At 49.9% G+C, this 59,795-nt stretch overlaps 1 protein-coding gene across 1 annotated transcript; it reads right to left on the reverse strand.

Annotated features, from left to right (window-relative positions):
- Positions 1 to 5,723: 5,723 nt before the first annotated feature.
- On the reverse strand, positions 5,724 to 47,872 carry ZNF395 (zinc finger protein 395). The gene is given in 11 exon segments (XM_054717606.1): positions 5,724 to 6,041; positions 6,333 to 6,436; positions 7,249 to 7,341; positions 8,647 to 8,926; positions 9,744 to 9,844; positions 10,284 to 10,409; positions 10,411 to 10,520; positions 15,073 to 15,182; positions 17,146 to 17,378; positions 19,256 to 19,502; positions 47,820 to 47,872. Coding segments are annotated over 10 exon segments (1,503 nt in total). The 5' UTR covers positions 19,490 to 19,502; positions 47,820 to 47,872; the 3' UTR covers positions 5,724 to 5,929.
- Between the last annotated feature and the right edge of the window lie 11,923 nt (positions 47,873 to 59,795).

Below are 59,795 nucleotides of genomic sequence, written 5' to 3' on the forward strand. Positions count from 1 at the left end.
GCAGGTATAAAGGGAGTTAGGGACCCCCTCTTGCGGCTCCAGGGACTGTTTGTTTGGTTGGAAGCTTTTCTTTGCCTCCTTTCCATCGCTCAGTCACTAGGGCAAATAGGATTGAAGGGTCAGCAAAACTGTCTGGTTTGTCATTATATTCATTTCTGTCTCCCCAGGTGTCCGGGTGATCCCCAAAACAGCATGTCGCCAGGCCCAGACCTGCCGGCTGGGCATCCGGATTCCTCCCTTCCCAGGGCACTGAGCCAGGCTTCGCCTCCAAGTCTCCACCCCCAGGGCGCCCGCAGCGCCTCCCTGCCTGGTTGTCTTCCCTCCGCCCGCCCCCGCCCCCCCGCCACCATCTCCCACCCCCCACCCCCTCCCGGCATGTTTCATGGCAACCCAGTCGCTACATCAGAGTGTATTTTTGTAATTCCTCCAGCTGACGTGTAAATGGTCCCGTCTTTCCTTCTCACCCACCTCTTCCCTCTTCAGGGGTGGACTGAAGGAACGGGACATCAAGCCTGGGGTTTTGACTTGTCACTGCCATCACTTGTTTGTAAAAGAGCTGTTCTTTTTGACGGATTGTTTTAAACAGATATTTCTCCATTAAACTTCTACTGAGCAAATGGTTGATAGATGGGCCGGCTGTTTTTAGGTGACGTCGCCGAGAAGCGCACACTCCATGCACACCAGCAGAGCGGCCTCATGGGAGGGGAGGCAGGGGCCACAAGTCTGTGGCTGTGCCTCATGTAAAGCATGACAGGCAAGAGACGTGAGCATGGACACTAGACTGTGCTGTGTCCCACACGCAGCTGGGTGGATGGGCGGGCGGGACAGAGGGGCCGAGGGTCTCAGAAACTCCCTGCGCACGGCAACATCACCAACAGGCAAGTTGTTGGGTCCCACCCCGCCTCCCACCTCCACCCCACCCCACCCCACCCCACCCTCTGCCCCCACTCGACCCCCCACCCCAACCCCATTTCTGACTCAGTGTAAGCACTTGCAATGTAAGAGAACCATAAGTGAAGATGTAGTTTAGCCTCAATAGATAGATTACTACTACACATGGGCTCCACATACCAGGGATAAGTAGAAATTTGCATTAAAACTTTACTTTTAAATTTAGGGAGAGAAACATTAATTTGTTCTTCCACTTACTCGTGCTCATTGGTTGATTCTTGTGTGTGCCCTGACGGGGGAGTGAACCCGGCACCGTGAGTTCCGAAAGGTTGGCGACCGCTGCGCTAACCAACTGTTAGGGCAGAAATCTGCATTTTTAACAAGTTGCAAGAGATGCAGATCCTGCTGGTTTGGGACCACTAGATTGGGGTGTGAGGCGAGGGGCAGAGCCTGGACAAACCTGCTGTTTGTCCTTTTTTTCTCCAATTTAACCCGAAACATGTTAAGGTGCGTAACTATCAGAGCCCAGGCAGGAAACATCTGGTGCGCCCAGACAGCGTGACTGAGGAGGCCACCGTCCACAGCGTAAGGGAGGGAGGGGCGCTCTGTTGAGGAGGTGGAGAGCCCACTGAGCTCAGCTCTCAGCAGGGGAGCAGCCATCCGAGAGGCAACTCCCCTCTCCTTCAGCCCCTCCACCTCCAGCCTGGGGATCCTGTGGGTCAAACAGCCAGAAGCCCGACAGTTAGGGGTCCGCAGACGCAGCCATCAGGGAAGCCTGCGAGGGCCCAGGGCTGCAAACGAAGAATGTCCAACTCCACGGCAGTGAGCGGATGCGGGGGGCTTGGGCGAACAGCACTGAAGCAGCAGATTCCATCCGGGGCTTTCTTAGAGAGGTGGGTGGACAGGGACAAAGGGAAGGAGGAGGAAGAGGCCCTCCGTTCTACCTCCAGGCAAGAAAAAAGGCCAAAGGACCACCTCCCGCACCCGCTTCCGGGGCTCCTGGGCTTGACTAGCCGTGACCAAGCTCCCGGGCCCTCTCACAGCGCCTCACCCTCACCGTCAGGCCCTGCTCGGGGTCCTCGGAACCCACGCCTCACGGTCCCGTGTTGCTTTCTGCTCCCAGCACCCTCCCCACGCAGGCCAGCTCTCACTGGCCATTTGGGCCATCCCGGTACATGGAACCGATGAATTCAGGGAGTGGCCCAGGCTGCTCCCTAGGTCCGAACTCGTCCCGTAAGTAGAGTGTAACTTACGTTCTCCTAAGTCACTGCCAACTCCCCAACAGACTCGGGCACATGGCCCAAAACACGTTTCCCATTGTCAGTATAAGCAACACAGAAAACAGTTACACTGCCTGGATTGCAATCCCAGTGCCATGAGTTCCCAGGGTGTGACCTTGGGAGGGAGATTTAACCTCACTCTCTTCATCTGTAAAATGGGGATCATAATAGTAACTCCTTCATAGGGTTATTGAAGTCATCCATAACTCTTGGCCTGGTCCCCGATCGTGGTACCTACTGTTATTCTAAGCAAATGAACGTGCGTGCTCTGCCCGTCGGGTGACTGACATGCTAGCATTGGTTTGACACCAAGGACAATGACAAGCTTATCCTTTGCAGGGGGAGGGGCCAGAGGGACAGGCACACAGTAAATCAGACAATGTACCATTTTATTCCTTATAAAATATATTTCATATTGTTGCTGTAAAAACATTACATTTCACATTAAAAAAAAAAACAAAAAACTTTTTAACAGTAAAAATAATACTTGGAAGACAGCTGGGGGAAAAGGCGCCAATAAGACAAATTCACAAATGAGATTTATCTCCCTCCCTCTCTCTCTCTTTTTTTTTTTTTTCTTTTTTGCCCCTGGGAGGAGTCAGAACCTGGGAGGAGCAGAAAATAACAGGACAGATTTCTTCAAACAAATCAGAGTATCCTCCTCCAAATTAATAATGTCCTCCAAGGAGAGAAGCCATAGGTGTGCCATCGCAATGTGGACATTGCTCAACATGCCCCCTGAAATTGCAGAACTGCTTCCCCAGCCAGCTCAGACCTCACGGAACTGAGTCCGGTCACTGTGCTCACTCGTCAGTCCTTGTGCTTTGCACCTGTGACCTCACTCGGCCACAGACATTCGGGACTCTCTCTGCACTGAGCAAGCCCGAGGGCAGGTTTCGTATCATGACGGCTGGTCACAGCAGGCACCAGACTCCCCAGGTAACCCCAAGAAATATTTTGAATAAGGGTCACGTCAGTGGAACCAGGTTTCCCCAAAATAACTGCATTTGACGATCAGTCCTGTTAGTTTCGAACGTGCACCTGTGGCATCTTACCTTCTCTCAGATTCTGCTGCCCAGGTGGGCCGGGAAGTCGGGAGAGAGATACAGAGATGAAAAAAAAAACAGGCATGATCTCTGGATCGGTTCACAAACCACCCCACCCTCCGAGAAAAAACAAACGGGGTAACCCCAAGGACAGACCACATGTCAGGAACCAACACAACAGCCACGAGATTGAGGTGCGGGAAGAGGGAAGCCAGAGGGGGCCACCACCACCCGAAATAAGACAGGAGCAGACAGGGAAAGCTGCACCAAAATAAAACATCAAAAGATAAAATAAAATAAAAAATAAAACCACCTCCGTTTTTCAGTTGTTTCCGTCAATTTCTTCTTTCTCTCTTCCTTCTCTGCCCTGTGTACCAAAGACATGAAAAGCCTACCTCCCTTAGAGAAAATCTTTATATCCGGTTATATCTGCACAGTCCAAACTGAGGGGGGGGGGGGAGGAGAACAGCTTTTCTAAAGATGAGACTCAGCAAGAGCTCTGATGAAGGAAGGAAGGGAAGGGAAGATACCGCCGGGGCAGCGTCCCGCGTCTCAAACACGCCCTCCCCTCCCCGAGAAGCCCCGAACGTGGACAGCGTGGGAGGTGAGTAAATCCCCACAAACAACCACCTGCGATCAGCTTTTCATTCTCGGGGCGGCTGAAGGGACAGGAAGGAGAGCCCGGGGCCACCTCCTGCTGGCCTTGCTTTGAGCTTTCCCGAGGAAGAGATTCCACACACCTTTTCCCACAAAGTTATAAAAATATACCCCATCACCACCCAAGACACCTGTGCATAACTGTCTCTCCCTCTGTCACCAAACCCGGGTCCCCATCACCCTTCACAAAACCACGCCCCTGTTCTCAGGCGGGCAGGTGTTCTAACACTCCACCTGCCTCCCACCGCAAGGCATATGCACGCTTCCCACGGGAAGCGGCCAGAGGAGCTCCCGATAGCCAGGTATTTCCACCTGGGGGCAGGAGGTTTCCACCTTGGCTCAATGACGGCCAACGGGGGGGATGCTGCTGCTCTGTCCCCAGAGGAGTGGCTTGGTGGGGTCCCCTGAGCCCCTGACATCTAGGACACGGGTCCAAGGTCAAGCAGGCCCCAAGGAATCGCCACAGTTCCTAGGAAGAAAGGCGAGGCTCAGAAACCAACACGGGCCTTCCCTCAGGGCTCAGCTCACCCCATCTTAACCCCTGGCTGGCACGGCACTAAGCTCCCCACATCTCTCTCCTTCTCCGCAACACAAGCTTTGCTCATTAACCTCCTGAGCAATGCGGTACAGGCCCCCCTCAATGCCTGAGGCCTCCAGAAACACCCCAGACTAATGCACCAGGAGCTGTGAATGCAAGCCCAGGTCCTCCTCACTCCATTTCCTCAGCACTCTCTCTAACCTTCTCCATCCTGCCTTCAGGCGAGAAGGTGCTGGCAGGCACCTGGGAAGGTTACACCACCCTAAGAGAAGGTTACCTCCTCCTCGCTGGGCTGGGCCAACCCGGGTAAAAAAATCCAGAAGCCTCCTGCCTTGCGTCCTATCCTACGTGTCGCCTAAGGGAGGGATGGGATTGCTCCCAAAGGGGCAGGTAAGCCATTAGACAATGAGAGACCCGCCAACGGCTTCTCCATCGGAGGGCAAGCTGCCACTCACCTCCCCTGCCTATGCTCTTCTCTCTCCAGCCCTGCCTGTAGCCTCGGGAGGGAAATGGGGAAATCCCTGGGGAAACCAGAGACAGAGAGGAACCTCCCACCCAAGTAAAAGGGGAACTCTAATCCGATAAAGGCTTCTGAACACATCCTAAAGGAAAACCAAGTGTCTGAGAGGTGTCCTTCCCAGCAGGGAGCTCTCACGGAGACTGAAACCCTCTCGCTTTCCCTCAAGGAAAGAGGAAAGAGTATCAAGGTAGTGTTCGACCGCCACGTGTCAGGAAGGGAATTCTTCTCCGCCTGTTGGCTCAGCTACTGGGGACAGCCTTTCAAAAACGAGGCGTCTGGGCTTTAGAAGAGGCCACATGGTATGTGCTGGGATGCCACCCAACGCCTGAGGGGACCCAGATCCAGAGAGCTGTCACCAGGAGGTTGTCCTTTTACTTCCATGGAAGCTGATGGTGAGACAAGCTCTCCATTCTCCACGATTCGGGTGGAGAAGGACTTGCTGCAAAAAAAAAAAAAAAAAATCGCCCAGACACCCCCCCACTCTTCCCACCCCAAAGGCGGGTCCTGCTCTCTGAGTCATCAGCCAGAAACTTTTTTTGTGTGTGTCTTAAGAAAAGTAAATTCATCTTGCTCACAGTCCCTCCTGGGCGAGTTGAGGAAGCAAAGAATCCACCAACTCAGCAGGAAACAGAATGAGCTGTTCCTTCTTTTGATGCTCACACACTAATCCCCTGGCGAGAGGGGATGTGGGGAGGGGAGGCTCATTCATTCTTTGGTCTCTAGTTCGCTGCAGAATACCCTTGGTCAGTTTTGGCTCTCTCCTATATGGGGGGGGGGGGGGGGGGGGCGGGGAATAGGTTCGTTTCTCTTTTTAAAAAATAAAATGTTCCCGCAAGGGAGGGGAAAAAGGGCTTAAGTATTAAACCTCTGCCAAGAGAGCCCACACTCCCAGTGTCCACGCTGTATCTGTAGGTGTCTGCTGCGGGCTCGCGGGTCTGCCTTGCGTCATCTGGCTGCCGTGGGGCCAGGGGCAGCGAGGAGGAGCCGGCCGGGCGGTTCAGTCCAGGAAGCGCTGGCAGGCCTTCTTCCAGCGGCAGGCCGTGCACCACTGGTCCCGGTGCTCAATGCCGTACACTTTGCGGCACTTCTTAGCCTCCCCGCGGGCCTTCCTGCCAAGGGAGAGTAATGAGGGCACCGTCACAGGCTGGTGGTTAGCCCTGGAGAGGGGCCAGGGGTGAGGCTGAGCAAACAAGCGGAGGTAAGGGGGGGGGGTGGAGCGTAGGAGGCCAGAGGACCGCATCTCCTCAGCATCCAGTGTGTCCTCCAGCCGGGCTCACCCCGCCCCACCTGGTTCTGGTTCCCAGGGTCAGTGGCCTCAGAGTCCGCACTGGCAGTGGAGACAGTGGGGAGGTGGGGACGAAAGCCAGGAGGAGGCGACGGGTGGGCGCAGAGGGCCTTACCTGGTGCTGCTCTGGGCCCGGGGTGGAGACGTGACAATCAGGTGAGATTTCACGGCAGGTGGTGGCTGCTGGGGCTCGCTGAAGCTTAGCGACCTGCTCCGGACCTGGGCACGGAGAGAGGGGCCATAAGCACAGGGCAGGCAGCCACGCCTGCGGGGCCCCTCCTTGTGGCTGGAGGGCCAGCATGCCGTTTCCGGAAGGACAGTTCAGACGGAGGTGAACAGGGGCCAGGGGAGGGGAGAGTGAGAGTGAGGAGCAAGCCTTTTAGTGGCGCTCATGAGAGAGTCGGGGCCCCGGGCAGGGGAGGTGGCCACTTCAGGGGCTGCTCCCTGAAGACTGAGAGGCCGTCACCACGGTGACAGAAAAGAAAGGACTGCACTGTCTCGACGCCACGTTCAGGCACCCAGGCTTCCCAGCGTGATCCCTTCCTGCCGGAGACATGTAAGACTAGAGCCCACTGCGGGTGGTACAAGTGGCTTCCAATGCACTTCGGTTCAGAGGCAAGTCACCTGAGCAGTCGTCCGTGGTGGCCGCGAGATTTCTGATCCAGCCTAGACAGCCCCCACCTTCTTGTTGGCCCACCCTCTTCCCCTCCAGCTTTCCCACACTCTCTCCCTTCTTAACAAGCACCACAGACACTCGGGCCTGAAAGGGCACTGACCCTGGCCTCGCCTCGTGATTTTCTTGGCAATAAACTTGCATGAACTGGTTACTTCTCTGCAGGCACCCTCCTTCCACCTTCTAAGAGGGGCTGGGACCCGCTGGAGAGTGCCAGGCCAGGGGGCAATCTTCACAAAGTGTGGGTGCTGCTGACCAGTGTGAGGAGAGGGACCCCAGCACTGGGTATGTGTGGCAGGGCCCTGGGCTCGGTCCAGGGCCCCGAAGTGCTGCCGGGCTCGGAGACCGGCACACTCACCGGAGTGAAGGAGGAGGCCGTGGAGGGGGCGGCGGCCCAGCTAATACTGGTGTAGATGTGCGGTGAGACGGGGATCTGAAAGGACGGCAGGGCCTGCGGAGACAAGACAGCACAGCGTCAGCCCAGGTCCCGGCTCTCAGACTCCACCCACCCTCCTGTGACGTCACGATGCACAGCAGAAGGTCTCTGGCTGGAAACCCTGGGACCCACCAGAAGGCCCTTCCCAAGAGAAAGAGCGGAGTTCCCAACTCTCTGACATTGTCTCCTTAGTTCCAGACGCCAATCGTTTTTCAGAAACCCCTCTCAGAGCTGGTGCACACGGGTGGGGGTGCCAGCAGCCTCATGATGCCATCATCACCCACCAAGAACACGCTAAAGGCAGTTCCCCAAAGACGTCCCAAAGCCCCCTGAGCAGGGAGCGACTGCTGCACCTAGGGTAGGGCGTCCCCAGCAACCACGTGGAATTAGCAACACTCTCCTGGATGAACGGGTTTAGGTTTGTTCATCAGAACACCAGCCACAGTCTCCAGGGGCAGCCAGCTGCCTGAAGGGCCACCTGAAAGTTGGCCAAACATGAAAGAGCTAAGTGACCACTCATTCTAATGAGGAAACTTGGCCCATTTTGTCCAGGTTTTCTGATTGAAAGCACTGCTGTCTAATTACTAACCTGCAAATCTGCCTGGAGTCTGATAAAGTCAGGCTGTGGGCACGAAAGCGTTGTAAGAAAAACTGGCACATGGTAAGCTGTGCGTTGACTGAATACCTACTGTGTGCACAGGGAAGACCATCCTAAATGACACCCCCTCCGTGACAACTTTCCCAACCACATGGGCATCCTAGCCTGGCCCTCCCTCTACCCACAACAATGGCTTGTGCCTCCAGTAGGGTACATGGACGATTATAACTAATCAGAGTTACATATGCATTTCTCAAGGTCAGGGACAATTGTCTTATTCTGTCTGGAAGGCTTACCCCACTGCTTATCACACAGTAGGGTTTTTTAAAAATAGGTGCTGGATCGTTTGTTAACATAACACAATTCTAGGGACTAGAGATTTGCTCTGGGAAGCCCAACTACACGACGCTATCCGCCTTTATAGCCAGCGGCGTAACATCTCCCCAGTCCAAATCCATCAACCTGGGTGCTCGGGGATTCAACCAGATTTCTAAGAATCGCTCGTGACAGCCACCGAGGAAGAACTCGGGAATCCCCACATTTACCAAGTGTGACTTACTTTCCTTTCCCTCTTTGTAGAAGTTAGAGGCGACCCATTTAGCTACAGGGCTCAGCCGCCGACCGGGGTGGTCAGTGGCCTGTGATCAGGCTGGTGGGTGACAGGTCAGACACAGAACGTCCTCACGGTCACAAGGCTAAGCTCCCAGCGTGCCCAGCCGTACCTGGTATGCATGGTCGGCCTGAATGTGCCAGAAGGAGCCGGGAGCTGACTTGCTCAGAGCACCGGAGGGCAGGTAGGATTCCAGGCCGGGGTGCTCTGGGCCCGAGGGCTGGCCTTTGGGAGGAGGTGGTGGAAGAATGGCGAGGGGCGGGCTGGTCACGCCGGGGGTGGGGGCTGAGTCAGCGGTGGGGGCGCCAGCAGCAGCAGCTTCCTCCTTCATCTGCACTTCTGTGTAGTAGAAATCCTCCTCCCGCTTGAACTGGTCGGAGTCCACAGAGTCCCTGCGTGGGAGGGAGACACAGCGGGGGTCAGGGACAAGCTGCCTCAGCTCAAACACGGGGGAAACTGAGGCACAAGAGGGGGGGGGGTGTCTGCTCAGGGCCACCCAGCGAGTCAGGGAAGGAGCCCAAGAGGCCACGCAGGAGCCTGTTCCCAGCGCAACATCACGGGAGGACGTGCTTGCACATCCATGGGACTGTTTCTCCTGCACCTGAGGCTTCTCCTCCCTACAGGGTGTCCGAACCGCTCCTCCTGCAGGAGTCGTCTGACCCTGAGCCCGGCCACGGGTCCTGTCGGGCCCACCTCGTTGCTGTCACAGTCTCTCCTCCAGGGGAAGGGCTGTGAGCCAGTTCCTCAGCCAAGAGCAGCTCTGAGCAGGGAGCGATTGCTGCACTAAGGGTAGGGCGTCCCCAGCAACCACGTGGAATCCAATGGGGCCCCAGGTTCCCGAGGGAAAGCAGGGCCAGGCCTCGCCACGCGTCTCACCCCATCACCCTGTTTCTGCCCAGAACTGTAACAGCTGGCATCCTACAGTGAGGCTGGATGACACATCCACAGACAGACACAGGATGGTGCTCCCTCCCCGTGAACAGCTAGATGAACATTCACTGCGACAGGAGAGGAGGGGCCTTCCTTCCCAGCAGGGAACTCTCTCCCAACAGGCTACTCTGCTGGGCACGGGGACAGGCACCAGGTGGCGCTCTCGGCAAGTCATTTCCTTGGAAGCGTCCTGGGCTGTGGGTCCCCAGGAATCAGCAGGGTGGAGGAGGAGGCCTGAAGGCTACCCCGAGGCAAACAGGCCCTGGGCTCCACACCTACCCCAGATGCTGGGCTTTCACGTGTCGCTTGATGCCCACAATGGAGCGCAGGACTTTGCCGCAGTTTGGCCACAGGCACTTGTACATCACCTTCACCGAGTTCTAGGGGAAAGGAAGACGGGGTCACCGGGACACGTTCCTCTCCTTCATCCCCTTCCCATCCTCACCTCCGGGGGGCTTCAGCCTCCTGCACACACAACCCAACAAAAGGCTCTCTGGGGCCCAAGAGACGGACGGGCAGGGGCAGAGTGCCTCGGCCCAGGAGCCGGGCCTGGCGGCCGGCAGCAGCGCTCGGTGCCGTGGGTCGGACCCCACCAAAGCCTCACGCACACAAGCCTCAGGAGGGAAGCAGAAGAGGTGGGGACTGGAGCAGAGGTGAAAAGAAACCGGCATCGAAGAGAGCTCCTGGGAATGTCAAGAGGGAACAGCAGCAGCCGAGGAAAACTAAAACAGGATGGAGCCTGAGAACGCCTAGGACCGGCGGGGCCCCACGTGGACGCCAGCCTCGCCGGCCTGAGCTCACGCGCACATCACCACGTACCTTTCTTTTACGTGGAGCTGGTTCATCCAACAGGAAAGCGTCCGGATCCGTTTCAAATCCAGGATCAGTTTGGGGAGAACCAAAGGCGTCCCCCAGATACTTGGGGCTGGCCTGGGGGTGGGGGGGGCGAGGGGGTGGAAACGCCGCTGCTCGCACTCCAGTGCCCGCTGGTGGTGCTGCTGCCGCTGTCGGACACGTCGCCGCTCTCCTTCCACGGGTCACAGGCCGCACGGGAAGCTGGCGGAGAGAAGAGACGGGGACGCTCATGGGCCAGTCCCCAGACAGAGCTTCTGGCACGGCCCTGTATACACCGGATTCCACACGGACAGCCCAGGCCAGAGGCCACGACATTCTCGTTTGGAGCCCGGGTTCCTGAATCCAATTCCTGGCTCTGGCTCGGCCTGGCTGTGCCACGTCAGGGAGGAAAAACCCAAACCTCCCCTTTCTGAGCTCCAGTAAAAATGAGGAGACACTGCAACTCATCGCAGCCAAGTCCCTGGGTAGCCCTGCTCGGCTCCGGTGGACATCTCCTGCCACGGCCACGTTGGTAACCACTGACCAGCACGCACACACTGGAACTTCCTCTTGTATATTATTAACAGAAAGAGAACCTAATTAAAATGTGTTTCTCACTGCCCGCCTGGTGTGGCTCAGCGGTTAAGCATCGACCTATGAACCAGGAGGTCATGGTTCAATTCCTGGTCAGGGCACATGTCCGAGTTGTGGGCTCAGTCCCCAGTGGGGGGTATGTAGGAGGCAGCCGATCAATGATTCTCTCTCATCATTGATGTTTCTATCTCTCTCTCCCTTTCCCTTCCTCTCTGAAATAAAAAAAACATATATGTGTGTATGTGTGTTTTAAATGCATTTCTCGCTTTATATGTTTAAAAAAAAGGCAGGGGCCCAGGCCGGCATGACTCCCTGGTTGAGCATCAACCTATGAACCAGAAGGTCACGGTTCGATTCCCAGACAGGGCACATGCCCAGGTTGTGAGCTCAATACATAGTGTGGGACTTGCAGGAGGCAGCCTATCAATGATTCCCTCTCATCATTGATGTTTCTCTCTCTGTCTCTCTCCCTTCCTCTCTGAAATTCATAATCAATTATTATAAATAAATAAATGGCAGGGGGAAGAGGAGGGGGAAGATTCTACTGCCTCTAGGCCTAAAAGAGTGGGTGAGAAGGTGCACAGACATGTGCTGGGGACCACTGGGCGCCTTCCCCTCAGCGGAGTAGGATGGAAAGGCTAAGCTATGAGCTTGTTGACCAGGCTTTCTTGAAAAATGCCTATTGATCATTTAAACCCAGGCAAGTCCATCAAAAACTGCCTGTGGGAAGAAACCACTCAGCCAGCTCTACAGCCTCTGGGACGTGTACCGTTTACCAGAGGTGGGAGCAGCCCAGGTGGCTGCTGTTACCCACAAGTAACACGTTCAGAGAAGACAAGCTCTGAGAGCAATTCAGACCAATGACAGATGCCCGGGGGACGCCCAGCAGGGCCCCGAACCTGCCGCCTGCTCCCAGGAGTGCCTCTGAGCAAGAGGAAGATCACAGTGAGATGGGACACTTTCTGTCTTTAAGTTGCCTATCTTCAGGCTATTTTAGGCCCAGCCCAGACTCTTCCATTGCCTAGGCCCGTGGTTGGCAAACTGCGGCTCGAGAGCCACATGCGGCCCTTTGGTCCCTTGAGTGTGGCTCTTCCACAAAATACCACGGCCTGGGCGAGTCTATTTTGAAGAAGTGGCGTTAGAAGAAGTTTAAGTTTAAAAAATTTGGCTCTCAAAAGAAATTTCAATCATTGTACTGTTGATATTTGGCTCTGTTGACTAATGAGTTTGCCGACCACTGGCCTAGGCCATAAATCCCAATTCCTTGATAGGACAGAAGAATCTGACATTCTCATACACAGAAATAACAAGAGAAGAGGGGAAAGGTGTGGTACCCATGTCCCCAACTACCCCAACTCCACCACGGGCGGGCTTTCCACGGAGCCTCCTCCATAACCTGGGTCCTGAGATGGACAGACACGTCCTTTGTAGCCAGGATACAAATCCGACTGCTCTTCTCTCATCCTGCTCCATATTCCCAACTGCTTCTCGGCTGAGCTGGACCCCTGGGGTAGATACCCAGCATTCCTGTTGCATGTTACCCATGCAGGATCTCCTTCATCAAGTCACACCTGCCAGCAGGAGCCCACCCACACAGCATGGGATGCTGTGAGCTCTTCCCTCCCTAAATATCACTGTCAAGTCTCAAAGCTATGACCCCCTGGAAACCAAGAGTTTATGACATCTATACATGGGGCTTACAAAATAGGGGAGCCCTTCGGGGAAGAACTCAGCAGCCCCAACAGCCCAATAGGTCCAGGGCCCCCACACACCCACTCAGGGAGAGAAGGGCGGAGAAGCAGAATGCTACATCTAACACGATCAGGACTCTGGAGAAGAGCAGGTCAAACACAGGGAAACCCTACAACACAGCAACCTTCCACAGGGAGCCATGCAAATGGCTCAAACGCTGGAACTGGCAGACTGGCACACGAAGGAAGAAAAGCGTTTTAAAAAGCAAAAGATTAATTTCACAAATTAGTCTATACGTTGTAAGGTGAACATAAATTACTCTACCTTCGATCGTGCGATTTTCTAGGGAAGGTACTAGATATTCTATGCATGAAAATGAAGTGCTCCTCTGCAAGCACATAGCAATGAGAGCACACAGCGAACCTCTAAGAAATATCTATAATCCCCTCCGGTCTCCACACACACACATGCACAGAACCACCCTAACAACTCAGACACCCAAGGGAAGAGTGGTTTCTGTGCAAACAGTATCCATGATTGGAGCAAGGTCTGGGTGATTGTGTAGGCCTCGCCTTGCGGCAGAATACTTCAATACCATTCGCTGCCAAGGACGCCTTATATTCCCACTGATTTCAGTCATAAGACCAGACATATAATGGGAAAAAATCTTTAATAAATAATAGAGTAACATGTAAATTACCATCACTCCACTACGCCCATGATTGGGCGGCGGGAGGCTGGGGGGCGGGACTCGGGGTGGCCTATCCGGCCATTGAGAGGCACGGATCCGCTGCCACTGAGGGGGGCTACCCTGCTGTTGAGAGGCACAGGGGGCGGGACTCCCGCCCCTTGTGCCTCTCAACGGCCAGATCCGCGGCCGCTGAGGGGGCCTGCCACGGACACCCAGCTGCACCTCTCAACGGCAGGGTAGCCAGGTGTCCGCGGCAGCCCTCCTCAGTGGCCGTTGAGAGGCGCAGCTGGGTGTCCGTGGCAGGACTCCCACCCCCTGCGCCTCTCAACAGCAGGGTAGCCCCCCTCAGCGGCCGTGGACCATCAAAAGTGGGGGAACTGAGTGCCTGTCTGCTCCGGCACCAGGCCTTTCAGAAGCCTCCGCCGAGCTGGAGGCTTCTGAAAGGCCTGGTGCACCAGCGGACAGGCACCCAGCTCCCCTGTGATCGAAAGCGAAAGCGTGTAGGGGACCCTAAACGTGCATGATTCAATCATGCACTGGGCCTCTAGTCTTTAATAAACTACTAAATTTTGTGTCCAAAAGGGACTTCAGATATCAGGATCATGGCATATTATGTTAGATGTGTATGTGTTGGTGTTGGGGTGTGTGTGTGTGTGTGTGTGTGAATATTATATATGTGTTCTACACACAGATATATACACAAAACCCGATGGGAATTGAAGTCAATGATTTTCTTTCCCTTTCTGACACGTCTCTGGATCTTCCTCCTACTGACCAACCTCCTGGATCTCCTAAACTCGTAGAATTTCCTGAGAACTTAGAACTGACTCCTTACTTCCCCGTTGTTGTTTGTGTCGCCCTCGGTGCTCACAGAGCAGATGCACAACGCACGCCATGCTTCACCACAGGGGGGATAGCAGACACAACAACTAGCTAGCAAACTCGTCACCGATGGCGGGCTTTGGGTGAAGGAAGGAAGTTTGCTTCATCACGCCTTTAAACTGACTTTGTACCTAGAGAGATGACTTAGGAGGGATACTTGTAAAGGCCACTTTCCTTCTGACTCCATACTTTCAGTTAGATCTCACCAATGAAAAAGTTATTCCCTGGGAGTAAGTTAGGCCAGCCGCATAGCGAGTTTCCAAATGAAACACTTCAGGTTCGCCACCAGTCTTGCCAAACTACTAATATCCAGTGACCCTTCTCCTTCCTCCCATATTACTGATACTGTATTTTGGGGGTCGCACCGGAAGAATTCCCCTTTAATTTGTCAATTTGCTGTGAAGTCCTTCTGTCGCTTTGTAGGAAGCAATTAGATTTACTTTAGACTTCGGCTTGTTTATTCCAGGTCCTTGGCCTGTAGGCCCACGCTGATGTACGAGGCTGAATTAGGCACTTGGAACAGGGGCATGAATCTTCTGAGGCCACTAGGGGACCATTTAGTAAGTTTCCACCTTCGTGAACTAAATACTCCTCTATGGGCCTGGTTCAGGCCCCCACCAAAGTGCCTCACTCACTTACTCCCATAGAAGAACTTACTCAAGTGGCCAGTGTGGCTCAGCCCCGTGCTCAATCATCTTCACAATGCACCAGGAAACTTCTCCCCAGAGGAGGAAACTGAGGAAAAAGAACGGAAGCATCCAACTCAGTGTCACTCAGCCGGTCTGGGACACAAGAAAGAAGGGACTCCGGAATCCTGTTGCCGGGCCAGTACTTCGGCAATTAGCTGCTCAGAGCAGAGGACGTGAGTGATGAGACTCTGCCACACCCAGAACCCACGTGGACTCCCTTCCTCACCAGAGAAGTTGGCCTCGGCCCCAGGAGGACTCTGCACGACCGGGCTGCAGGACAGGGACGTCAGCACCATGGCCGCCATCATCTCGTCCATTTCCACTGCCTCGGACTTCCTGGATTCAAGCAGGCGAGGGCCAGAGGTTACATGCTGACACTGCTGGTCACGTGATTATATTACCTATCTGGGCTGTCCCCTCCACATCCCCACTCCAATCAGCCAGTGTGTACATTAAAAAAAGCATGACGGTCTCCCCTCATTCTTCGTGAAAGATACTCATTCTGGATTACGTTTATAGTATCAGTCAACCCCAGTATAAGGGGGTCGGTCCCCATCCCACTGCTGACACCCGGAGGCAACTCCATTCTCTCCCCTGAATTCACTTCCTACATAACTCTGCAGCTTAAAATAGAGAACTGTATTTGGGGGGAAGGAAGGAGAGTCAAAGCAATGAAAAGCAATGAAAAAGAGCATGGACAAAAAGGATGCCCCCTAGAATTCGAAAGCACTAAAATTATCTTTCTTTCCCCATCTTATACTTAAATTTAAGAGGAAACAATTACACTAACCAATTCCTTTCCCCTCCCCCAAGAAAAATGATGAGGAATTCTGTTAGCTTCTGAATGTCAACAGAACCTAGTACATAAGCAATGAGCAAAGTAAACCAGAAGCACTAAAGTAAACCTCAATGCTTTAAACAGCAGAGGTCTATAAAACGTTATATGCTATTTTTTTAAAAAATCCATATAAAGCTACATCATGTGGAAGTAAATTTAGAGCTGTCTATAAGTTAATGCTAAGGTATGGAAAGGTGGTCTGAAATAAATTTGTAGGCAGCTCATCTATTTCACAGGACTGTAATAATCCTCTCTTTACAATTCAGATCCACCAAAATGTGTGACTGGGTTTGAAGTCGTTAAACTAAGACCCGTAATATATTACCCATATTAGCATCCCTTTGTTTTACGTGATCTTTGTATTTTTATTTCCATCGAGTAGAAAAACACGTTCTTTGCCCACATTCCTCTGAATTCACAATCACAAATATTGTTGCTCTGGTCTGCTCTCAATATTCTGGGTGTGCTGTCAAAGGCAGTATTGCCCACAGACAAGCACAGAAAGCGGTGGAATGAGGCTTAACTGCTTGCCCATCCTGGATATAAGACAATCTCCACTGGCAGGTTTCCTCTTTTAATTTTAAAAGATCAGTGTACAAAGAGTATGTACCAGAAACTAGGAGATATATATATATATACAGGTATTCCCCCTCAGGGGAAAATTGTATCATAAAATTCTAAAGCAAGATATCCATTCAAACAGTCTGCATTCAACATTAATGGTTTTGAATTATGTTGAACACCTGAAACTAATACAAAATAATACTGAACATAAACTGTAATTGAAAAGTAAAAAAATTTTTTTAAATCAATGGTTTCGAACGTCTAAGCGAGGGGTCAGCAATCTATGGGCTGGGGACCAAACGTAGCCTGTCGCCTGCTTCTGTATGGCTCCCAAGCTAAGAATGGTTTTACAGTTTTTTAATGGTTTTAAAAAATCAAAAGGAGAGTATTATTTCTTGACATGTGACACATGAGAACTATACAAAATTGAAACCTGGGTGTCCATAAGTAAAGTTTTATTGGAGCACAGCCGTGCCTGTGTGTTTCCTCACTGTCCGTGGCCGCCCTCACACCGCCACCGCGGAGCGGGGTCTCTGGGACCGGGACCGCGTGGTCCACAAAGCCCGCCCTGCTTACTATCTGGCCCATTCAGAACAAGTTCACCGGTTCCTGATCGAAGCCATTTTTCCTGTCTCTCATCATGAAAAACTAAGACCTAATTTTAATCTAAGTGTGAAGAGAGGAAAAACAGCCCTTCGTCCAACCAAAAACAGAACGGACATCGTTCCGGGTTTTTCTAAAGGATGCCGTCTCTTCTCTCTGTGTCCCGTTTGTCCAATATCTTGACAGCTACACACCTAGGACTTCCACATTGCTCCCCCATCACAAAGCATGCCGCCACCCCACACCACCCCGTGCCCCCCGTGGTGTCCAGAGCAACGGTCCCCCCACACAAACCTTTTCGGGACGTCGATGTTCCTGGAGACAGGCCTGTAGGCTTGCGCCTGGGTTCCCGGCTCCGGAAGTGGCCCCTGGGGGAGGGGGCCCTGCAGCTCGGCCGGCCACACCTCCTCCGCTCTGCAGCAGATCTGTAACTTCTGGTCCAACAGCCAGACCGTCACCTTGTCCTCTGCCCAGCTATGCTGCTCCACCAGTCCTGTGCACTCCTGCCCCCCGTACCACACATACACCTGGTGGGAGAGAAAAGCGGCAACCGTGGTCAGCACTTAGTAGTTCTTAGTAGTTCCATAGGCCCCAAGTTCTGGGATCCACCTACACCAACTGAAGTCCCTGCCTCGGCTGTAATTCAAGCAAGAGGCTGCCAGGTATCTGCTTCCCACCTGAGCCCCCGGAGACTGGTTCTTCCCAAAGCAGATCCTTATAAACTCTCTACACCAGAGGTTCCCAACGTGGGGCACACGCCCCACAGGGGGGCAACTTGATCTTTAAGGGGGGTGCAATTCGAGAATGAGTTATTAACAGTGAATTTTTTGCATTTCTTATGGTTCTAGGGGCCACATGTACAGCATATAAATATATATTGTGACACATGTATGCATTTCAGTTCTCTATTGTATGTTTTGAAATTTTATTTGCTGTTTTTTCATATCATTTCATATTATTATTATTTTTTTAACAATGTCTTAGTGATTTCTTCCTCGGTACTTCAACTGTCCTTTCGTTCTTTTATTTTTCTCTTTCATGGATGTCATGTTCTTTGGAAGCTTGTTTAGACCAAGTGAATGGCCTTTTAGGCTTCCTCCGCGTGAATAGGAGTTCACTTTTTGAATAATAAGAATTCTATGTCACGGGGGCAGGGCATCAGGATTTTAGAGATGCTTAGGTGGGGCATGGCCAAAAAGAGGTTGGGAACCACTGCTCTATATGGAGAAAGTGAACATGTCAGTTTCTGAGATTTTTTTTCTTCTGAACTTAGAATCTATATTCCATTGAAGCTTAAGTTGTTATCATCTTAAAATAGACAGTTTTCTGTAAGCCTTGTAGTAACCAAAAAAGGAAGGAAGGAAGGAAGGAAGGAAGGAAGGAAGGAAGGAAGGAAGGAAACACCTCTAGTTAATACACAAAAGATAAAAAGAAAAGAATCAAAGCATGACTATGAAAAAAATCAACAAACCACAAAGGAAGACAGCAAGAGAGGAAGAACAAAGGAATTACAAAACAGTCAGAAAATAATTAACAAAATAACAACAGTAAGTCCTTACCTACCAATAAGTACTTTAAATGTAAATGAGTTAAATTCTCCAAACAAATGAATCTGGAATCCATGTCCATCCTCCTAAATTCTTGCCCTGCATTGCCTCCAAAGTCCTATATATCTGCTGGTTCACAGCTATTGCCTTGGATTACTCACCCTGCCTCTTGCCCTTCACCGACTTCTGAGTCTACCTAGGGACAAGGTGGTAGGGATAGAGAGGTCGGCTGTCCTCTCTCAAGGGCTGCCTAGCAGATGGGGAAGCGAGCTGTGGGAAACAGAAGCCTCGGCAGGGAGACAAAAGGTAGAGTCCACTTATGGACCGTGGAGAAGGCAATGAAAGAGAAGCCCACGCACCTGGATCTAGTGACAATAGCAGGTACCGGCCCTGACACAAGGGGAGAAAACACTGGAAAAGGAAGACCAAATAGTATTCTGACTAAACGAACACCTTCCTCTCTTATTCAAAGACACAACCTTATCAATCTCTCATAAGCCTGGGATTCTTCCCTTAGTTTTGTTAAGTTGCAAACTGCGGCAGGCTGAAAAAACTGGGCTCTGGCCATGCCTGAAACTGAGGTTCTGAGTAGGCCTAAGCCCAGAATGTCAGATGTCAGGTCTCGCCAGCCTTTTCTCCAGGCAGCCCTGTCCGTCAGGGAGGAGTCTTGGATCCGCTGCTGACGACTCATTCTCTCGAGAAGCCCGCTGCCCGCAGGCCCACAGGGCTGCAAGTTAAAGGTCTGTATGCACGCAAAACCATGCCCAGGGAGTTTCCGCCCGTCACTCGGGGCACCACGAGCCTGCTGGCCACAAGCCCGGGAAGATCGGGCACCTGTCCACTCGGGACCATCCTACCTTCTGCCCAGGCTGAAAGGCCACCTGCTGGAGGCCCGAGGTGCTGGGAGCCTTGAGGACGTCCTTGGGCTGCTCCTGACAGGAAGTGTCCTTAGAGGTGAAGAAGGGCTGGGGAGCCACCCCATCCAGCAGCTCCGCCTGCGGCTCCGAAGGTGGGGCAGCCCCGGGCGGCCCCAACACCCGGGCTCCCAGGAGGGACCGTTTTCCAAGGCGCCGGGACAGCACACTGGCCATGCTGCTCTCTTTCCTGGGGAGGCAAAGGGGACACAGAGTCCTTTAGCCATTGTCTGGAGGAATCAGGAAGCTTTGGTGCAGTGCCCTCCCCGCACACAGCAGACGCTGCCGGTGCCTATTAAAATGGATGGAACATTTGATAGTAACTTTTACAATATTTTTCTTTTTACAGAAGTAATACCTAGTTCTTGTAGGACATTTAGAAAGTACTCATATGCGCGTGTGTGCACGCGCGCACGCGCACAAACACACAAACACACACACACACACACACACACACACACGCGCGCGCTCTCAAGAAGCTGCCTCCCAGAGACACCTGCTTTCGCTATATAGCATTCCATGCCTTTACTTCTACAGACATGGGCCCATGGTTTGGTAAATGACATTTTCACAGAGTAGATTGTATACTAGTAGATTTAACTACATCAGTCAATGTTATTTGATAAAAACCCTTTTAGAAACCACAAAGGATCTTCCTAGGCCGATGCATCGTTGTTAATTTAACAAGTCCTTTATTATGATATCTGGGGGCTGTATCCGGTGTTGTGCTGTTTGAACTGCTCTGCCCACAGGTAGCATCCTCTGAGTTCAGCCTCAGCGCGCACACACACACACACACACACACACACACACACACACACCAGGTCAGGTTCTTTACGGCGTGCACCGCTTAACGGCGAGGATACGTTCTGCAAACATCAGCGTGCACTTACACAAACCTAGATGGGAGAGCCCACTACCCCGGGTCATATGGGAGATCCTGTTGCTCCCAGGCTACTAGCCTGTACAGCACGTTACTGTGCAAAATAGCACAAGGGAACATGACGCAACCAAGAAGCGTGGTACGCAGACGATGTATGAGGCTCTTGCCACTGGAATACGGAATACTGTTTTACAGCAAAATAATTTTATAAGCGGAGAGAGTATACTCTGAGATGATGGTAAAAAGCATACTACAGTAAGTACCTAAATCAGTAACACAGTCACTCATTATCATTAGCAAGTGTGGTGCACTGTACACAATTGTATTGCTACCCTTTCACGGGGCTGACACAGAGCAGTAGCTTTGTGTACACCAGCATCGCCAACATGTCGGTGACGCACGGTGCTGTGACGTGATGACGGCTGCAACATCTCTACGTGATAAGAACGTCTCAGCTCCATTAAAGTCTCATGGGGCCACCGTCACGCATGCGGCCCGTCACTGACCTAACCGTGGTTCACGGCACGTCGACTCCTGCTCAGTCAAAGCACGAGGACATCTGTCGGGTACCCGCAGACTCAAGTGTAGCTGGCTTCAAAGCTACCAAGAGCCACCGAAAGGAGCCACGCTGTCCTCTCCCTCGCCTTGCGCCTGAGAAAATGGACGTGTGGAGCGTGAGTGACGTGTTCACTGTGATAACGGTGGTGCCGGAGCCTGAATGCGATCTGGTCTCCTGGCTCCAGATCCGAGAACCCCCACCGCCTGGGAGGTGCCCGCACGCTGCCTCCAACAGCACGTGGCGTCGGCTACTCACGCGTTCAGGGTGACGGAAAGGAGGACCAGGGCCCTGGCATGACCAAGGAAGGCCATCCATCCGAGGCCTCGGCATGTGCATTCCCTGGGGAACAGAGGCTGCTCTGACAATGGCACGTGTCGTTTCTGCATGCTCTGAGGCGTCACTGTACCCCCACCGTGCATACGCCAGGAAGCAGGGAATGGGTACCACCACCCTCCACACGGAATAGGGGGGAATGCCTAGGGGGGAAGATCAAACTAGAAACCCTGGTTTGAAGCTTCATGAGTCAGTGCTCCTGCCTGAGAGCAGGGGTTCCAACTACAATGGCACTCGATGAGCACCAGGGCTGGGGGACACGGGGGGTGGGGTGGGGGGGGGGTCCTCTGGGCCACTCCTTAACCCTCAGGCTCCTACACCATCCCAGAAAATAAAACCTCGAACCTTCCAGGCCCTCGGGGATCCGCATCAGTCAACAAGCTTATTCTTGAGAAATCCCTCCCTTGACCACAGCCTCTGGACTCAGTGAGATTCAGGGGAAACACAGATCTGCCCTGAGGCTACCCGCTCAGTCCCCACTCAGAGCCTCTTTCCTCATCTATAAACCACAAAGCTAGGGACACTTCAGATGTTGCTCCCCAGCAAATGTTGTCGCTTTGCCTCAAATAAGTTCTTATAAAAAAAAAAAAAAAACTTTTTAAAATAAATAAATGACGCCCGGCCGGTGTGGCTCAGTGGTTGTGCGTCGGCCCAGAAACCGAGAGGTCACCAGTTGGCTGCCTCCTGAATGCCCTGTGCTGGATCTACGAAGTTTCTCTCTCATCGATGTGCCTCTCTCTCTACCCCTCTCCCTTCCTCTCTCTCTAAAAATCAATAAAACATATTACAAATAAGTCAATAAACCAACCACAACACGAATGCTCCCCCTCACCAATACCTTGGGAGAGCACAGGAGACTGTGCCTGTAGAACAGGGGTGGGGAACGTCGGGCCCTCGGGCTGTCATAAGGCCCATAGAATCGTTGGTCAGGCCCCGCCAAGGCATTAGGGATGAGTTCATTAAATGCTAGACCAAGCCGAAACCGGTTTGGCTCAGTGGATAGAGCGTCGGCCTGCGGACTCAAGGGTCCCGGGTTCGATTCTGGTCAAGGGCATGTACCTTGGTTGTGGGCACATCCCCAGTGGGGGGTGTGCAGGAGGCAGCTGATCGATGTTTCTCTCTCATCGATGTTTCTGACTCTCTATCCCTCTCTCTTCCTCTCTGTAAAAAATCAATAAAATATGTTTTAAAAAAAAATGCTAGACCAAATCCAGCAGGCTAATTTTTAAGTCGATCATTTTGCATGGCCCTAGCACAGTGTTCGGCAAACTCATTAGTCAACAGAGCCAAATATCAACAGTACAACGATTGAAATTTCTTTTGAGAGCCAAATTTTTAACTTAAACTTCTTCTAACGCCACTTCTTCAACATAGACTCGCCCAGGCCGTGGTATTTTGTGGAAGAGCCACACTCAAGGAGCCAAAGAGCCGCATGTGGCTCGCGAAGCCGCAGTTTGCCGACCACGGCCCTAGAATGATGTTATAAATATCCAAATGGCCCTTGGCAGAAAAAGGGTTCCCCAATCCCTGCTGTAGAAGCTCTTCGCAACCTGCCAAGTGTGATAGAAAGGGGGTTTTACAAGTCTTTTACTCAGAGCTTCAAGGGCTGGAAGCAGAGAGTGTGGTATCTCCACCATGAATTCCCCAAAAGCAGAGAAAAGGTAAGAAGAAGGTCGGAGTCACAGCACCCTAAGGAGCTTCTGTGCAGGTGTGTCTGGTGACTTCACATCCGGTAACAACACTATTGTGGGAAGCTTTATTATAATAAAAAGGAAGAAGAATGTGAGAAGTGAATTCTTGGCCAAAAAAACGTACATCCAACTAACTCGGTTTTTACGGCCCACTCTCCTCCCTTCATCCTTGAAGCCTCAAGCCAGAAACAAGAACCTCTGACTCTCCATTTAATTCCGTGGAGCCAGGAAGAGCTAGAGGCGAGGCCGCAGTACCACGGAGAGACATCAGAGGGCAGCATCCACCCAGAGAAAAGAAACCACCCTTTTCTAGACCAAAAAATCCAGTAGCCACCCCCACTTTCCACAACAGGAAGTTTGAGGTTTCTACCTCTGAAAATGAAGAAAAAGTCCTATTTCCAAAATTCCTTGGCTTCCAGTCTCCAGATGGAGCCTGAAATATTCGGCTAACAGACTCCGACGATGTTTTTATCAGCCTTCTTTTCTTTTTTGTTAACGTGAAAACTACTCTTTATTTGGTTTGTGAACGGGCACCTTCCAAAGCCTGCGGGACTTGCCGAGCTGGGGAACCGGCCCACCTCTGGTGTGTCCCCGCGTCTGTTTGCTCTCTTCTCTGGCCTTCCTCCAGATTCCACACTGAAATGTGCTTTATTTTACTCGTTTATAGTATGCCCACCTCTTAAATTTTTAAAAGCAGAAGAGAAAGAGGGAAGAGAAACTGCCTTTGTCCAGTGCCTCCTAGGCACGAGCTTTCACAAACTGTATCTAATTTAATCCTCAGGACAATGTGAGATAAACATAATGGCCTTTCATTTCTGATGGGGAGGCTGAGCCATAGAGAGCTTAGGGCGCTGAGGCGACACAACCAGGAGCCAGCAGGAGGGTGGCCGGGGTTTGAGGGGTGCTGCACCCATGTCTACCTGGGGTCAAAGGTCATAATCCTGCCATTATTCCCGGAGGTGTGGGGTCTCTCAAAATAAAACACTCCATTACGTTGCTTTTTATCTACATGATATTTCCCCCCCACTTGGTCAGTGAACCTTGACAGAAAAAAAAAAAAGAAAAGGAAAAACAACCTCTGACCCTGCAAGTCTCTACTTCAGTTTCTTTGTACAATTTCTTTCCTTGAGAAATCTCTCCTCCAGTCTTAGCCTCTTACCTACAAAACAGAGGTCGATGCTTTGGTCTGACCTTGTGAAGCAGTCCCAGGCGCTGTTAATCATTTAGTGGTTTGGGAAGACCTTTATCCACACGTACCGCCCTCTGAGAGGGAGCAGAGCGATTATGCAATCCGTCTCAAAAGTTGAAAGATTTTAGCCAGGTTTACACGAGTGACTGACAGCATGGAAGTGGAAAAATACAAATCTAGACTGAATGTAGGCTGGGCAGCATCACCACGTGGGGTTCACTGCCTCTCCTGTGTTTATCAGCATACTCGTTACATGACGGACATGGCTCTACAGATAACAGAGTCCTTCGAGGGCTCAGAAGTGGACTACAGCACCTACGGAGGTCGGTCGGGCAGCGGGGCGGAGGAGCCAGGCTAACTCTGGACCTTCGAGTGACTTTTCAGGCTCACCTGTTACTTTATACCTGGGATTCAGGGTTCCCACCTTCCCTCCTAGCACACGTCGATCAATCTGACTGGAGACTTCGTCAAACCTCTCTTCCCTGATCTCTGCTTCTATCCACTCCCCTATGGGTTTCTTTCTCGGGAGTAATCCAAGGTCCATACAAACCAGCCATCCCCTAATTTGCCATATGATCTGGTACGGCCAAGAGAAATCAAGAAACAGCCTTTAAAGGATAACAATAACGATGTTTCGACATGTAGCCAAATCTCACTTTATGATGTTACAGTCTTGACTTATGGAAATCATTGATTGAAACAAACTGGTGCTAAAAAGGACGTCCTGCTGATGCACAGTCTTAAGGGGATCCTGGGCTCTCCTGTGCTTCTCACTCCTTCCGTTGTCACCAATAGGAGGGGTTAGCTAACTAGAATATGTATTTTGGTCAACGTCCAAAAGGGGTTAGCCCCTTTTCAGGCTCAGAAAACAGACTCTGATGTGCTAGTAGCCCTTAAGTGAGGACATCTGCCCTCCATTAAATAACTGGAACAGACAGAAGAGAAAAACAAACCTTCTCGGTGGTTCTGAGTTGCAAACGGCTATTTGACATGTAACTGTTGCCGGACAACCACATGTCTCGGGCCTCTCACGCACCATGGTTGTTCTCTCCTACCTAGGGACACTGCAGCAAGCCATGACATCACCTAGTGACACTTCTAGGACACAGGTCGTAAGTCAAAATGATTCCTTACATCACTAATAACTTGGGTTTGTTTGTTTGTTTGCTTGTTTTAGTTAAGGAGAGTTAAGTTTGGAGTAAGACTCTCGTTTGCTAAATCTTGGGTGCCTGCTACAAGCTCTCTAATGAACAAGTAATTTATGGATCAAGGTGAGGGAAAGCAACCCACTGCCAAGTTTCAGGTTCTCTACTAAACCTCAGCTTTCTAATTCATGATCTCCACTGGGTAACCACTGCACCGAATGCCAGTTTGAGTTTTTAGTTCTTTGGCTGATATTTTGCATACCATCCTTAAACTTTTATCAAAGAGGTGCTCATTTTTTCCTTTAAAATATGTCAAGTTCTGCCCAGCCAGTGTGGCTCAGAGGTTGAGCTTCGACCTATGAACTAGCAGGTCACGACTCAACTCCCGGTCAAGGCACATGCCCGGGGTTGTGGGCTCGATCCTCAGTAGGGGGCGTGCAGTAGGCAGCCAATCACTGATTCTCTCTCATCACTGATGTTTCTATCTCCCTCTCCCTGATTCCATTTCTGAAACCAATAAAAATATTTTTTTTAAAGAAAATGTGTAAAGTTTTAGCTGAAAATTTTTTCCCCCTGTGGTGTTCTAAGCTCATTCAAAGGTTAAAATGTAGCGGTACACATCTCTTCTTTTACAACACAACTCAATGGAGATCAGGATTCCCAGTTATTTCCCAGCACCTCTTAGCCAGGGGCCATCTCTGAGAGATGCAAGTGCATGTGCAGAGCATTTACAATATATGCAGATACGTGTAAGGGCCTCTGAGAGTGCAGGTCACCGTCTGAACTGGGCAGAAGCAAGGTGTCATACCCCGGCATCACCACCCAAATGCTGCCCGGTGGTTCTCAAGTCTTTTTTTTTTTTTTTTTTTTTCCTGGACTGCCATCTCCAGAGAAAGTAAAAAAAAAAATACTCACTTCACTGAGCATATACGGACCTTTTCTTCCCAGAGGACTCTCTGCCCAGCCTGGCTTTGGATAGAAAACCCTCCAAGAGCAGCCAAGGCTATGAGCCAAAACTTTTACATCTCTCAAGTTGTGTAATACCATTTTTATTTTCTTAAATACATTTTTATTAGTTTCGGAGAGAAAGGAGCGGAAGAGAGAGATAGAAACATCAACGATGAAAGACAATCATTGATTGGCTGCCTCCTGCATGCCTCACACTGGGAATTGAACCCACAACCCAGGCATGCGCCCTGAATGGGAATCGAACTGTAAACTCCTGGTTCACAGGTTGGTGCTCAACCACTGAGCCACACCATTTTTAAAATGTGTGGTGTGCGTTTTTAGATTTTCACAATGCAAGCTTAAGGTACACAGCACTGAGCATGTTAGTGATTGATTCAATACCAACATTTCTAAATCAGCTATTCAAAGAATGACCATCTGGATTTTCAGAGCATTTAAATTATTTTCTTCTTCTGAAGGCTCTTAAAAACTGGATTACAGCCCGGCTGGCGTGGCTCAGGGCTTGAGCATCGACCTATGGACCAGGAGGTCAGGGTTCAAATCTCAGTCAGGGCACATGCCTGGGTTGTGGGCTCCATCCCTAGTGTGGGGCATGCAGGAGGCAGCCAATCCATGATTCTCTCTCATCATGGATGTTTCTCTCTCTCTCTCCCCTCTCCCTTCCTCTCTGAAATCAATAAAAATACACTTTTTTAAAAAAATAAAAAATAATAATAAAAACTGGATTACACTGATCAATGTGTAAGAGTTTAGACTCCCCATAAAATTAAAGTGACAGGCTATTATCAGGATGGACGGGACTCTTACAGGTTGCCCACCTCCCTTTCCGGGGCTGGAATCCCGGTCCCAGCATCCCCTCTGAGTGAGCATCCAGCCTTCCCGTTGCTGTGAGTACAAGATGGAACAGGATCACGGAAGGAAGAAATAAGGGGCCCGAAGAGCAGTGCTATTTTCCTGCTCCAGCAGATGGGCTGTAGAAACAGGTCGTCGGTGGGTGACACCGAATTTTCTCCAGCAAATAATAAACGACCCTGATCAACAAATACTTGTGTGGGTTCGACCACACAACAGTCTTCCATCAAGGGAAAGAGACACCACTCTGCTTGCCCGGCCAGCAGGACGAACATGTGTTTTCACCGTTCTGCCCAGGAACCAGCACACTTCCCCTTTCTTCACACCTCGCTCCCCATCGGCTCCCAGGCCACCGGGGCCACGCGTGGCGCTCTGTCCCGCGCTCTGTCACGCATACACGACTCTGCACTACATACGACCGTTCTCGGCACGGTGCTCGGTGCCTCCCCGGGGCTTAGGAAACTGTGTTTCTAACAGAACTGAGGGGACTTCTCTTCCTCAGACGCAAGCCCGCTGAGGGCAGAGGCCATAGCTTGCTTATCTCGTCAGACGTGTGATTTTAAGGAGATGATATTCCAGAAAGCCCCGGATTTCAAAAAAGAATGTGTTCTAAGAAGCAATACTTGCACCTATGGATGAGGACAGTGGGGGGGGAGGTAAGGGAAGAGGGTGGGATGGGAACCAGGTAGAGGGGAGCTATGGGGGGAAAAAAGAGGAACAACTATAATAATCTGAACAATAAAGATTAAATTTAAAAAAAATGAAAAAATAAAGAAATAAAAAGCAATACTTGCTGCTTGCCCTACAATGAAGACATGTATCAAAAGCACAGGGAGAGTTTGAGTGTTTCACCCCAGTTCTAAGATAGGAGTGTTGCCTTAAAAACAAGTTGGGAATGCTAAATAAGGAAGCAGGCACAAGGAAAACCGAGCTCACGTGTGTGTGTGTGTGTGTGTGTGTGTGTGTGTGTGTGTGTGTGTGTTGTGAGGCAGAGGGGTTTCCAGCCCTGCTCTGTACATGCACGGGGGGAGGGGGAGTGCGTATGCCATGTGTACGTGTGGGTACGTGCGTGCATGGTGGTCAAACCTGATTTACACTGTGCTAAAACTATGTGAGCGTTCCAGAAGGGAGGGGGGGAGGGCGGGCGGGTGATTGCTGACTCGGCATTTTACCCAGAGGCTGCAGCAAGGAGGGAACCGGGAGCTGAGTATCTCTGGGAACACAAGCCTCAAAGAATTAACAGTTTTCTCGAGCAGTTTTCAGAGTAAGCACAGAAGAGACCCGCGCATTGACTCAAACCGCCCATGAGTAAATGCTTGAATGGCACTGGGGTTTACACCCATTTTAATGCACACACTGGGGACCTTCCCTACTTTTCCTGACCTCCCAGCAACTCAAAATGTGGACGGACAGTATAATCTCCATGTTCCAGCTCCGAAAACCGATGTTCCTCGCGGAGGTCACCTGTTTGCCGAAGCTGGCGAGCACTGGCGTTGGCCGCTTTCCTGGCTGCTCCCTGGTCCTGTTCTCTCTTCCCCACGAGTGGAGACCCAGCAGCAGGGCAGGGGCTCCGGACCGGGGTGCAGGGTCCAGGGCTCAGGAGGCGCGGCCCTGACGCCTCGGCATGGCCTGATCTGACCTTCACAACGCCGTAAGGAACAAATGTGTCATTGGGAAGAGGGAGCCTCGAGGTAGTGACAGGAGAGCAAAGCAAAAGCTGGCAACAGAGAACTGTCCTAAAAATATAAAATGTGGAGGTGGGAATTTTAAAAGCCAAACAATCTGCCGTGGCTCAGTGGCTGAGCGTCGACCTATGAACCAGGAGGTCACAGTTCGATTCCCGGTCAGGGCACATGCCCGGGTTGCGGTCTCTATCCCCAGTGTGGGGCGTGCAGGAGGCGGCCGATCAATGATTCTATCATCCCTGATGTTCCTATCTCTCTCTCCTTCTCCCTTCCTCTCTGAAATCAATACAAATATATTTTAAAAATATAATAATAATAAAAGCCTAATCATCCAGGACCCCATTAGCCTGAGGCCCTGAGTGGCACACGCGCCAAAAAGGTCCAAGGTGCCAATTTAAGACACAAGGAAAGGGGTTCCTATGTTCTCACTCCTTTGAGAAGGCAGCGAAAGGCAGACTCTTTTCACTTAAGTGGTTAACACAGAAAAGGTATTTGGAACTCAGCAACCCTTTGAGTGAATAATGGCATTCCCCGATGGCACTGAATAAACAGACAGTGGGGCTTGTAAGGCGGGGGGGGAGGGGTGAGAACCACCTGGTGACTGGCCTGGCTGGAGTCAACAGGTAATAAAAGGACAGGGACACACAGAGCGGCAGGTACTCAAGAAAGATGCCGCCTGGTCTGAGAGACAGGCCAGGAGGGTGAGATCCCAAAGTGAAAATGAGAAACCACGCTGGCTCGTGCCGACAAGATCAGTCCACGAGAGACAGCGGGCCAGCAGAGACGAGCAGGGAAGGGAAGGGCCCAGAGACTCCGCAGGAATCCCAGCCTCGCCCGGGGCCACCGCCCCACCTGGGAGCGGAGAGTAAATAAGCTGTCATCTTGGAGATCATCAGGCACAAGGTAAGAAGCATGTGTGGCTGGGATGACATTTAAAAACCTGAAAGAAGGGCTGGGGACCGGAATTCGTTCCAAGACCAGGATGGTGGCTGGGCCAATGGGAGGAGATCGGCCGGGCCAGAAGGGAAGTCACCAGGCTTTTGCAGATCAACGTTTAACCCAGCGTTCCCTTTTATTCCCACTCCCCGGTGAACTGTACATGTTTTCCATTTCCATATGGGGAGGGGGGGGGGGGGCGTGCAGCTCCTCCCTGTCACTCCATCACCGTCTCCTGGAGTCAACAGGTAATAAAAGGACAGCGACACAGAGCGGCAGGCACTCAAGGAAGATGTCAGCTGGTCTGAGACGTCTCCTACCATTGGAGCCTTCCCCCCAGCACCAAAGGGAGTGCCTCCCACGCCCCAGGAGCGCCGGGGCTGAGAGGAAAGAACGGCCGGCCGGGAGCCGCTGCAGCACTAGAGCCGGCCCCTCGGAATGGCACCAGCCTGTGCGGGAGAAGGAAGCCCAGCCCCTGCTGAGGGAGCTTCTCCGGGGAAGGAACAGAGCAGCCAGGCACCTCCACCTGTGTGACCGCGACCTACCCTCAGCCCCCCTCTCGGAGCCTCCACTTCCCGCCCCGCCTGTGAAAATGAGACCAGTGCCCAGCATCGGGAAGGAACCCACCATTGTCCCTGCCCCGCCGCCCGTCTCAGATGGAGGCTGGGGAGCCAAGTCACACCGCGGGCCACTCTGGCTGCTCGGCCGCCGCTGCCAGGCTGGCGTCTGGGGAATGAGATTGTAAAAGGACGTTTGACCAGAACCAGTAATGCAACTTAACTGATTCTAAAGGAAACCAAGATGTTGACCATGGGAGAGCCGCTCATTAATTAAAATCACAGCAAAACTGATCTGCAGCAAGACAGGGGCACCGAGAAACCCAGGCAGTCCATGGAGAGGCCTGCTGGCCACAACCAACCCATCCCGGGGGTTCAGGGCTGAGCGTGGGCCACACCAAGCCCAGCGCCAGGACCTGCCGCCCGTCCCCCACATGACCTAGCTCCTCATTTCATCCCCAGCAGACACGTCCCAATTCTGCTCTTCTCTCCTGAGCCCAAATCTGTCTTGGTGCCCTGCCCAGGGTGGTCAAACCTCCCGGAGGCGGAACCTGGCCAGCCGCTGCGACCGACCTCTCATGCTGCTGCGGACTCTCCGGTCCTGGTTCCGGGTGTGCTGTCCCAGGTGTCCCGGGTCCGGCCCCGGGCCACACCGGCACAGACCCGCACAGGAAACAATTCCGCACCAACTCACCAGAAAGAGCACCAGGGAACACCAGCACCGGCGTTTTTAAAAACCTGCTGATACTCAACCCATGTGCCGGGCTCTGCTGATGAACTGGATCAGGGTCACTGAGAAGCCTAAGCTTCAGAGCCGTCAAGAGCCTCGGCCTCACTGAGCTCCCCGCTGGGTCCTACCTCCAGCACTTGTTGAGAAAAGCACTGACTGTCCTCCAGAGCTACATCCCGGCGTGTGCGCTTTCGCCTTAGATGAATGAATCAGAATCCGCTTCTTTTGTGGAAAACGCAAACATCCAGCAACCGGACACTGCAGCCTGATAGGAAGATGGCTTTCGGGATTCAGCTCATCAAGTGAGATCAACGTGCGTGTGAAAATTTTAAGCGCCTGACATACGTTAGCGAAGTGGAAATGTGTTATGAATTTTTTTTTAAAAATCTGCTGGGTGACTGGGAGGGTGAGGGGGGCAGACACATTCCCCCCAGAAAAAAACAAAGTCAGCCAAAGAGACCAGAGACAGCATAAAGGAAGGTCTTTACCTGCACAGAGAACAATGAGCCCCGTGGAGGGGGGCTCGCCCAAGGCACAGCCCACGAGGGAGGCACCTTTCTGCGGAGGCCACTTTGGAACCTTCACGCCCCAGTCATTGTGGGGATGAGGATGGGTTCAAAGACGGAACAGGGGTGGGGACACAGACTGACTGAGTCGCTGCTCCTGTCTGAGCTCAAGGTATCGGGGTGTCCACTCTCGGACGTTTCTCCGTAAGAGGACAGGGTGGCAGCTCTGATCAGCGTGCTCACTGGTGAGGCTGTCCTAAGCCAACGTGACAGAATGAACGTGGCTCAATCACAGAGACCATGGCTCTCGCTGCTGAGGTCCGAGAGACACGAGGGATGACACGGGCGCTCAGCAGGCCAAGACGCACAGGCCGTGGCTGCCCAGCGCTGGTGAGCCCCTGCCCGCCGCGAGGGCGGTCGAGGAGGCTGGCTCCGCAGGAATCTCGCCCACATCCGGCCGGCAGGCGGGCTGCACGCAGTTCAGGGCCAGCAGGAGACTAGAACCTTCTGAGGACAAAGGCAGCGGCATGTTCTCAGGCAACACAACCACATCTATCTACTTCGTGAGAACTGCTGCAGGGTAAGCGGACAAGGAGACCGATGCAATCCCCAGTCTCCCAGAGACCCGGTTCCTTCCGGGATGTCCCAGCCCAGTGGTCGGCAAACTCATTAGTCAACAGAGCCAAATATCAACAGGACAACGACTGAAATTTCTTTTGAGAGCCAAATTTTTTTAAACTTAAACTTCTTCTAACGCCACTTCTTCAAAATAGACTCGCCCAGGCCATGGTATTTTGGGGAAGAGCCACACTCAAGGGGCCAAAGAGCCGCACGTGGCTCGCGAGCCGCAGTTTGCCGACCACGGTCCTAGCGTGTCACTTATCAAAGGCGTACGTGCCAGTCACTGGCGAAGCACTTCACAGGCTTTTATCCTATGTCATCCCTCACAATGACATCATCATCTTCTTCTCCATTTTACAGATGAGGAAACTGAGACTCGGGGGGCGGGGGGGGCTGAGTAATGCTCCCGGGGCCACCCAGCTAGAAAGTGACAGAAGTCAGCTTAAATATGGCCGGTTCCCCAAGACGATGCTCTTTCTTCCACAGTCTACGGGAAAAGCGCGTATGCAGCAAGCAAGAAGCTAGACTGGTGACCTCTTCAAGGCTCCTTGTTGGTAAACACGTGAGTCACTCAGAGGTCAATGTGGGCATGGAAAGGAAATGAAACGGGCATGACAGCAGCAAAGCCACAAGCAGGGGGCTCCCCCAGGACCTGGGCTACGGTTATTCTTATCTCCCACTTTTCCAAATATCTCAGGGCTGCCAAGGAGCCCTAACTCCCCAATCATGTGACCTCAGACACATTACTTCCCCTCCCTGGGCCTCAGTTTCCTCGCCTCTCCCGCGGGAGAGATGGCAGCTCCTCCTCCGCGGGGTAACGTGAGGGTGGCGCGAGGCCACCCTGTCACACACAGTGCCTTGGTTTTTAAGAGCCATCAAGCTCCGCTTCCTAGCGATTCTGACTCCTCTGAGAGAGGACCCTGGGGAGGAAGGAAAACGCGCACCTCGGGCACTCGGCACTGTGCCTGGCACCGAGGGCTCCATATATGCTAGCCACAAAAAAAAAAAAAAGGCACCAAACTCTGAATAGCAATGAGCCAAACTTAAGGAATGATTAAGCAGAGGGGAAACCGGCCAGTAAAATTTAATACTGACAAGGGCAGTGCAATACATTTAGGGAAAGAAAAAAAAAATCGAAATCACGAAGAGCCCTGTGCCAACGGTCGGAATCCAGGAAAGGGACCTCCTCGCCACTGCCGATCAGACGGTCACCCTGTCGTGGTCACGAGGGCCAAAGCAAACAAACGGCACAGCCTTGTGTCCGGCACCACTGCACAAGTGCTGAAAACAAAAAGCAGCGCGCTGCCGCCCACCCCCCGTAAAAGCAGGGAACCCTCCGCCCTGGGAACACTGGAAGCTTGGCCAACCGTAAAAATAAGTTGTACAAACAGAGGACAGTCGCCTACACGGGCTGTGGGAGGCGGAGGGCACGCCAACGCAGCCAGAGGGATCAAGGCCAGCAGAGTCCTGTGAGAATCTAGCAAATGGGAGCGGTAAGGTGGGGCGCTAACGCCGCCGTCACCAAATCCTGAAATGACAGGGGCGGGAGCCCCAAAGAGGAGCCGCCTCCGAACCCCAGAAGCAGGCAATATCAATGCATTCCCGGGCTTGGGCCACTGCTTGAATGCAACGCTGGGGTTCCCCTGGGGTCAGGTCCAGAACTACTTTGATCAGCACCTGTGTGAGGGGTCTGACGACGGATGCATGGGAAGTAACGCAGGCCGCACAAGGGCTCTGCCTCTCTCACCAGCTCGGTGACCAGCGGCAGCAGCGCGTGCCCTTCCTTGCTACACTGGCATGGGTTTGGCCGGATACGAAGAATTCCTATGTTTTCCAGGAGCTCTCAGAGATCTAGAGATGAGGCCAAGAAGGGTAAATCCAGAGACGCACGCTGTCCTTCTCCACATAGAATGAAACTGTCCAAGGATATGACAGTGTTTCAGATTTTTTTTGGATTTCTAAGAACACTAAAATGCTTCCACACACCTCACCCTGGGCTTGAGCACTGAGGGTAAGGCACTCTGTATTGTAGAGCGGCACAGAAAAAAAAATCACAGATGCGTTAAGGTCTCCAGCCATGCAGTCCACAATGTGCTGCTCGTCCATCCTGCAATTCCTCTGCACACAGCCACAATCAACATGCAGGCCGAAGTCCCCAGGAGGGACCAGACAGAACTAACTATGTGGACCTAGGGGCTGTGGGTTCGATCCCCACCCCTTCCAGGCCACCAGTGCTAACTCACGGGGGAGGGGCACACACATACACAGCACAGCCTAAATCCTGTGCTAGCCTTAGAAAACAATCGCTTCATGTCTGAGCATATGAGGAACTGTCCCTGCCATGTGTCTTCATTAGGATTTAAAAGTAAAGTGCCCTATTACACAGCAATTCCCCTTTCTCCGTGTCTACCCTAGAGAATCACTCACCTGTGCCACAAAGAGGCGCGTGCAGCCAAGCTGACGGTAACATCTGTAACAGCAGAGGGTTTAGAAATAACCTTACATGTCCACCAGTGAGAGGAAGGCTGAACAACAGTTTCGCCTCTGGTTCCAAGAAAGGCCATCCAGGAGTTAAACAGAATCAAGAAGACCTACCTAAGGATTGGAAGCAATCACCAAGATGTGCCTTTGTGGGGCGGGGCAGCGGGGGACAATACGTGCCGTGCAAAGCACTTCTCTTTTTTTGAAGCGCTATGGGTATAATTGCAAGTATGTAAAGCATTTGAAAAATACCAGCAAACCTGAAACAGCGCTGACCTCTGGGGGAAGGGCTGGATTAGGAGTGGTTGTCAAGGAAGATTCCGTTTGCTCTGGAAGGTTTTTGCCTTTGCTTTCCTGTGAAGAAGGTGTTCGTTTACTCCCTGTGCAATAAAATTTCATTTAACTTAAAAGAAAAAAAGAAAGACACTGGCCCTGTTCAATACATTTCAGTAATATGTCTGGGGGCGCATGCTTCCCCACGAGGCTGACAGCTCAGCAGTGCAAAGCATCCGGGCTTCGCAACAGGGATCTTGTTTCAATGTTACAAGCCCAACTCTGTAACTCTGTAACTTATGTGCTAGTTCAAGGAAGAGGCAGGAAAAAGGGAGAAAGTGTGTTGGGGGCTTCTGGGTAATCCAAAGGGATGTCCTAGGAATCATTCCAATTCTTCTAGCTGAGGATTCCAGCTCTCCAACACAACAAACTCTCTCTCTCTCTCTCTCTCTCTCTCTCTCTCTCTCTCTCTCTCTCACACACACACACACACACACACACACACACACGCCAATAATGGCAGCCCTCGCCCCATCACACTTGTTCCTAACATTAATCTGGACCCTGTGGACACTGAGAAAAATCTGAATACCCCATTAGACAGGCTCCAAAATATTCCTGACTCACCAGGACTACCTAACCATATAGGGTACTGATTTGTTGTTGTTGTTGTTGTTGTTGTTAATCCTCACCGGAGCATACTTTTTCCCTTGATTTTTAGAAAGAGTGGAAGGGAGGAAGGGGGAGGAGGAGGGAGAGAGAAACATCTACATGAGAGAGACATGTCGATTGGTTGCCTCCCCCATGCACCCCGACTAGGGCTGGGGATCAAACCCACAGCCCTTATGTCCACAGGCCAATGCTCTAACCACTAAGCCAAACCAGCCAGGGCACAGGGTACCGATTTTTAATTCTTTTTTTTTAAATATATTTTATTATTTTTTACAAAGAGGAAGAGAGAGGGATAGAGAGTTAGAAACATCAATGAGAGAGAAACATCGATCAGCTGCCTCTTGCACACCCCCTACTGGGGATGTGCCCGCAACCAAGGTACATGCCCTTGACCGGAATCGAACCCGGGACCTTTGAGTCCGCAGGCTGACGCTCTATTCACTGAGCCAAACCGGGTTTGGCAGGGTACCGATTTTTAAGCACACACCCCCTCCATCTCTTCAAAGCACTATGTATAAAGTCCCCAGAAACACAAAATTTGAATCTTAAGAACCTAATTGGCAAAACTAACCTGAGCTGTGGTCCTTCTGATTGCGGGGAGGAGGGGGTGGGTAATCTAGAAATAGTCACGAGGAACATTTCTGGGGTGATGAAAATGTTCTGTCTCCAAATGCATTTGTCAAAACTGATTAACCAGCACACTTAAGATCTGAGCATTCCACTGTATGCAAATTATACCTCAATTTAAAAAAAAAAAAAAAGAGCAACTGAAACGCTGTTTCTCTGCCAGCTGCAGCAGAACTTTGAGCTGCCCTATCAGACATCTGAAATCCCTGTTATGCTATGTAAAGAGCACAGAGCACCATGGCGACAGTCGCCATAAAAATAGATAACAAGATTAAAATGGATAGAGGACACATGAATTTAAGAACGGCACACCAGGAGCCATTCATTTTCAGCAGCAGAAGAAAAATGGAAAGAGGAGAGGGAGTTTCTCATTCCCCCTGCACTTTGAAAAACAGCCGCCGAGTGTGGTTGTTTTTCCTAAAAGTGTTTTTATGACTTCCCAATACTCAAAGGACAAAATAGGCTGAGAACTGTTATTATTCCTCATTGTATTTTGCTTTAAAAAAAATTTTTTTTAAGCATATGGTAGTGTACGTTTTTCCCCCATATCCACTCTATGTGGCCCAGAGAACCAATTCATAGCAATTCAACAAGCAGAGCTGATGTGCCATACACTGTGTGGGCCCAAAGGGTACTGAGGTCAAGGAAAACCGGGCCCTTGGTCACCAAGGCACAGATTTCCAACTTTAGTTCCAAATAACCAAGTTCTGCCTGTATTTTTATATGCTTCTAAAACTGCCATTCCCTAAGCTGTGCACCCCGAAACTGCTTTACTCCATGTGAAGAGAGAGCACTTTCTTGCCAAATACTGGATGTTTTTCAAATGCTAACGTGTGAGCTTGGATCATGTGAAGACAGAAGTCATCTTGTGATGTTCTCCAAAGTTGAGATAAGCCTCTATTCTCTTTGCAGAGCTCTCTAAGAAATGTGTGCTATGTGATTTTGCCCCGGCAGTGCCCGCACCAGCAAAAAAGGTAATTCAAAAATACCAGGGAAGAAAAATCTAAAAATCTATACATATAAAAAGCCAGTGACCGGAACACTGTAACGACCAGAACGACCGGTCGCCATGATGCCCACTGCAGGTGGCCTGATCTGGGGGCGGGGCTGGCCGGCCAACCTCCTGCGGCCCCTCACCCCGACTGGCCCCACCCCTGATCGCCCCCCCCCCCACCCCAACAGGGGGCGGGGCTGGCTTGCCAACCTCCTGCAGCCCTTCCTCCTGGCAGGCCCCGCCCCCAATGGGCCCCTCCCCCCGGCCAGCTCCGCCCCCAACTGCCCCCCCCACACCAATCGGGGGTGGGCCGGCTGGCCAACCTACCACCGTCTCCTCCTCCCAACAGGCCCGGCCCCGATCCACCCAGATTGGGGCCAGGCTGGGCCGGCCGGACCCCACCCATGCACGAATTTGTGCACTGGGCCTCTAGTGTTAAATAATCAGGGTGGTTTCTAAATCAACTGTAAATTTCAGTAAACTTTAGGCAATATTAAACTAATCAAATTTTCTACATGTAAACGATAAATAATAAAAATGAAAAATTTTTTTACTTAAACCACAAACTTTTGCCTGATATAAAATATATACATACACACACACACATACACACACACTAGGAAATCCCACTCAAAAGTTTCTTTAAATGTATCCATCCCTTTTCCTCTTTGTCGCTAAACCTACAGAGCAATCCCAAGGCTCGGTCTCTTCCCAGGTGTCAGGATGGCATTGACAGTGCTATTCCTGCTGATAAAAATCTGTGGTGTTGGACACTGAAAGGAGATGGTCAAGGGCACTCCCAGGTCCCCAAAAGCCAAGCAGAGCACACATCATTCAACTGAAGGGTCCCACCTTGGTTCATTCATTTTCCTGCTAGAACTGGCCAATATACCCAATATTAGTCTTTTATTTTACTTATTATTATTTTCCATTTCTACCCAACCTTTCGCTTCCCTAAAGACCAAATTCCATTTTCTGCAGCCCTGTGCCCACAAACTGAGTCCTGCCCCGTTCTCGAAAGTGACTGTAGAAGAGTCTCCCGGAAATGCTGGGAGACACCATTTATAAACATTTTTAAAAGAGCTGACATGATGCTATTGACTCAGATCCTATGCAACTACAGGTAGAGCCCCTCATCCATATTCTCGTTCAGCTGTGACAAACCACCTAATGACCTGACCCTAGGACTGAGAAGGATTTTGGAGGTCAGCCTAATCTGTGTCCTTCTCTTCTACAGTATCTTTGCTCAATAACATTCAACCCAACTTGGATACCTCCAATAATGAGAAGTTCACTAGTCTATGGGCAAACATTTCCATTGCTGGGCAGCTCTGTCAGCTGGAAAACCCTGTTTCCTACTGAACTGAAAATCTGCCCTCCTAGTCTTTGGGGTTAAAAGGAACCTTAAAGCTCATCAACCTCAGTGTAATCATTCCACAGATGGGGAATCTGAAGCTAGAGAGGATCAAACCATTGTTCTACCCACCGGTCAAATTCCAACAGCAGGAGCAAACGTGAGCAGGTCTACCCTTTCCTATGCTTGATAACCACGAAAATACTTGCAAGCTCTGTCACGTGCCCACCCCATGAGTCCACTCCAGTCATTCCTGATTCTACACCATCCTGGTCGCCTTCCTGTGGATAGTCTTGCTGGCTCGTGTTTCTTTTAAATAATGCCCCCCCCCCCCGGGTAGTCCACATGTCACATGACCAGCAGAGGTTCTTAAAACTAGATCCCTTGACTGGATGGATGAATTCCTGATCCAGTTGAGAACTGGATTCAATTTGTAAACGCCTCATCCCACTTAGGGCTCACATTACTCTCACAAACATAAAACTACCTCAAAACTTTTTTCCCACATGATCTGCCCCTCCTCAGCATGTGTGGAGTTGCTACCACGGTTACACTGTGCTTGTCTGTTCACCTGTGGGTCTGACCCTTTCAATTAGATTATCAATTTCAGATCAAGAACTGTCTTATTTTGTGACTCCAGTGCCTCATCCTGTGTGTGACCCAAAGCAGGTAGGGACAGCCCAGCAGCTGTGGCTCAGTGGTTGAGAGTCAACCTATGAACCAGGAGGTCACCGTTCGATTCTCGGTCAGGGCACATGCCTGGATTGCGAGCTTGATCCCCAGTGTGGGGTGTGCAGGAGGCAGTTGATCAGGGATTCTCTCTCATCACTGATGTTTCTATCTCTCTCTCCCTCTCCCTTCCTCTCTGAAATCATTAAAAAATATATTTTTTAAAAAAAAAGGCAGGTAGGTACTCAAGATACATCACTGAATGTACCATCTACTTTTCCCCATCCTGTCCTTGAACAATAAAATGTTTTTAAAATGGCAGTGTTTAAGAGAAAGAAAAGACAAACCAGACTAGGAGAAAATATGTGCAAAAGATACAGCTGGTGAAGGACTATTAGCCATAATATACAAAGAACTCTTAAAACAATAATAAGAAAACAAACAACTTGATTAAAAAATTGGCCAAAGACCTTAACAGACACCTCACCAAAGACCTACAGATGGCAAAAAAGAAAAAAAAAAAAGTACATGAAAAGATGTCATCACATGTCATTAGGGAAATGCAAATTAAAACGAGACACCACTAAACACCTGTTAGAATGACCAAACTCCAGAACACTGACAGCACCAAATGCTGGTGAGGATGTGAAGCCACAGACACTCTCATTCACTGTTGGTAGGAACGCAAAATGGTACGGCCACTTGGGAAGACAGTTTGGCAGTTTCTTACAAAACCAGACATACTCTTACCATGTAATCCAGCAACAGCACTCGCTGGTATTTACTCAAAAAGTTGAAAACTTATGTCCACGCAAAAACCTGCACACAGATGTTCATAGTAGCTTTATGCGTAATAATTGCGAAAACTTGGAAGTAACCAAGACGTCCTTCAGTAGGTAAATTTAGAATAAACTGCGGTACATCCAGGCAATGGAATGTTATTCAGCACTAAGAAAGCCGTGAGAAGCAACGAAGGAAGCTTAAGTGCATATTACTAAGTGAAAGAAGCCAAACTGAAAAGGCTGCATACTCTGTAACCCCAACTATGGAACACTGTGGAAAGGCAAAACTGTCAAGGCAGTAAAAAAGGTCAGTGGTTGCCAGGGGTTTGGGGGGATGTTGGGATGAACAGGCAGAGCACAGAGGTTTTTAGGGCAGTGAAAGCACTCCATCTATATATATAAAAGCCTAAGCAACTGAACGACTGGTTGACTGGTCGTTATGATGCACAATGACCACCAGGGGACAGATACTCAATGCACAGGATTGGGCTCCTTCCTGTCTGGATGGGGCCTGCAAGAATCAGGCTCCCTCCTGTCTGGATGGGCCTGCGGGGATCGGACCAAAACCGGCTATCCAACATCCCCCAAGGGGTCCCGGATTGCGAGAAGGTGCGGGTCAGACTGAGGGACCCCACCAGTGCACGAATCTGTGCACCGGGCCTCTAGTAGGATACTATAATAGTGGATACATTTTATTGTATACTAGAGGCCTGGTGCACAAAATCGTGCACGGGTGGGGTCTCTCGGCCTGGCTGGCGATTGAGGCCTATCAGGGGGCCGGCAGGCCGAGGGGAGGGACCGCGGGAGGTTGGCTGGCCAACCAACTCCCCCCCATCGGGACCTGGGGGGAGGGGTCGCAGGAGGTTGGCTGTGGGAGTGCAATGACTACCCAGGGGCACCTCCTGCATTGAGCGTCTGCCCCCTGGTGGTCAGTGCATGTCATCACAACTGGTCAACCGGTCAATCTGGTTGTAACGGTCGCTTAGGCTCTTATATATATAGATATTTGTCCAAACTCAGAATATACAACTCCAAGAGTGAACCCTAATGTAAACTATGGAGGTAAAGTGATAGTGATGTGTCAATGTTGGTTCATCGGTTGTAACAAATGCACCACTCTGGTGGGGGATGTTGTTAATGTGGGAAGCTTTCTATGCATGTGTGGGGGCAGGGGGTTTTATGGAAAATCTTTACCTTCCTTTTAATTTTGCTGTGAATCTAAACTTGCTCTAGCCTAAACCAGTTTGGCTCAGTGGATAGAGCGTCAGCCTGTGGACTCAAGGGTCCCAGGTTCGATTCCGGTCAAGGGCATGTACCTTGGTTGCGGGCACATCCCCAGTAGGGGGTGTGCAAGAGGCAGCTGATCGATGTTTCTCTCTCATTGATGTTTCTAACTCTCTATCCCTCTCTCTTCCTCTCTGTAAAAAATCAATAAAATATATATTAAAAAAATAAAAATAAAAAACTTGCTCTAAAAAATAAAGTGGAAATATATATATATATATATATATATATATATATATATGACACTGTTTCTTCCACTGTGATACACACACATTATAAAAACACAAGTAATAAATTTTAAATGTAAAGAGTGTCACTCAACTTGATCCTTCAAGAAGCAACCAGTACTAAGTATTTCAGTATTAAAATTAGTAATTTCCTTCCAGTCATTTTCTATATACTTTTGTTTCTTTAAGATTTGAAATCACAGTGCAGATGCACTTTAACTTTTAACATAAACTTGTCCATATTATTGTAAAATTATTCCTAACCATTATTTTGAATGCCCTTAATATCCTATATAATAAAAGGATAATATGCAAATCAACCGAACGGTGGAACGACCGGTCACTATGATGCACACTGACCACCAAGGGACAGATGCTCAATGCCGGAGCTGCCCCCTGGTGGTCAGTATGCTCCCACCGGGGGAGCACCGCTCAGCCAGAAGTCCAGAAGCCGGGCTCATGGCTGGCAAGTGCAGTGGTGGTGGTGGGAGCCTCTCCCGCCTCCGTGGCAGTGCTAAGGATGTCCGACTGACGGCTTAGGCCCATCCCCCGAGGGCTGAGGGGACCACCACCCCCCCCCCCCCCCAGTGCATGAATCTCATGCACCGGGCCTCTAGTTCTATTAAAAAGACACATTCACTTATAGATTGCTTCCAGTCCACTCATACCATTGGCTATTAAGGTTATTTCCAATTTTTCACAATAGTTTATTTAAAAAGCTCTGAATAATCTCTGTGCATAAAACAGCATCTACATTTTGGATATGGTCTCAAGTATATCTCTAGAAGTAGGATTATCTGATTAGAATGTATGAACATCTCGACACATTACCATTCAAATTTTAAAAACTGAATCAGACTTTTCATGTATCTCTTACTGAATTTCTTTTTTAAATTTGGGCCTCATTCTGGGTGATTTTGAACGTGGACTTACCTACTAAATAAGCAATTCCTCCCACCTGTGTGTCTTCGTCCACGCACTGGAAAAACGGGGAACAGCTCAAGACCAAGAACAGAATCCTATGGCACTTGCTTTCAGACCCCCTTCCAGGCTGACGCGGTGCCACTAATTAACAGGTTTTGCCTATTAATAGCACGATCAAAATAAATTAATAACACCATCGAGCTCACATTCTACCATCATATTCAAATAACTGTTAAATATTTTCCTACAAAGCCAAAGTGTACCAAAGCTGCTACATCATTTCTCTGATCTAGTAACCAAACCATCATATAAAACAGGCAATGGGTTTCATTTCATCCGATTCGGCGGGCTCCTGATTATCCTAGCATCCTCAGGCCACACATTTTTTTAAGCAAAAAGCACTTCCGTTTCAACTCTTTTTTAATGTTACAAAAGCAGTATTTTAAAATAATCAGATTGTGCAATCTGTAAACACACACACACACACACACACACACACACACACAAACAGGGTGTCTTTTGCTCAGTCCCTCTTACCTGTAGCTCACCTGGGGAGGCATAACAAGTGGCTATGGACTCCCAGGGTACACCAATCTGTCTCAGGACCACAGAGGCCTGAACTTACTCACTTCAGCTGGCCCTAAAAGCAGCCTAGTTTTCCAGGAACCGTTTGCATTAACACCTGGGCTTGGACCAGTTATTCCGTATTCATTATGAACCTCTGGACCCTGGAGGCCTACCCCCTGGGGACGTCCTAGGAGTAAGGCTGTACCGGAAGAAATGGCACAGCTCCTCTCCCTGCTATTCCTTTACTATTGACTCAGAACCAAAGCTCCCGAGAGTCTAATGTCATACGGCACTTGGCAGTCATGACTCACATCTCACCAAGTTATTACCTCGACTTCGTTCTTAGAAGATACATGCCAGAAGCCTCGATCCAACCATGGCAGCCATGGTAGTGGAAAAGGGGAATGCTTGGGAGATCTTGGGGTCACTAGAAATTTGTCTCACTATAGAGAATATGTCACAAAGCCCTCCAATAAGTACCATTCCAACCCATCAAAAAAAAAAATGTTGCCGAGTCCCAGCCAATAGCAACTCAGAAAGTGCTGTGGACTTGCCTAAAATAAATCATTTGCACACAAACATCTGAGGTTCCGTCAGGTCAGACTCCTACCTGAATCCTCTTGAAGACCCAGGTCACACACCCAAAGACCTGCAGGACTAAGCAGCGATGTAAAGCGATTGGACTGAGGCAACAGCGAGCGCTGGGACTATGACAACGAGAGACCACAAGACCTGTCTCCCACACCCAGGGAGCAGCCACCACTCAGCTCTAGGAGCCTGCCTGATCGGATTCTTTAAGGCAATCCCAAATCCAGAGGTCTTCTGGATCGCTCCCACGTTCATAAAAACCTTCGGGTAGTACAAATGACAACACGTCTGAAGACTGAACATCTTCTTTGGGCCACCTACTTGTAACCCCTACACTACGCTTTAATCCTAAACCCCCCTTGCCAACCTGATTCTGCCTACGCGCTGCTCATCACTCTTGCACACACCGTGTACATCCCCAACTCCAAGTCTTTGCCCATGCTACACCTCCTACAGCCCATAAGACCCGCCCTGAAAAGGTTTACCCCAGACTTCCTGCCCTATTCCAAACAGTTTTTCCAAGGCACTCCAGCACAGGTTGCTCACCCCTTCCTCTGAACTCTATGGGTAACTATTTTTCATTGTGGCATTTAATCATTTTGCCCTGCTCCTTAATCATAGCTCTGTCTTAACACTCCAACTAGCCTGTCAACTTCCAGTCTCTTCCTCATGCTTCCTTCCGCCCACAGCACTAATAAGGGTCGCTCTGCACATGAGCAGCTTAACAAACACTCGCAAGATGTGAAAATTCTCCGTAACTGTGTTTTTCACACTGTGGGGCAGGATCCATTCCAGAGTGGTTAAATCAATTTAGTGGGAGACAAGTATTTTTAAATGAAAAATAATAGAATAGAAAATAAAAGCAGCAGTGGAGACTGTACCAAGCCAAGGAAAGTAGTATTTTATGAACTTGAATTAGATTTTTACATACGTGATTGAGTGGACGAGGCCACGGGAGAGCAGAAAACACTGCTCTATAAAGAGTGAATTAGCGCAACTACTGCTCCGTGCAATTTTTTGGACCATCATACATTCCCTATAAAGAAAAAAAAAAAATAGCCCTAGCCAGTTTGGCTCAAGGGATAGAGCATCAGCTTGCAGACTGAAGGGTCCCAGGTTTGATTCCAGTCAAGGGCACATGCCTGGGTTGTGGGCTCAATCCCTTGTGTGGGGCATGCAGGAAGCAGCCGATCAATGATTCTCTCTCATCACTGATGTTTCTATCTCTCTCTCCCTCTCCCTTCCTCTCTGAGATCAATAAATATATAAATATATATATATATTTTTTAAAGTCTGATGGACTATGCAAGTCACTTCCCCTGCTAGATCACCGATCCTACATCTCCAAGAAACAGAGAGGCTGAGGAAATGCAATTACATTCTCCACTCCTTCTGCAACTTTTTGCAATCATCCTTCCCATTCACCAGCCCTCAGATGTTGCAAGTTGAGTCTTGGGGAATTTGTTCAGCAAATCACCCCAAGTCACCCTTGCAACAAGAAAGCAGAATTCAGAGCTCAGGAAAGACCTCTGCAGGCAGGTCGCTGGATTCCTGGGAACTGGTAATGGTTCAGGTTGGGAACTGGCCTGGCTCTGGGAAACGCAGTATCCTCAAGCCAAAATTTCCTCCTTGCTCCGTTAGGTCATCTAGCTGCTCCCCACCTCCACCCATGAGTGGGACACCAGGACTAGCCTGAGGTTCTCAGTGGAGAGCAAGTTCAGCTCGTTTCAAAACCCAGCAATGTATGTCTTTAGCAAATTCCATTCCACTCCCCGCTTCCATCACACTCATGGTTAGAAGAAAAAGCAGCCCATTCTCCTCGGACCCTCAATTTCCCAGAGGAGTTTTGCCAACTGCAGGGTCAGGACCAGGAGATGTCATTTGAATGGCAATACAGAACAGAGTCTAACAATTCGGACCCTCACTAGCATCCTCCACTCCGTCCCTGTGACCAAGAAGATGTCCCACGTATTTCCGGGGTGCCTTCCTTCTCCCAGCCTTGGCAGCCTTTTCCACACTATACACCCCGGTTCCCCCCCCCAATCTCAGAGTCACAGTCGCTTGCAGGACACCTATGTTTGGATGTCTTGACAAAACACAAAACTTCTCTGCAGCCTGGGTGTCAATTACTTCTCTCCAAAACACACATTTCCAACTTCTCGATTTCTCGAGTTACCAACTACCAGTACAGCGACTCCAAGGCCTTGGCATGGAATCGATTTCCACAAGGTATTAATTTCCGCCCATCTCTTTCCTTCCTCCTGCCCCTGTCAAACAGATTATTTCAATGTTACTGTTTCTAAAACGCATCCTCCTTTCCATGTCCAGTTACCCCGGGTCCAAACCCTGGGCACTCCACAACTGTAACTGCCTAACTGATGCGTCTCCTAATATCCCTTTTTAAACACCTTTCCAACTACCCTTTCATTGTGTCACTCCCTGGCTCAAGAACTTGAATATCTCCGCAGTACCCAGGGTCAAGTGGAGTTCCCAGTCTGGCTTTCGAGCACTTTGACAATCTCAACCATTGTTCCTCTCCATCTTTATCTCCTGCTGTCCAGGAAATGTTCCCTGGTCTGGCCAAGGCCGTCTCCTTGTCTCGTCTCGGAAAGGCCATGCTCATTCGCACCTCACGGCCCGCCCTGTCTCAAGGGTCTCGTCTTCCAGGAATATAGGCCTGGCGATTCCCACCCGTAGCTCGCGTCTCTGAACTCAAACAGCACCTGTTCTATACATTGCATTTTTAAATTAATTGTGCACTATCTTGAGTTTTACTTTACCTGCTCTCGTCTTCCTGTCCCCTTCCCGAGTTTATAAACCCTAGCAGGCATCATCTCGTGTGTCGTCTGTATCCTCCCTCCCCGGGATCCCTGTTGGAACCTCTTCTCTGCTGGTAGTCCCTTTGCAACCTCTTGCACCTGTTACTTCTTCCCCTCCTGCCTTTGGCCCTTTGCCAGTGAGTCATCTCCAGTGCGTAATTTATTGCAGAGCTTAGGACTGTAAATCCATTCCCCAACTCTAACCTTTCCTTTGATATGGCCCCCTGCCCCCCAGCATTTACAGAATTTAGGCGGCCATAACACATGCATTTGAACGCGAACTCAGAAATCACTCCCACCTGGTCAACAGGTTTTGTGAGGCCTCAGATTTGTGTGCCTCTTATCCTCTCCCAGAGAGCCTGGCATGGCGCTGAGCACACAGCAGCTCCTCACAAGTACCTGTAGAGTTGAACTTCATTGCTATGTTTCCTTGTGTTTCAAGTTCCTTGGGACCCAAACCTCTGTTTACACAACACCTTAGGCGGGTGTCAAAAAAGGCCTTCGGTGTCTGTGGATGACTCGCTCTCAGGCAAACTAGACCAGACACACTTTTCTGGAGAGAGGAGTGTCAAGAACTTAGTGGTGGCCTATAGGCAACCCTTGCGCCTGGCAGCCTGGCACCATGCCCGCCGGTGGAAGTGCTCCAAAAGACACCAGGAATTGGCCAGGGCTGCCAGAAATCACAGAGGCAGCAGCGCCCTCTCACCGCCTGGCAGGTGGGCTTCTCTAGGCTCCTGAGCCAATCCTAAAGTGAAGGCGCTGCGCCCTCAACTCCAAGGCAGGGAAGAAAAATGCTGCCTTTAAATTGTTTGCACATGACAAACTCCCCATCCGGGCCCCCCGCGGGCACCCCACATGCCCACAGTGCCAGCTCCTAGGAGGGTCAGGGGCCACCAGTGAGGAGAGGCAGAGTTAACCGCACGGAAGGAAGTGGGGGTGGACAGAAGAGGACAGAGAGGGTGGGGGCCAGCTCCCGAGGTAGAGGGTGTGTCGCGCCGCGCGCCCCGGAGCCCAGCGCTCGCTCGCTCGCTCGCTCGGTAGAGTGGGCAGGAACGCGCGGGGCACCGGAGGGCTGGGCTGGGGGCCCAGCCGGAAAGGGTCAGGGAGGGGGGCAGGTCAATCTCCGTCGGAGAAGCGACTCTGGACAACCGTTCAAAGTTGGGGAGGGGGTGCCTTGGCGAGCGCCGGCCGCGAGCGAAATAAACAAGGCGGCACACGGGAGAGCGAGCGGCCACCCCCACCCAGCCAGCGCGGGCACTGCCGCAGCGTCCCCGCGCCCCGACCCGCCACTGCCCCGGCGCTCCGGCCTCCCGGGCCCTCAGGCCCCGACCCGGCCCCGGAGGGCGTGCGGAGCGTGGGAAGTTCTCAGGCCGCCCCCGTCTCGGGGCTGCAGCGCTGCGAGGTCCCAGCACAGCTCACCTCGCCTCGCCTCGCCACCAGCAGCAGCGCGGGCCGGACAGCTCCGGCTTGGACAGCTCGGCTCGGCTCCGGGCTGCAGCTGCCGTCGCCCCTGCACACCCACCGGCGCGGCCCACTGCCCGGCTCCGCTCCGGCCGCCCTCTCGCCCGCCCAGGCTCCGTTCGCGCCCACCTGGCCGGCCTGCCCTCCCTCTCCGGGACACTGCGCTCACGTACGCGGCCGCGGCCACAACCCGGCCCGGATTCCCGCCCGGGAAGGGAGCGGAAGAGCGCGCCCGCCAGCGAGTGAACGAGCGAGACCAGGGGACACACCCCCCACCCCGTACCGCCCTCCCCACCCCACCCGCTCCCCCTTTTCCCCGCCCCCAGCCCCAGGCTCCGCGCGTGCACGCGGCCTGCGCGCCTCTCGCCGGCTCCGCGCGCCCGCGCCCTCCCCGCGCACCCAGCGCGCGCCTGGACGCACACCCCCCCTTGTAGACCGTGGGCGCTCAATAAGTTACCCAGCGGCTCCTCGCGCACGTACGCCATTGAACCTGACCGAGTGGTGACCCACCCCCTCAACCCCCCACCCCCACCACAAAATCGGAACCGGCGGCTACAGCCCCGAACCGAACCGGAGTGCTTTTTTCCACTGAACCGCCAACCCAGCCAAAGTTTCTTGCTGTTGTTTTTCCAGGCCTGGCTCTGGGACGGGCTTCTCCGAGAGGAGCCGCGCTGCCCCGGGCGGGAAAGGAAGCCAGAACGCCCCAGGCGCCACCGACGGGAGTTGGGCGGGGGCGATGGGGACCCAGGCTGCGCGGCCCGACCCGCCGGGAACGCGAGCGAAAGCGGGAGAGGGAGCGCTGGAATCAACCTTTCCGTTTTTCTTTTTGATTGAATGTTTTCTTCTCCATTTTATGACATTTTACACGAGCTCACTCGTTTGTAGTTGTAAAATGAGGCGTTATTTACTTTTTCTGGAAGGGGAGAAAGTTAACTATTAGCTTTCAGCCCTTATGTAAACAAGGCCGGTTGCTTTTGGCACCGTTAGGCTCTGGCTTTTGTGTAAGTTGTAACGAGGGGAATTAAGCTGTTCCATTGTGTTGCTCTGTTTTTCCGAGATAAGACCAGAGGCACAACGCAGTGAAGGGTCCCAGTGTCTATATGTGTGGGCCTGTTATATGTTTAAATGCGTGTAATGACTGGAAGAGTAATAATTTCCCTTCACCAAAACGTTTTTAAATATTTGGGGGCACACTTGTTGAATGCACGGTGAGCCTTCCAGGTGAGGCACGCTGTTTTTCTTGCCGAGTGGCAGCGGGGAGGGTGCTGGAAAGGAGTAAAGGCTTTGCCAGCAGACAAGCCTGGCGTGCAATACTGATGTCACTGCTGAGCAAGCTTTATGATCTTCAGCAGTTTCCTTTATCTCGCTGAACCTCAACTTCTTCGTCTGTCAGACAAAACTTTTTTAAAAACATAGGTATAATTCCTAGCTTGGAACAAAGAAGCAATAAGTATTATTTCCTTTCCCATATTTCCCGCCATTGGTTAAAAAATATCTAAATAGAACCAAAATTCCTATAGGACATTGGTTCTCAACTGGGAGCAATGTCTGGAGACTTTTTTTTTCTTCTTCACTATTTTGAAAATATTTTAACTTGTTTATATCCAATTTTTTTCAATTACGGTTGACAGTCAATATTATTTTAATTAGTTTCAGGTGTACGACATAGTGATTAGACAACTGTATAGTTTACGAAGTGACCCTGTCCATAATTCTAGTACTCACTTAGCACCATACATAGTTATTACAATATTGACTATATTCCCTATACGGTACTTTACATCCCCTTGACTATTTTGTAACTACAAATTTGCACTTCTTAATCCCTTCTTTTTTTTTTCACCCAGCCCCTGAAACCCTCTCCCATCTGGCAACCTTCTGTATCTAAGTCTGTTTCTGTTTTGTTGGTGTGTTTATTTTGTTCTGTAAGTCAAATCATATTGGTGTTTGTCTTTCTCTGTCTGACTCATTTCACTCAGCATAATACCCTCTAGGTCTATCCATGTTGGCACAAATGGCAAGTGGCATTATTTTCACGGCCAAGTAACATTCCATTGTATATATGTACCACATCTTCTTCATCCAATTGTCTATTGATGGGCACTTGGGTTGTTTCCATATCTTGGATATTGTAAATAATGCTGCAATGAACATAAGGGTGCATATATCTTTTCGAATTAGTGTTTTGGATTTCTTCAGATATATATCCAGAAGTGGAATTGCTGGGTCATATGGTAGTTCTATTTTCAATTTTTTTGAGGAAACTGTCTGGAGACAGTTTTGATAATTATAAAAGAGGGGGTGCAACTAGCATCTAATATGTATGGGCTCACAATGCTCCTTAATACCCTACAACACACAGGACAGCCCCCCTCCTCCCCCCCCCCCCCCCCCCCGACACACACACACACACACACACACACACACGGACAACAAAAGATTACCTAAAATTTCAATAGTGCCATTGTTGAGAAATCCAGTTATATGATAATTCTGCTATGGAATAATTAACCAAATACTGGTTCTACCTCTTAATTCTCACCCTCAAGGAAACATTCTTGTTTTGCATTGAAAAGAATATAAAAAATGAAGGCATTTTGAGGATCATAGCAATTATGTTCATACACAAACCCTTCCCTTTTTTTTGTTGTTGTTAATCCTCACCTGAGGATATGTTTTCCATTGACTTTTTTTTTTTTAAGAGAGTAGAAGGAAGGGGGAGAGAAACATCAATGTGAGAAAGACATCAATTGGTTGCCTCCCATATGCACCCTGACCAGGGCTGGGAATCCAGCCTGCAACAGAGGTAGGTGCCCTTGACTGGAATTGAACCCTGGGCCCTTCAGTCCGTGAGCCGACATTCTATCCACTGAGCCAAACCCTCTAGGGCCACAAACCCTTCCCTTAACATGAAAACGCAGACTGGAATTTTACATTTCATCATTGAAGGAATATTTTCGTTAGTTAGCAACAATGTATGCTCCCTTTTTCTTAAGGTATCTTATATATTACGTTCACTACAGTTCATAAACAGCTACCTGTCCTTGTTTTCCTTTTGCCTCAAACAGTGGGTGTTTACTCACTTCTGTATATTCTCTGCTAAGTCCCTTGCCTATCCTGAGGTTTATAATATAGTCTCTGCCCCCAAGGAACATACAACCTAGTAGGAAATGGATTAATGCACATGCAACCATTAAGGAACAATACAAGATGGCATGTAATTAAGCTTAATTGCAGCGCCCAGACTAATGTGGCTCCGAGGAGAGGGCGATGAGTTCCACCAGCAACAGTCCACTACTGCCTGTGTGGCTGAGGCGTTCAGTAAATGTCTGCGGGATAAAATGAAACGGTGGAGGTTTTTTACACGAGCTAGGACTCGAGCTAGCCTAGAAGCTTCATCACAGGATTTAAGCTGCTCAATTTTGTAAATGGATGTCGGTGCCTGGCTGGCAGTGAGTTTATTTCTCTTAAAACGTCCGGTTCAAACTTGTAACCGAATCTATATATTTCCACAAATGATTGAATCTTAATAAAAGTGAAACAATCATTCATTCGGCAAATACGTGAGTGCCTTCTGTGTGCAAAACCAAAAGAACATCTGGATTGGAACAGAACCCATAGCTTGTTCTGTTAGAGACGCAGGCCGTCAGGAGGCTGTGTTCTCTCACAGCGGATACTGCACGCATCTCCCCTTTTGCTGCAGGTATGTACTTGCACAGTGTGCATTCCAGAGTTCTGCACATTAACACAGACTCAGGACGAACTTCCCACCGCAAACTTCCATTCCCAAACACACACCCAGCACTTAGCACCTTCACACGGAATCCAGGCCCTGTCCTAAACACACGCTGCACCGCACACACATTGCACAAAGCAAGATGTGCTTAGAAAGACTATAAGGTGTTTGTTTCCGATCTTGGCTCCCGACCCCCCATAACTAGAGGTTACTCTTCTTGGAAGCTGTCCCATCTAGCACTGTGCTTCACCTTGCTTCCTCCCACACCCTGGTCCCTATTAAAATATAGGCATCTTGTGTCTCTTTTCCGTCAAAGTAATTAGCTTCTTGGAGAGCATATCCCATTCGCTTGAGGTTAAGCAAACCCAGGCCCTACGTTGTCTTACATGGACACATTTATAGGTGCATAGGAGTGTCAGATTGCCACCATCTCCGATCCTCTGACGGTAACTGCTTCCAGGTTTGTCTCCCTCCAATCCACTCTTTACACCAGCCCCTTTGCTCTGCTTAAAACTCAAAGGCTTCCTGTAGCTTTTATAACAAAGTCCCAGCATTGCTCATTAAGATCCTTCATGGTGTGGCTTCTGATCGCTCCTCCAGCCACTACTTGCCCCTCTCTGCCTCTACCCCATTCACTCCGCACTTCAGACATGCCAACCAGGACTTCTGTCCTTTGCCTGCACAGACTTTTCCTTTGTTTGATACATGCTCTTTTTTCTTCCTAGATCATTCTCCACCCATCTCTCTCACTCTTTTTTTTTTCTGTTAATCTTCACCCAAAGATATTTTCCCATTGATTTTTTTTTTTTAAGAGAGTGGGAAAGACGAAGAGAAACATCAATGTGAGAGACACATCTATTGGTTGCCTCCTGCATGCGCCCGACCAGGGCTGGGGAGGAGCCTGCAACCAAGGGATGCGCTGTCCCTGAGCAGAATCGAACCTGGGACCCCTTGGTCTACAGGCTGAGGCTCTATCCACTGAACCAAACCGGCTTGGGCTCTCTCGCCTCTTTGCCTGGCTACCTTACTCATTCTTCAGGTGTCAGCTAAGAGGGCCCTCTCTCTGCCCTCCAGGACTGGATTCGGTGCTTCTCCTTTATGTCCAATAGCACCCTACACTTACCTCCGTTGCATTGTACTGAAATCGCCATTCCCCAAAATTAAAGATTCTGTGAAGACAAGAAGCATGTCTTGTTCTCCATTGAATACCCAACATTTGGCACAGTGCCTGGCGTGGAGTTGGCCCTGGATAAACATTGGTTAATAATAAATTGTAAGTCGGACCCAGGGGACTGACTAGAGCTCTTCTATCCATGGTCCAGGCAATTCAACCTCTGGTTCATAGCATGTCTTGTATGCTCAGTGGGTGCTAGGGCTGGTGAGGACTTGTTAAGCATTTATTTAGAGTGGGATGTACAGAGTCCTCGGCTTCTATCAGAGCCTCACTTTACGCCTAACCTGGCTTCCTAAACTCCAGATTCTTGTCGCCAATTACCTATTGACATCTCCACTTGAGTGTCTCACCAGATCTCCAATGTGCCAAGTCCAGAGTTTGATTTCCCTCCAAACGCTGCTTCTCCCCCATCAAAATAAATGCTAATTCCATTTTTTCTAGTTACTTGAAAAACAAACACACAGACAAACAAAAACGTGGAGTCATCCTCAACCCCTTTTTCTCATACCCTACACCCAATCCACCAGAAAGTCCTGTTGGCTCTATCTATGAAATATATCCAGAATCCACGTACGCCCCTCCCTTTCCAGCACTACTTCCCTAGCTGGACCGCCATCTCCCTGGCCTGGACTTCCACAATAGGTTCCTAATTGGTCCCCCTGCTTTGTCTGTTGCCTTCCTATACTCTATGAACACCATGGCAGCCAGAGTGATCCTTTTAAAACCTAAGTCACATCAGATCACTGTTCTGCTCAAAACCTCCCACCACTTCCCACTTCCCTCATGACAAGGCCCTATATCGTCTTGCCCCAGTCAACTCTCCGGCCCCACTGCCCACCCTCTTCCCTGGCTCCCCCAGCGCTAGCCACACCGACCCCCTTGCTGGTTCTCAGATCAACTTCCAACTCAACCTTTCCAAGCTCTTCCTTTGGACTGGAATGATCTTCCTTCAAATATCCACATGATTCGCTCCATCGCTTGATTCAGGTCCCTGCTCAAAGGCATCCTTATAAGAAAGAAATTCCCTCGCTAACCTATCTAAAACACACCACTCGTGGCCCTACTTTATTTTTCTTCATAGCACTTATTGCCACTGACAGCCTATCTCCATCCACTTGACTATACTTTCAAGGATAGTAGAGTCTATGTTTTTTAATATATATATATATTTTATTGATTTCAGAGAGGAAGAGAGAGGGGGAGAGAGATAGAAACATCAATGATGAGAGAGAATCATTGATCGGCTGCCTCCTGCACGCACCCTACTGGGGATCGAGTCCACAACCCAGGCATGTGCCTTGGCCGAAATCGAACCAGGCCCCTTCAGTCCACAGGCCAACGTTCTATCCACTGAGCCAAACCAGCCAGGATGAGTCTATACTTTTTACTGCTGTATCTATAGCTTCTAGAACAGAAGTAGGCATTCAAGAAATAATCATGAATCAAGGGTCTAGTTAAGCTACCAAAAAGTTACCCCTGAACTAGGTATCTATCCACTGCTTTTGTCCCAACTAATCCCTCCAGAATTTAGCTGTCCTACAGTGGGACATCAAGATAACTGCTGCCTAATCGTTTGCTGCTCTGCTTCTCATCCCCTTAGATGAGGGATTTGTGTAACCTCTATGATACACAGTTCTAAACACAGCTTCTACGCAACCTCCAAACAGGCAACGAGTTTCCCATGAAAAGGATAATACTGCTCACTTAGCACGTGTAGCAGACTTTTTCTTTTGACTGAAGAAGAAGAAGAAGAAAATCACAGTGTATCCTAGTGGACAAACATAGATCCAGCACCAATGTTACGCACTTTCACTCCAGAAGGCACCAGTTTCACTCAGCAATTCTCAGAGAAAAGCAATTTGCAGATGTGCCTGGGGCAAACGGCATCTCTTTCTGATCTACTCAAGCTGTAAGGCTTTCCTGGAGAAGGTGGGCTTTGCATTTCCTGGACGAAAAAGAATTGATAGGTTGCAAGTAGGTTGTTCAAAGCTCAAGGGTATCCCTGGAGTAGCTTGCTTAGATCTGCACAGCCACACTTTCAAGCAAACAAGCCCCCACATGCGTGAAGATATCCAGAGATACGCTCCGGTGCATAAACACCCAGATCCATACCTACTTCCTCCTAGCTCTGAAACCCTGAGTATGAACCAGAGTACACATTCAGAGGAGGAAAACATGAGCTGGCTTTGGGAACATAGACCATACAGCCCTGTGACTCTGGGAATGAAAGAATGTGTAAGCCCAGGCAGGCTCTCTGTGCACATCTGGTTTTTCCTTTTATGCATCTGTGATTTCTATGACACAGGAAATCCACTCTGGAACAACCCTGTCTGCTTTCTAGTGAGTGCATAAAAAATGGGGATTAAAAGTGTGTTTATCTCACTGTTCGAGGCGGGAAGATAAAATCCAGAACAGTACCATTTGACGATGGACCGACTCCAGCTTCACCCTCCCTGGTGCCCCAGGGGAGGTGCTAGTAACCGAGACCAGTGGAATGGAGGCCGAGGAAAAATGTTCTGTGTGGGCTTAAGACTATCTAGACATGACTCTCACTCTGAAGCAGACCAGGCACAGAAAACACCACGTGGGAAAAAATATCCGTTCAGCTCAGCTCAACAAATGCTAGGGGAGCAGCCCCCAGTCTTGCTGGGAGCCCTTCTGCGTTAGGTTTCCACATTATGGCCTCTGTAAACGCAGTCTTCTCATAAGAAGTCCTTATAATGGGTTGAAAGCAGCAAGCTTTTCCCGCCCATAAGGGAGATGACACAGAGCTGTTTAAGAGAAAAGCATGATTAAATAAGATGGAACAGGACAGGAGACCTTAGACTATGAAAGTAAAGAGAGAACCGGGTTACCCAGCCCCTCCCCGCCCCCTAGAATGGGTGTGGGGAGCCCAAAGTCATTTCACCTACTAGATACAAGAGTTACTAGAAAACAGATCGGGGGCTATCAAGCGAGAAAGAGGAGCCTGGCTGGCCGGGGTGGCTCAATGGTTGAGTGTTGACCTATGAACCAGGAGGTCATGGTCAATCTCCAGCGTGGGGTGTGCAGGAAGCAGCTGATCAATGATTCTCTCTCATCATTGATGTCTCTATCTCTCTCTCTCCCTCTTCCTTCCTCTCTAAAATCAATAAAAATATTTTTTAAAAAGAGAGAGAGAGAGGAGTGATCAAGCAAAGGCAAACATAACCATTAAGAAGCAAAAATTGGCAGAAAAGTATACGTCGTGAAAGCCCACCCATACCACCTCCTATTTTAGTTTCTTGGGTTCCAATCAACACATAATTATTACTTTTCTGCCCTGTGTTTTGCGTCACTCGATTTTGCTCTTACAGCTTCTATTCTTACTTTCCCTCCCATCACAGTGGCCCCCCGTGGCCCCCCAGAGAAGGGGCTGCGGGCCTTTTCCGCAGTGAACTTTCCAGTTTCATTTTTGTCCAGCGGTTCAACTTCATCCCCTCCATATTCCATGTAGTTCGCTAGGCCACATAAGCTTTCTGCCATTCTTCCTCATTCTTCTGCAGGACCAAATTCCTTCCCAAGGCAGCTGTGCCTGCCACAATCCAGAAGACCCAGATCCTTAAGAAGGACCCAGACCCTGGTTAACCACTGTATGGGAGCTCCCAGCAGAGGGAACGGTCATGGGGGAGTACTGCAGCTCTTGACAAATGAAACCAAGGGCACAGGTTGATCTGCACCCACTATACACACCGTGGAATGGCAGCACCGTAAAGCACTGGCAAATACTGACAACTTCCACAGGGCCACACCAGGGATGTGCCAACTAACCATTGCCCAGGATTGGGGTTGATCAACTGAATGGCTTTTGGCAAATAAAATGAAAAGATTTTTCTTTAAGCCCAAAGTGCTCATCAGCAGATGAGTGGATTAAAAAAGCTGTGGTACATTTACACAATGGAATACTATGTGGCGGTAAAAAAGAACAAACTCTTCCCGTTTGCAACAGCTTGGATGGATCTGCAGAGTATTATGCTAAGCGAAATAAGCCAGTCAGAGAAAAATAAGTATCACAGGATCTCCTTCATATGTGGAATCCAATGAACAAAATAGATCCAGAGACATAGAACCATGGAAGGGACATGAATTTCAAAGGGAAGGTGGGGGTGGGGAGTGGAAAGGAGAGACTAACCGGGGAACTTACTAGTATATGCATATATGCCTAGCCCATGGACACAAACAATAGTGTGGCAAAGGCTTGGGAAGGGCAGGTGCAGGGAGGAGGGGGTCAATGGGAAAATACCAAAGGGGACATCTGTAATACTTTCAACTATAAAGATAAATTTTTAACAAAATAAAGTCCAGTCCTAGCTGGTTTGGCTCAGTGGATAGAGTGTTGGCCTGCAGACTGAACGGTCCCAGGTTCTATTCCAGGTCAAGGGTTGTGGTCTCAATCCCCAGTAGGGGGCGTGCAGGAGGAGCCAATCAATGATTCTCTCTCATCATTGATGTTTCTATCTCTCTCTTCCTCTCCCTCCCTCTCTGAAATCAATAAAAATGTATTTTTTAAAAAATGAAGTTCATAAGCCCATAAACCAATCAAACAAAACCCCGAACACAAAAGCCTGTTTCTAAAAGCATTTTAAATGCTGCCAATCGTTTTATGACAATTTCTGGCTCTTCTGAATTGAATAGCAGGTACTGCTCCCTACTTGTGCCAGACATCGTATTGTATCTGCTGTCAGCCCAGTTTCTTACATCCATCATCGGCTGGCCTCCATCACTACCCAGTGGGATAACCAGCTTCACAATACCAGTTTATAAGACACTAAAGGTGCAAGGGGATTGACATATACCAGCGATTTTCAATCCGTGTGCTGCTAGAATTTTTTAAACATGTTCTACCTGACTGTTTAGTCAGGGGCATTGACCTCTTTTCCCTTAGATTGTCAAGTTTTAAAAAAATGACAACAGCCAACACAACAATAGCTGCCCCGTGTGAATGAATCAAAATTATACTTTTTTTTTTTTGTCAGATTGGCAAAGATATATTTGTGGTGTGCCTCGGAATTTCATTAATTAGTTTACATGTGCCATGAGATGAAAAAGGTTGAAAATCATTGACATATACTGTGGCATTCCCTCTTGCATTTCAGTATAGACAGTAAGGTCTGAAATTTAGGTTCTCCTTCAAATTTGATTCTTCCAAGTTTAAATTATTTACTGACAAAAGTTTCTCCTATTTTCATAGACCTGCCTAAATTAATTTAGATGAGAAGAATGAACCCTACTTATTCTTGGTTTTCTGAAGAGAGCCAATCAAGCACTTGCCCATGAAACCCATAATCTTACCTTGAAAATATATCCAGTCACCATACTATTCTCTTAACCTACAACTCATCCATCTTTAGGCCACATACTGCCTTAATAATCCTTATAATACACTGGAGTAGAAATCACGTGAATTAATCAAATCCTGTTCAATTACCCTCTTGCTTTCTCCACCTGGGAGCACTCTGATTTTCCAATACTTGTTCTAAACATGGCCCATCTCACAGTCTTCTCACTGATAAACTGCTGAATCACCAAAACCCAAACTTTCCCATCTGACAGTATAATTGATTGCCTATCAGATCACCCCTGAGAAGCTTTCATTGATTCCTGAGGGTGAGTAGAAGTGGCTGGCAACTAACTGGGTTTTCAGTCAAGTTAGTGCCCAAATGTGGGAGTGAGATCTGCCATATTTAGGAACCAGATTTCTTTCTACTCCCAGACCATTCTTGGTTGTTATTCCTCTGGTAGTTCTCTTCTTCCCTTCCAAGTCACACTAATCACCCCAAAGAAAATCTTCAAAATTCTTCGGCCAATATCCTGCCATGTTTCTTTGACAGGAACACTAAGAGCCACGCTGGCTGGAAAGTCATTGCTACTGTGTACTTTAGCATCCACAGGCCCCTGGCCAACATGCCCACCCACCACTTGATAAACGGAAGTTGTTGTTGTCACTATGAATTCTTCTGTGTATTGGGAAAAGATGCCGAAGGAGAGATGCTACAGCACCTTCATTTAGCTAGAGGGGTTACAAAATGCTGACGGCAGACCTGTGAAATCTGGGTGACACAGCCAGGAGAAAAATAAATTCAATTCACAAAAAGCCTTTAAACTGGCTGGTTCGGCTCAGTGGTTGAACATCGACCAAGGAACCAAGAGATGGCAGTTCGATTCTCAGTCAGGGCACATGCCCAGGTTGTGGGCTCAATTCCCAGAACGGGGCATGCAGGACGCAGCCAATCGATGATGTTTCTCTCTCATCCATGTTTCTATCTTTCTATCCCTCTCCCTTCCTCTCTCTGTAAAAATCAATTTTTATTTATTTTAAATACATTTTTATTTATTTCAGAGAGAGGGAAACATCAATATGAGAGAGAATCATTGATCTGCTGCCTCCTGCACGACACCCCCTCCCTCCCCGGGATGGAGACTGCAACCTGGGAATGTGCCCTGATTGGGAATTGAATCATGACTTCCTGGTTTATAGATCAATGCTCAACCAGTGAACCATGCCAGCTGGGTCTAAAAATCAATTTTTTAAAAAAAGCCTTTAAAATAATGTAAGTCTTTGATGACATTCTCTAGAAGGAGGCCAAGTAGGAATTTCATCTCACCCCATACACAATCAAGCTCCTCCAAATCCACTTTTCATATTTCTGTCTCCAAAATCCTAATTTCCATCAACAGCGGTTTCTTTCCCTTTCTCCTCCTTCTCTCTTCCACTGTCCTTAACCTTGCTTTCTTACTCCTCCTTCCCCTCTCTCTCCTCTTTCCTCAAGTGGAAAAATATGGCCTGCTCCTGACTATGTCTCTTAACTTTGTCAAAGACTTGGCAGCTGACTGAGCCAGCCAAGAATCCTCCTCCTGGAAGTCAGGGAGTGGCAAGGGATTGGCACTGTATACATTAAACTTTTTTTTTTCTTCTCAGGACAACAGTATCAGACCAGTTCCAGTCTTTCTGGTGCGTTCCCGTGGAACACACACAGGGCCTCTACAATTTTATCTCTAGATTCTTAGATAGCTGCTAAAGGATGTGAAGGATCATCCCCCCTGTTCTCCTTGGACCACTGATCACCTTTTGTCTGGTGACATACCTAGCTGTCCATCACCAGAATTGTTTAGGACAGTGGTCAGCAAACTCATTAGTCAACAGAGCCAAATATCAACAGTACAACGATTGAAATTT

This window comes from Eptesicus fuscus, chromosome 6 (assembly GCF_027574615.1).
Source record: "Eptesicus fuscus isolate TK198812 chromosome 6, DD_ASM_mEF_20220401, whole genome shotgun sequence".
Lineage (NCBI taxonomy): Eukaryota > Metazoa > Chordata > Mammalia > Chiroptera > Vespertilionidae > Eptesicus > Eptesicus fuscus.